General features: G+C 44.8%; 1 protein-coding gene across 4 annotated transcripts; it reads right to left on the reverse strand.

The window, feature by feature from the left end:
• Positions 1-6,878: 6,878 nt before the first annotated feature.
• On the reverse strand, positions 6,879-58,487 carry LOC134565247 (heparan-sulfate 6-O-sulfotransferase 2-like). 4 transcript variants are annotated; one of them, XR_010083831.1, is made up of 4 exons: positions 35,976-37,190; positions 20,078-20,161; positions 9,092-9,175; positions 6,879-8,939 (listed from the first exon to the last, which is right to left on the reverse strand). XR_010083831.1 is itself a non-coding variant. In XM_063424751.1 (3 exons), the coding sequence occupies exons 1-3, from the start codon at positions 36,479-36,481 to the stop codon at positions 9,142-9,144; spliced, it is 624 nt and encodes a 207-aa protein (XP_063280821.1). In that variant the 5' UTR covers positions 36,482-37,190; the 3' UTR covers positions 8,958-9,141. The 4 variants fall into 4 exon arrangements, 1 of the variants encoding a protein (XP_063280821.1); XR_010083830.1 differs by having other exon boundaries at positions 6,879-8,844; positions 35,976-37,189; XM_063424751.1 differs by lacking the exon at positions 6,879-8,939 and having other exon boundaries at positions 8,958-9,175.
• Positions 58,488-72,089: the final 13,602 nt, after the last annotated feature.

The raw sequence follows: 72,089 nt of genomic DNA on the forward strand, positions 1-72,089 counted from the left end.
GTTATATGTTTTCCTACATTAACATTTTTAAAGATTTTACCTAACCCGCTGGTAGCTAAATCCTTTTGTTCCTTTTGTGCTTCATGCTCTATTTGTTTTAACTGGCTGATGTCATGTTCTACATCTGCAGTTACATTTGGGATGTGGATGCAGCAATGGTCAATTTGTCTCTTTAAATATCTACACTCTGTGTTCTTTCAAAAGTAACATATCTAAAGCTAAATGATTTTGCAGTCATTTTGGTGGTGGCCTGTAATTGCATGTTGAGTTCCTTAAATCCCTCTCGTGTGATTCTTGCTAATCTACCTGACCTGTGAGTCTATATAGCATTTCTCTATTTCGATAATTTGCAATGGGACTAAACAAGGATTCTAGGGCCCACCCAATCTTTACTCTACTAGAGGGTTCCTTCTAAGTGTCATCTGAGTTCTTGTCTTCTGAGACATCTTGTTTTGCTTTTATTTCTAAGGGTTCACTGCCCCTGTTAAATGGGGATTTCTTCTAAATTGGACATAAAGTGGGAAGGCCCAGGGTGATTTCTCTTACCTCTCCGTCCATAGGCAAGTGTGTTGTCCATATGCCATCACTCACTGCCTATACAAACGGTCCTGGACTTCGAATTGTACTCCTGCTACATCTTACTATAATCTTGGAATCTATTTTGCCTTGTTTGTGTCTAATTTTTCTGCAGGCACAACTGATTCATAAAGCTACTGCCAATGGTGACCACTGTTTTATTTCTAGATTATCAGAGGTGTAATCATAAATTTTATTATATACTCACCAACTTACCTTATTTGCCTCTTTCTGACTGCTAGTACCAGTACTCGTTACTGTGGGATCTGTCTCATTTTCAGAGCCTTTCTATTTAATGCACCAGGGTGTGCTTGTCATGTATAGGAATTTCTGGAGGATACTCATAGACCATGCACTGTCCTACGGTTCTAGTCTTTTCCAATCCTTTTCTTCACATTTCTACACTACAATGCTCTCTGTAGGGTTGTCTCTGATCTTTTGATAGTGTAGAAACTAATATTCCCATTTTGCAAGGTCTTGGTCCTTAACTCACCACTCTATGATTTGTCATAATTTGCCATTACTATGAGTGCAGTCTGATTTTCTCATAGGTTGCATATAGGAACTCTCTGTTACCTTCTAGTACTCTTTGACTACCACTCTTGACTCTGGTACTTGTTTACATTTGATTGTTTTGTTCCCTCCTATTTCAGGTAATTTTGACGTTATTATTCCCCAGCCCACTGGGTCCCCTGCTGCTTTTGGTATTGGCAGACAGGCTGTTATTCTGCTGGTATCGTGCATTTTGGCAAAGTCTCTGACTAATCCAATCATTACATTCTCAGCCTGAATTTCATTAGAAATTTCTATTACTTGTGTCTTTGCTTGTACCTCTCTCTTCATTCTAGAATGAAGAGTGGTTAGTTGACCCTTCTGTATTCCATATCCCAAAGTAACAGCAATCCTCACTGGTAACATTAGTATCCATGAAATTAACATTACCCACAAGAAGAGCATGAGCTCAATTACTGATACCATTTGAACAGTTACAGATGTTTTAGCCTCAGCTTTGTCGGTCCTATAGTTTCTACAGCCCACGATTGGACTCCACGAGGGACCTTCTTCACACGCGTGTAGTGTATCCAGGGTTCCACTCCAGCCACTTTGACTGCTGTAAAGGTGGTTAGCAGTACCTGATGGGGACCAGTCCACTTCTCTTTTAGTGGTTCTTAGTTCCAGGTTTTGATGTATACTTCATCTCCTGGTTCGATATTGTGGGCTGGATTTTCCAGGGCCAGTGGTCTGTTCCACATGAGAACACTTCAAAGCTGAGTTAGAGTTTTCTTGAGGGACAGAACATAATTATACACATCTTGTTTCCCTGTGACATGAACATTTGGATTGGGGTTAGGAGATTCATATGGTTTCTCATACAACATCTCATAAGGACTAACTGACATCCCACTCCTAGGCTTTATCCGAACCCTCAGCAATGCGATCGGCAAAGCCTGTGGCCACTGCAGTTTGGCTTCCTGGCATATTTTACTGATCTGCCCCTTCAGTGTCTGGCTCATTCTCTCTACTTGCCCACTTGACTGGGGTCTCCATGGTGTGTGGAGGTCCCAAGATATTCCAAATAACTTGCTTACCCCTTGTACCACCGTGGCTATGAAGTGCGGGCTTCTGTCTGATGATATCCCTAGGGGCACCCCAAACCTGGGAATGATCTCCTGTAATAACCACTTAACTGTTTCCTTTGCTTGGTTTGTGCGACAGGGAAGGGCTTCTGGCCATCCAGAAAATGTGTCAACCCCTACTAACAGGTATTTGGATCCCCGAGTTCTTGGCAATTCTTTAAAATCTACTTGCCAATAGTCTCCTGGTTCTATTCCCATCTGGATTCTGCCTAACTGTGCCTGTCGTCTAGCTACCAGGTTGTTTTTCAGGCAGATTTCACATTTAGACATTACTGACTTGGCCATTGTTTGCATCTGTACTGAGATTAGGTATTGTCTCAACCACTTTACCAACGCCTCTGCACCTTAGTGACACTCATTATGTTTTACCTGTAAAATTTCTCTCATTACCAAAGGAGGTACCACTATTTGCCCTTGTGCGGTAACATACCACCCTTCTGCGTTCTTCTGTGCCTTCAGCAGTTGTGCTAGTTTGTTGTCTTCTATTGTATATTTTGGCTTAGGAGGCAAATTAAATTGAGAGATATTAAGTCTTGATGGTATCAATGCCATTGTTTTCTGCACCTCTCGCGCTACCTGATGGGCTGCCCAATCTGCTCTTCGATTTCCTTCACAAATTTTGAAATTGCCTGATTGATGTGCCTTGCAGTGCATGATTTCTACTTGTTCAGGTTTTTGGACTGCATTTATCAGTTGTAGGACTGCATCTTGATGTTTAATATTTTTCCCTTGGGAGGACAGCAGTCCTCTTTCTTTCCATAAAGCTCCACGTACATGCACTACTCCGAAGGCAAATTTGGAGTCAGTCCATATATCTACTGTCTTCCCCTCACTCAGCTCTAGTGCTCTGGTTAATGAGATTAGTTCTGCCCTCTGTGCAGATGTATTAGGTGGTAGTGATTTTGCCTCTATTATCACATCAATTGTAGTTACCGCATATCTCGCGTATCTGGTTCTGTTTTCTATGAAGCAGCTTCCATCTGTAAAGAGTTCTCACTCTGGTTGCTCTACGGGGACATCTTTCAGATCTGTTCTTGCTGAATAGGTGTGTGTTGCCATGAGGTTTTTTCCTGGTTTGCCGAGTGTTCATATTAAAGGAGAAATGTGCAGTTTCTCACGCTTGTGAATGTAAACACAGGACCATGTTTTGTAAACACTGCCCTTGTTATGAATTCCTTCTAAAGGAGAAGGGGAGGTTGAATGACAGCCTCCAATCCACAGGCCTCATAGGAAATGTATAAAGGTGGGTTTTTGTAAATAAACTTGGTCTCCTGCCCTGCATGCTCGATGAACCCAGATCTGTCCCCGAGTCTCATTTCTGATTAGGCCCCGCGGTGATAGGTGTGCTCGATGACTTCTAGACAGTCATGCTCTAATGGACCTTCCTCAGCTGTGGCACCTAGAAATAGAGCTGGATTCAAGAGGTTAGTTGTTTTTAGTGCAACGTCATCCTGCTCAGTCAGGGTTACCTGAAATTTCATCATCTGGCTTGGAGAGAGCCAATGGCCCCCCTTTTGTTCCAGGACTGTAGTTACCATGTGTGGCACATAGACATCTATGTGTCTTCCCATCGTGAGCTTCCTGGCTTCCTGTATCAGCAGCACGGTAGCTGCCACTGCCCGCAGACATGAAGGCTATCTGGCACTTACGTTGTCGAGTTGTTTGGAAAAGTAACCCACCAGCCTTTTCCAGCTTCCCAGTTGTCGGGTCAGGACTCCCAGTGCCAGTCGCTGCCTTTCATGCACGTACAGCTGAAAGTCTTTAGACAGATCAGGTAACCCCAAAGCAGGAGCAGTTGTCAGTGCTTCCTTTAACTTCTGGAAGGCCTCTTTCTGTGGTTTGCCCCAGGTGAACGGCTGCGTCTTCTGAGCTTCATACAAGGGTTTTGCAATCAGTCCATAGTCCATGATCCACAGGCGACACTACCCAGTCACTCCAAGGAAGATCCGCAGCTCGTGTAGATTCTGGGGCTCTGGAATAACACAGATAGCTTGAATATGATTAGTTCCCAGTTTTCTCTGCCCTTGTGAGATTTCACATCCCAGGTAAATCACAGTCTGTTGGGCAATTTGTGCTTTTTCTCTGGATACCTTATACTCTCCCATTCCTAATGAACTTAAAATCTCAATGGTTACCTTTATGCAGGTCATTTCTTCCTCAGCCGCAATCAAAATGTCATCTACATACTGGAGTAATAAATATTGGTCTCTCAGTACTTGCCCTTCTCTGGTCCAGATTTCCAGTTCCTTTGCTAGTTGGCTCCCAAATAAAGTGGGTGAGTTCTTGTACCCCATCGGAAGCCGGGTCCAGGTGAGCTGGGTTTTTCTTCCATTTTCTGGATGTTCCCACTCAAAGGCAAATAGTTTCCTACTTTCTTAGACAAGGGGTATGCAGAAGAAGGCATCTTTTAAATCAGTTACAGTAAACCATTTATATATCTCTTTTACAGATGCTAACAATGTATAGGGATTGGCAACCACTGGAAGAATGTCTTTGGTTATTTAATTTATGCCTCTTAAATCCTGTACAAGTCTATACTCACCATTGGGTTCCTTTACTGGGAATATTGGGGTATTGTATTCTGATTCACACTCCTCTAGAATTTGATATTTTAAGAATGTATCAATGGTCTTTGCTATTCCCTGTCGTGCTTCTGGTTTTATAGGGTATTGTTTGATTCGTACAGCCTTTGCTCCTTCTTTTAACTCTACATGTACCGGTTGTGCCAATTTAGATTTTCCAGGTACATCTGTTTCCCAGACAGAGGGAATTACTGCATCTTCTACTTCTTTAGGAATATTAGAAATTGGTTTTTCTTTTATCATCAAAATCTTTCCTGTCTTAGACTCCGGAATTTTCATTACGAGTTCACCATTCTCAAAAGTAATTACTGCCTCCAGTGCTGCCAGTAGATCGCGCCCTAAGAGCGGAGTTGGGCAGTCTGGCATGTATAAGAATTCATGGGTCAAGATCTTATCTTCAAAGCTCAATTCTAGGGGTTGCAAGAATGGCCGTACCTCCTCCTTCCCTGTGGCTCCAATGACTGCTGCTGACTTGTTCCCGATTTGCCCCTCAAGATAATTTAGTACAGAATGTGTGGCCCCCGTGTCAATGAGAAAATCTACGTCTTTTCCTTCTAAATGCAAAGTCACCATGGGCTCTCTTGATCCTGGCTCCCTCTCATGTAAAACCATGACCCTGGCTACACCATCCAGCTGATGCTCACCACTTTGATTAAACATACTGTCTAACTGAGGCTGACCATTCTGGCTAAACCAACTCGGACACTCCCTTTTCCAGTGTCCCTCCATTCGACAATACGCACATTGGTTCAGACCTAGCCTTCCACGACCAGAACCTCTGCCAAAGCCACCTCTATTATCGCCACGACCTCCTCTACCACGTCCTCACCCCTGTTTCTGTAAAACTGCCAAAAGGCTTTGCCCCTGTTTCTTGGCAACTTCTCTGTCCCTGTTATTATAAACTTTCCAGGCAACCTCTAAGAGTTTATCCAAGTTTCTTAACTCTTCACCTTCTAGTTTCTGTAGCTTTTTCTTAATATCTTCCTGTGCTTGACCCAGAAAAATAAAGGCAAGCTGAATTCTTCCTTGCTCACTGTCTACCTGAAGATCAGTATATCTTATAGTTGCTTCCTTAAGTCTTTCTAGAAAGGCAGTGGGAGATTCTTTCTTTTCCTGTCGAATTTCATACAATTAGACCAGTTCATACTCTTAGGTATTGCCTGTTGAACATCGAATGAAATCCACTCCTGATATCTCTTTAGCCTTAACATATCTACTTCAGATGGGTCGTTAGCATCCCACTCTGGATCTGCAGTGGGAAAATTGTAATCCAGTGTCCCTGTCACCAAACCATTTTGTATGTCTTCTCTAGCTCTTTCTCTCGCTGCCCGAAGTACCATGTCCCTTTCTGTCTCATCCATCAGAGTGTCTAATATCACATGAATATTTTCCCAATCAGGGTTCTGAGTTTTCATTATCATCTTAACCACACGGGCTACTTTATCTGGGTTTTCTCTATACGTTCTAGCTGATTGTTTCCATATAACTAAATCAGCAGGTGGAAAGGTTACCTTTACAAAGACAGGTCCATTAGTTCCCACCCCTTGCCTTAGTGGTGCAATAATTGTTCTCTTTTGTTTGTCTGATTTTAATATACCCTTTCCTGCCTTTAGGCCACGCCGGGGCCAGTTTTCCTTGTGCTCGGTGAGCTACTGGGGCATCTAACCCATCTTCTTCACTGTCACTACTTTCCACTCTATCTGCTCTCTCTGCATCCCCCCTTTGCTTCAGCCTCACAATCACATCCTGGACAGGTGAATCTGGCAGGGGAGGGTACAGGGGGCGGACGGGACAGGAGCTGGGGAAGGAGGTGTACGTGGGAGCGGAGGGTACCCTTGAACCAGTGTTGGAGGAAGAATAAATCTTTGAGCAGGCGTCGGCGGGGGTGGGGGGGCAGGATAACTTTGAGCAGGTATATGTGGAGAAGGGGGGGTTCTCTGAGCAGGCAGAGGAGGGGCAGGTACCTGAGCAGGCAGAGGAGGGGCAGGCACAGACAGAGGAGGATAATTACCTTCAGCAGACCAAAGGGGGGGGGGGGGAACATATTGTGTTGGCTTGAGCGAGGGAGGTGTAAGAGAATCAGGTGGGGTCAGGGTGAGCAGGGTAGAACTCGGTGTCGAGGGAGCTGTGGTGGGTGCGGGGGCCATGGGAGCTATTAATAAGTCCGAGTCCACTTCATCTCTTCCTCCCTTTAAAGCTTCACTTAAAATCGCATGCTGCATACACTGCTTATTTTGGGCCCAAGCCATGCACTTATGTTCAAATTTTACTGCTTCCATTTTGTTGCCAAGCCACCAAACTGGTTTTTCAAGCAAGCATAGAAATAAATCAAGGTATGGGATTTGTTCTACCATTCCATCTTGTGTACAAAGCGATCTAAGCTGCATAATAACCTTTACATCTAAAGACCTGTTCTGTGGCCACCTCTGGTTTTCAGGCAGAGAATATTTTGACCAGCTCACATTACAATACTCAATCAATTTATCTTTTCGTAATTCCTGACTAAATTTCCCCTCTTTCCAATGTGCCAACAAACAACCCAAAGGAGAAGAACTTGGTATAGAGGCATTATTGCTGCCCAAAACCTCTTTTAACCCTTTTAGTTTCTCCATATTACAAATACATAAAAACCACAGATGCCGAACCTGCAACGCTTTCGCGATGTCTGACAGAGGGCTGCCTAGGCAATACCACCAGGAATTCCTTTTGCCCAACCAAGCGTAGCTTTTGCTGCGTCTTAATGGCAGGCCCCCAGACCAGGGAATAAAGAACCTTACCTCTCACCAGGGGTCGTTGTGAGCGATGAGGGTCGCGGCTCCGATGGGCTCCCCAAGAAATCACCCGGTGCCAGCTGGAGTGTGATCGGGTTGCGGGGTCCTGGCTGCACCCACAAGGTCCCACCTGGGTCGCCAAAAATGTTAGCGTAGGAAAACATATAACCACACCAAGGCGATCATATGGGGTTCTTTATTTGAGCGCGCGGGGCACAGGGACATACAGTGCCCAAATCTTGTGCCCAAGAATACAGAGTCAATTTGTGATTTTTATAGTTTCAAATTATACATATGTTCACTAACCTCCACCCCTAGATACTGGTTATTCTATTTCTTAGTTACTATCTTAAATCATACCTGCGCTTTACCCTGGGTTCTACTTGATTTGGTTAAAACAATGCTTCTCAATTATCTCCTGGGCTGGAGTCACACTCGACTCAATTAAAACAATAGTATGAAGCTAGTTGCAGAAGCTGACGTTTGTTCCAAAGTCAAGTTCAGATTGTGCATCTTCTACCTTCCCCCCCTCAACTACCCGCGGTTAACTTATACAATTTTTTAACCCTCCACTATCACTGTGAAGGGCCAGGAGTTGGACTCGATGATCCTTGTGGGTCATTTCCAACTCAGCATCTTCTGTGAGTCTGTGATTCTGTGAATTTTAGAACAAGGGGCCATTCATTCCAAGTAATGAATATTGAAACCTGGCCATCAGTTTGTCAAAAAGTTTTGAAATGCCTTTCCTGAGGAACCTCAATAAAGAATGTCCTTGTGATGGTGTTACTTCAGAACAAAAGTATGCAATGAATTACGTGTTCTCTGTAAGTACCAACCATCCAGACAGCTACAGTATGAGTCAAAACACTCTATGCATTTAGCCAACAAGGAAATGCAATATTGTTTGAGAGGCATTGCCTAGATTTTGTTTTTATAACAAAACAGAATTCATGAATTATTGACGATTGGTTGAGAGACGGGAAGACTGATTCGGTGATCAGAATTCGATTTTACTCAGGTTTCCCAAATGCTTACATACTATTTCAGACAGGTTAATAATTTCTACTACAATAATCAGGTTAAAAACCACACAGACAACTCATGCATTTTACAACAATTCTTTGCTTGCAGAAGTTGATTGAATCTTCTCTCTTCTCGTAAGCAGGTTTAATCCCATCTTCTGTAATCTTCACAGTTCTGTTTGTTCCTGCCATGGCATCTTGGTTATCAAACCAACTATGCTAATCAAGTCTGTTTGACTCTCTGTCTTGTGTATTCCTACAATGAATAAATAAAGCCGGTGGAAATAAGTCAGCCTGTGGCATTAACAGCTCCTAATGCAAATAATCTCTGATCTTGCTTGAGGGATTTTCCTATAAATAACAAATACAAAATCATTAATGCTGTACCACTGTCAGCCATGTCAAGGACTCTGTGTCCAGGAATCCTGATATGCAACAGCATAATTCAAACAGATGCAAACACATTTTTATTTTTCAGTCAGTTAAGGTACATATTGACTGACCTGATCTGAGTCTTTCATTTGAGCATTTTTCTCTTTTCTGCAACCACAACTCATAAGCAGTTTTGCATCTCCAATGACTTTTCCCTTGAAGATATAAGGCAAGAAAAACATCAGCACAATCTGAATCCCTGAAGACCAAGAGGTTTGTATTTATAAGCAGGAGCAGGGGAAGAAAAGACATTAGGTAAGCCTGAAGAGTCATCCTTCATTGCTGGGAGGTACCCTTTCACAAAGCTTTCAAGCTGCCAAGAGGACTTCCACAAAGGCCAATATCATGGCATCAGGGATGTCACATAGACAGGGGCAGAAGGAAAGTGAAGTGTGTAGAAAAACACAGCGGGAATACGGGCAAGCAAAGCTGAAAAGGAACAGGCTATTTTAACCCATTGTTTTCATACACATTCATGAAGTGGAAAAAGTCTATCATGCTCAGAAAGCACAATTATCAAGTTGAAATTACTTAAGGCAAAGCTCATACACTAGTTTTTTTGTTCATCCTTACCAAATTAGTGCTTACTTAATTCTAGTGTGGCTAGATTAAGCAAAATAAACTTTATAGGTGTGACTTGATGTCCTGGGGTGAGTTTATGATGCTGGTATCCCCACTGTCTGTCTTTTTGCTCAGAAATGAGTCTTGTAGCTTTAAGCTGGGCCCAGAGAGAGACAGAAGAGGGAGAGCGGTGGAATTTTTTGTTGGCTGTATTCAAAACATAGAGATAAGCAGTGCTCTTCGAATTCTGGGCTTTTGCAGAGAGAGACAGGGAATTTTTTTCTTTGCTTTTTTCACTGCTTTTCCTCATTAGCTATGGCAAGAAAGGTTTTCCCTTGACTGTCTTCTTCTTCTGGGACTGTTGCTTCTCTCCAATCCCCGACATCAGGAGAATCCCCCACGTGGTCCCCCAAGCTGCACGCCAGGCCTGGCACCCTGGGCCTGAGCCCCGGAGAGAGGGAGAGACTGAGCCACACCCACAGAAGGACTCTTTCTGAATTTGTCATCTCTTCAGAACACCGAGAAGTACCACTGTTTACTATTAGTCATTTTTTCATGCTTGTGAGTACTTTGCTTGTTAAATAAACAGGTTTTTTCTACTTCTCTCCAAGAAAATTTTTCTTCTGAAGTGGTTGCAGGAGGGGCTGCTGAAGTTTGCTTTCTAGAGGAGACAGCTTCAGGAAGTTCCCTCCCAAATCTGTCCCAAATCAGGACAAATATTTTCCCAGGTTTTGGCACCTCCACCCCTCACCTCTATGAATCCATATCTAAGAATTAACATCAAAATTACATTCAACATACAATTTTTACCTAGAATAATAAAAACTACTAAACTAAACAGAAGTAAAAATTTCTTACACCAACCTCCACCCCTCGACATTTCACTACAATTACAATATAAATTTCCCACTATCATTCTACTTAACCTTATGATTTAATACTTGCTTTGCCCATTATTTTTCCCAAATAATTTTTATTTTAAAGTTCTCATCAATTGTCTGCATTTTCCACCAAAGAATGTAGCAGTTTCAGTTCAATGAAATCAGGCAGAAACACTAATTAATGTGGTGGGTTTGGTTCACCGTCTTGGGTTTTGGCACTAATCAATGTGGTGGTTTGAGGGCTGGCCAAACGCCAGTGAACCCACCAAAATTATTTACTCATTTTCCGCTCTGAGATAAGGATTCGGAGAAGAGCAAAGCAGGCTCAAAAATTTAAAGGGTACAAAGAAAGCTTTATTACCAGAACTAAAAGAAGAATAATAAGAATCAGAATAAACCTTTAGAACACTCCTCCTCCTCCCAACTCTTCTTCCCTTCCCCACCAACAACGTAAAGAGACAAAACCCAGGATTTTCAGTAAGATTACCATGTCTAAAATAAATAATTTCTTCAGTTCACTTAGGGAGAGGAGTCTCTCCTGCCATGTCATGGTGACTTTTCCACAAGAAACAGTCCTCTCGTGGCTTTAATTTCACAGCAAACCATTCTGCCTGGGAAAAGGAAATATGTTTGCTATGTGAAAGTCCCTCCTATCAACCTACAGGTTTTCCCACAACTGTTTTCGAGGGCCATCTCAGCTTATGGGGTGCAATTTGAAGGATGTGCTGTTCTAGAATAGAAGCAAAGGGTATTTTCTTCTGGATTTGGGAGCAAAAGTTTTCTTCTATCCCTGGGGTAAGGGTTCTCTTCTTTGTTCAAGCTTCTCAGTAGATCATGGCTACTTCAGTATCTACTTGTGAAAAGAACAGGGCATATGCCTTTATTAATATTCAGCTCTTTATTAAAGTGATCAGCTATTTATTAAAGTCATCAGCAGGATTGCAGAGTCCAACCGGAGTTTTTCATGCTGCTGTGGTGATCCGACGGAGCAGGTACTGTTGCGGATCTTCACTCAGGTGCCCCCAGTAGGTGCCGAGTCCTTGTCTCCACGGGAACAGCTAGAAGCTCTCTCTGGTCAACCATCAGAAGGCAGAGCGCTGAGGGGTCTGCCACTAGAGTGCAGAGTCAGCTCTTTACCCTCAGGGAAAAACCTCGAGATCTTCCCATTGTCTGTCTCTGTTGCTTAAGCTGGCCGGTTCCCATTCCATTCAGACTCCTCATAGGTCATGGTGAATCTTCAAACCAGGCTAGGGGGTGCGTCCACTCCTTCCTTGGCCAGGGCACCCTCTAATTCTTCTCTGATGCATCTAGTTTTTCATCTTGGGGTGCAGTTCCTCTAAAAAACCCTCCCAGGATTCACAGGGTCGGTTTTATTTGCATATACAAATGCATATGCATTTGTCCTGGTCGGGCAGAGGGTATCCCTGCTGAAAAAGGTAGTTACAGCGAACAATAACAGGGCTATCTAGACAGGAGCTGCTCCTTTTCACATTTTAATGAGGTAGGAGAATGCCACAGGGCAGCCTCTTCTAGGATCAGCAGCATCACCCCAGCTATGGGGTTGTCTGCAAAAAGGAAAAACCCCCATTTTTCTAAAAGGCTGGGTGATGGCACAAATTGGGAGGAGGGGGTTGCATTTTGAGTACTCAGAAACTCTTTTAATATGCTAATGCATGCTCCGCATTTTCCTCTGGGGGGATGGTGCGGCTGTCTCGCTAGGACAGGGATGGCACAACCCCTCCCAACCGGGAAACGCTGGGGGTTCCAGTGCTCCCCCCCCATCCACTCTGCCCAGAGCCCGGCCATGGCTCCTGCCAGCAGCGGCTGCGCCTGTCAGGGCCGCATGGCGCAGTAGTGGCTGCCCAGCGGCTGGTGCTCCAGAGACACAGCCCGGCCCCCTTCCCAGGGCCACTGCAGCACACATGGGCAGCTTTTTTTTTTTTTTTTTTTTTTTAGCCCTCATACGCACTGGGAATTCGTTCATAAAAAATCTCTCCTCTATTTCTTTGATCGGGCTGAAACCCTCATCAGTTTACAGTCTCCTACTGGGCATTCTCTTAGTAGATGCTGCTTCGGCCTTTTCCTCAGGGTTAACTTTAGGTCTCCTGGTCTCTCAATTGCTGTCTTTGTAGAAGAGGTGGCAAGTGGTACTGTTGGGTCTGGTATTGGTCCTTTAATTCCGGTAACATGGGTCCGACTTCCTTCTGGAGTTCACACTGCGGTATGTGTGGTGAGCAACACCTGGAAGGGACTTTCATATTTGAGGTTACTTAATTAATACTCAATCTCTGGGACTGAAATTGTGGGCACTGGTATCCAGAGGGGAAATTCAGACTTTCTTTCTGAGACTTTCGAGTGTTTTCTTTAAAGTTACAGAATTACAGAATTACAGAATTACAGAATTACAGAATCATTAAGCTGGAAGAGACCTCTAGGATCAAGTCTAACTCTAACTAAACTATGGCACTAAGTGCCACATCCAGTGCTTTCTTACACACATCTGGGGATGGTGACTTTACTACTTCTCTAGGCAGAAAATTTTAATACTTAATCACTTTTTCTGAAGAAAAAAAATTTAACATTTAGTTTATATCTCTTTTGGCACCGCTTAAGACTGTGTCTTCTTGTTCTATCAGTTGCTGTTTGAAGAACAAGACTAACTCTCACCTTACAACTATATTTCAGGAAGTTGTAGAGTGATAAGGTTACTTCTGAATCTCTTTTTTTCTAGGCTAAACAACTTCAGCTCTTCTAGCTAGTATATATAGGGCTAGTGTTCTAAGCTTCTCACTAGCTTTGTTGCTTTCTTTTGACACGCTCAAGCATCTTAATGTCTTTTTTAAACTGAGGGGCTCAGAATTGGGCACAATACTCAAGGCATGGCCTCACCAACACTATGCGCAAGGGAAGAATGACCTTTCGGCTTTTGCTGGCCACACTATTCTCAATACAGGGCATATTGCTGGCTCATATTTAGTTGGTTATCAACTAGAACTTTCAGGTCTCTTTCTGCTTGGGTACTGTCCAGCCACACTACCTTCAGCTTGTAATATTGCAGGGGGTTATTGTGGCTAAAGTGCAATACCTGGCATTTGGACTTATTAAACGTTATCTTATTGGATTTTGCTTATCTATCTAATCATTTTAGGTTTCTCTACAGAGTCTTCTTACTCTCTAACAGATGGACACATGCTCTTCGCTTAGTGTCGTCTGTAAATTTACTAATGAAGGACTCAATACTTTCATCTATGTTATTAATAAATGTATTAAATAGAACTGGCTTCAGCACAAACTTTTGAGGGACACCACTGGTGGCTGGTTGCCTGCTGGATGCAGCACTATTCATTACTACTCTCTGGGCTCAGGTATGTAGCCAGTTCTTAACTTAGCAAAGAGTATTCTTGTATAAGCTGTGGGCTGCCAGCTCTCTCAGGAGTATGCTGTGGGAAACAGTGTCAAAGACTTTGCTGAAGTCTAAATAGAAAACATATACAACTTTTGTTGCATCTACCAGGCGAGTCACCTGGTCATAAAAGGAGGCTAGTGGGGTCAAACACAACTTACGTCTCTTAAACTCATGCTGGCTGGGTCTGATACTCTGTCTATCTCGTCAGTGCTGCACAATAGCTCAGTAAAAACTGCTCTATTATCTTACTTGGTACTGTTGTCAGGCTTACTGGCATATAATTACTAGGCTCTTCTCTACTTTTTAAGAATGGGAATTACATCGGCTAGCGCTCAGTCATCTAGAACTTCACTAGTGAGTTGGGACTATTGGTAGATGATGGAGAGTGGCTTTGCAAACTCATCTGTAACCGAATTTCTTAGAGATCGTGGGCACAATGTGCTGTGGAATGAGATTTGAGCTATCCCAAACTGGGCCTCAGTTTTGGGCCTGCGTAGAAGTAGATAAGCTTTGTGGCGCAGTTAGAAATTGGGTTAAGGTGTGGGCACAGACTGTATAGGGCAAATAGAGTGAAGACACGGTCACTGCCTTAAACTGAAATAGTTTACATACTTGTTCACGCTGAATGTCAATAGAAGTGCACCTGCAACTGTAAACTATCTGACACTGTATAAAACCAGCCATTTCGAGAAGAAAGAGGAGAGCGTGTTATAACCACATTGGTCGGACCTCCGTTTGCTTCTCTCCAATCCCAATTAGAGTCCCTGCTTTCACTCATCTGTCAGCTCTCTTATCTCTTTGGGATGGATTTCATGTGAGTGGACATTTAAGCAAATTACTACTTCTCTGGCTACTTTGTTTTTGATAACAGAAGGACTATTCTGTTCTTTAACACTATCTACTGACTCAGTATGACAACTATCTTGAAGAGAAGCTGTTTTCTCACTAAAGACAGCAGCAAAACAAAGCATAAAGCACTTCTGCTTTCTCTGTCTGCAGTTACTAAATTTCTTCTTTGAATTGTGTTCTAGATTGGCTAGGGGTTCTCTAGTGAGAGACTGCATAGGGTGATTAATTCTAAGTCACTTGTGTTCGTTATTCTAGAGTCAGTCAAATACTGTTAAGCCTTTTGGCTTAGTAATTTTTCTTTTGCAGGATCGACTTTTGGGCTTCTTTTACTAGGATAGCTGCCATTGCAACTGCTTGCAGGCAAGTTGGCCATCTCTTAACTACTGGGTATAGTAGTTTTGAGAGGTAGAGTATAGACTTTGATTTTCTCACTATCAGGGATCTATAGTCTTTCATGCTTTGCTTTCTTACTTCTTGGTTTGGATTTTAGCTGGTGTCTACTAAGGGCATCTTATGGTCTTTTGGGGGCCACAGTCTATTTTTATTTATTTATTTATTTTTCTTATATCTTTATCTTTGCCATCTGGACCATCTGGACTTCTTCTGGAGTGAACAGAATTATTAGAAAAGAGTTTAACTCTCTCTAGGAATAACTATTTAGCCTCAGAATCTGGTCTAGCTGGTTAGATATTCTAACAGGGTCTTCTACTAAATCCTCTAGCTCTTTCTTAGAGTCCTGGACTTCAGGGGCTGTCAAAGGTGCATTTACAAACCTAATCTCTTTAGTTAATCTCTAGGAACTTTTCTAAGGGGAAAGACCTCTGTTCTTGGTGCTTTGGATCGGGTGTTGTAATATGGCTCTTCTTCTAAAACACCAGGTAGAGGGAGAAGAAGTGGACACAGAGGCTAAGAGAAACACTGGGCAGGGGTGGTTTCCATTCCCAAGTGGGGAAGTGAGGGTATCACAATTGGTGAAGGGGAACTGTTGGAGAGGTTAAGGAAGAGACTGGAGGTACAGCTGGGGTAGGAGGGAGAGTTTGCATATTTTCACATTTTCATTACTTAAAGAGTTTTCTAGCCAGTAGGCTGCATAAGACAGTTGTTTTACATCACGGTCTTCTTGGGCTTAGAGATGTTGGTTTAACTGGTTACACATTTACTGAATTCAGGTCTTACACTATGACTACTGTCTTTGTAATTTTAATCTCAGCTATATTCTTTTACTATAATATATCAACTTTATCTGGACTCTTTGGGGTCTTTTAAGGATCTTATTGGTCTGACAATTGCTCCGGGGGTTGTTAGGGAGAATCTTCTTTACTGTCTTTTTGGAAGGGTCTGCTTGTTTACTATAACATCATCTCAGTTTTTAGGCACAAAAAAAAAAAGGAAAAACTAAGTACCTTAACAGTGCCCCAATCTGAACTGGAATATTCTGATGGGCAATCTAAACTTTAAGATAAAGTTTGTCTGGTCTCTTACAACTAAACATTCTGAATCTCTTCACTGAACTTTAAATGGTCAAGATCTAATTTCTTGGCACCCCACTCTTGACACTTTTTCTTCTGTCTCTTTTAAAACTCTCTCTTGGCTGTGACACTTACTACTATGACTCACACCCATTGTTTTCTACTAAGGGTATCTCTCTCTTACTTTTCAACTTAAGTCTGAACTTCTTGCTAGGCTTTCTAGGCTTGGACCCCTGCTGAGTCTTGTTTGAACTCTTTAACTTCACTAGGTTTAGGAGGCTTGAACTCCCTGCCGGGGTGAGGTCGAACATCGTGCCGAGCCTTACACCTGAACTCCGGCCAAGCCTCCTTTGCCTCCCTTTTTGTTTATCTGGCTTCTCTTTCTGCCTGTCTTTTTTTGCTCATCAATCTTGCTTGCCTGTCTGCTTTCTTGTCTGTTTGCTCACCTTCATGCCTGCTTTCCTGCTTGTTAATGATATCTTACTTGCCTGCCGGGATCTTTTCTTATCTGCCTTCTGGGGCATGCTGCCCTGCCCGGGACTTTCTACCTGCCCTGCCGGGGACTTTTTCTCACCTGACTACTGGGGCATCTTGCCCTGCCATGCCGGGGACATTACCTTGCACCTGCTCTGCCGAGGATCTTCCCTTGCCTGCCTGATGGGGCATCTTGCCATGCCAGGGATCCTCTTTCACTTGCCTTCTGGGGCAGCCCTGCCAGGGACTTCTCCCCTGCCTTGCTGGGGATCTTCTCTCACCTGCCTTCTGGGGCAGCCCTGCCAGGGACCTCTCACTTGCCCTGCTGGGGATCTCCTCTCACCTTCTTTTTGGGGCGTGTTGCCCTGCTGAGGATCTTACCTCACAACTCAAGAACCTTTGCATGCTCGAAGGGGCCCTCCCCCAAGGAGGCGCCTCAGTCACTCTTCTAGGCCATTCGCTTCCCTCCGTTCTCGGCTGGCACCCTCTCGGGAGACCGGAAACATGATGCTAGGGGGTCCACTTTCGCTCTGGGGGTCTGAGCTGCTGGCCCCCATCTCACTCAAGCACTCATTCACTCGCCTCCCATTTCTGCCACAGATTTATCTCACCCATCCATCGTTCTTCTGCGTTGCTTGGTCCCACACTGATCCAGTGTTCTTCTGCGTAGCTTGGTCCCACGCTGATCCCAGGGTCCGGGGGTAGCTAGCGATTCCCAAGGATGCCTCGAAGCAGATGATCGTCCTCTTCGGGGGTGGTCCTTTGTGGGCGTGACTATCCCGGACGATCCCTCAGTTGAAAAGAACAGGGCATATGCCTTTATTAATATTCAGCTCTTTATTAAAGTGATCAGCTATTTATTAAAGTCAGCAGCAGGATTGGAGAGTCCAATAGGAGTTTTCCACGCTGCTGCAGCCATCCGAAGGAGCAGGTGCTGTCTCAGTTCATCATTCCACTGCAAACAGTAGATGCCGAGTCCTTGTTCCCATAGGAACAACTAGGAGTTCTCTCTGGTCAACCATCAGAAGGCAGAGCGCTGAGGGGTCTGCCACTAGTGTGCAGATTCAGCTCTTTACCCTCAGGGAAAAACCTTGAGAGTTTCGCCTTGTCTGTCTCAGTCACTTCAGCTGGCCCGTTCCCATTCCATTCAGACTCCTCATAGGTTATGGTGAATCTTCAAACCAGGCCAGGGGGTGTGTCCACTTCTTGCTCCGTTAGGGCACTATCTAATTCTCCTCTGATGCATCTAGCTTCTCGTCTTGGGGTGCAGTTTCTCTAAAAAACCCTCCCAGGATTCACAGGGTCAGTTTTATTTGCATATACAAATGCATATGCATTTGTCCTGGTCTCAGCAGAGGTATTCCTGCTGAAGGAGGTAGTTACAGAGAACAATGACAGGGGTATCTAGTCATGAGCTGCTTCTTTTCACATCTTAATGAGGTAGGAGAATGCCGTTCGGGGCAGTTGGGGGGGATGACGCGGACCGTGGAAAGCGAGGCAGGGACCGGGGCCACCAGTCCAGCACAAGCGGCAGGGATGCAGGAAGCACGGGCGCCGGCGGGATTTGTAGGGAGTGTCAGCACAGATCAGGGCGGGGCGGACCCCGGGAGAGAGCAGGGAGAGGGCATCTCCTCGGGCTCTGCCAGGCCAGGGCAGGCGGAGGACGGGCATGGCCACAATGGAGCCATTTCGTTCCAGGCCCCCATGCCAGTGCAGACAGGGGCGAGGCGGGGCCAGGGTGGTATTTCCCTCTGGGCACTGCCCTCCCTCCCCACCCTGTCGCAGCAAACGCAAGCAGTGTTCCGCCCATTCCCTCTCATCATAGCAGTGATCAGACAGCGGCACCCTCCCGTAGCAACCTCGGAGCATGACGGAAATTAAAAGCAATTATGCAGCAATGCCAAGGCATTGAAATAATTAAAGCAAAACAGCAAACATGCTCGTAGCACCCAGCCGGCGCTACCCGAGTGACACAACTGCAAAATTGCAGCTTTTTCTAAGCATACTGCACAAGGATTGTAGTTCTCCCATCCTCAGCCAGGAGAGGGGGAAGATGATGTTGCATGACGGCAATGCATGGTATTTAAGATTTATAAGAAACACACAGCAACACCCAAAAGCTGCAGTGATCAGGGCAAGGAACTTTTCACAAACATGCCCATTGTATAACAACATTGGCAGGGAGTTGGCCGTGCCAGGGACCCCTCAATGTTTTTATCAACCCTGTATCCCTCAGTTCAGTCAGAACGGCCTGGCCAGTCAGGTGAGCAAACGCTGAACCCAGCTGGCTCAGCGACAGCGCCACCTAGTGGCCAAATCCTAAAACTGCACCCAGCCGGTGGAGAGACAGCGCCACCTAGTGGCCAAATCCTAAAATTGCCGCAACTGCAGCAAAATGCAGGGTCACTGCACCCAGCCGGTGGGCAACACAGCCACCTAGTGGCGAAACTCCAGAATTACATAATTTTTTTTCTGATTTTATACAAAAGAAAGATTTCTGCAAGAAAAATGATTCCTAAGCAAAAACAACAACAATGAAGAAAGCTTTCATCAGCTCCTGAAGACAACAAAGTTCAAGATATTCTAGCTCAGAAGCAGCAGCAAATATTCACTGTTGGTGACAGCAAGTCAGTTCAAACTCCACATGATTTTTGGACTGCAGCACAAACTTCTTTTTCCACTCAATCACAATCATCTTTATTTTCAAAAGATTTTTTAGAGCAATTATTTTTCCAGTTGAAAGACTGTGCTCTGGAATTTTATCTGAATTTAGCAATGCATTTCCCTCAATTACCCCTTCCAGCATAAGGCAGTCACACCCTTTCTGAATCCTCTGCAAATAATCCCTACACATTTATACCAAGGCTACCTGCTGGGTCAGCGGCAATCTCAGCCGTGATTTCACTTCACTGTGCCACATAGGTATTATGTGCAGCACAGAGAAAGTGATTCCCCGGTCCTCATACAGGAGGGGGAAAAATGATTTACAATTTCCACTCCTCATCCAGGAGAGGGAGAAAAGTCAGAAATGCCAGAAAAAACCAGAAATGTCAGTAAGCTCCAAAATGGAAGAAAGAGCATCATGGCAACAGCAATGGAATCACACTCCTGCAAATTCACAGGATGAAAGAATTATAACAGACTGCAAAGAAATCAAAAAGAAAACACTGAAAGAAAAGAGCTTTGATATAGTGAAGTATGGAAAGTATCATGTTATCAATGACTTATGATCTATGGGATGCAAATCCAAGATGGGAGCAATCGGATCACGGCGTGCTCAGAGACTGGAGAAAAGTGATGCAAGAAAATGGTTTGAAATCTCTGTACTTCAAACAATTTTTGAAGGAATGCTAAATAGAGGAAAGCCCTCGAGGAACTGAGGAACAGATACCAAGGAGGAGTGAATGCAACTCTCACCATGTTGCAGGTGGCAGGGGACATGCCACATGACAGACCCAAAATTCAAGCCAGGGACTTGCCACGACAGGTGCTGGCAGACATCTGAAATACAGCACAAAAAACAATTTTGCAAGTTCCATCGACTGAAACACCTGAAAACATTTATACAATAATCCAGCAAGGACCTTCAGAGTCTTTCATGTCATTCCCTGGTTGTCCCAAAAATGCAATGAACAGGCAAATGAACAATGAAATAGCAAAGCTACACCTGCTTCAGTTCCTTGCTTTTGCAAATGCCAATGCAGAATGCAGATGCATCATCAATGCAGTGCCTGGTCGACCGTCTCTGGCAGAGATGGTGAAGGCAGAAATGGTAGAGGCGTGCAGCGAAGTGAACACACCTCAGCACGGCACATCAGTGCAGGCAGGCATCTGAAGAAAGCAGCTTGAAAGTATCCTCCAAGCCCGGGATGAAGGAATTCTCACAGCACTTCAACAAGTGCTTCAACAGAATAGCACATGGAGATTGTAAGAAAAGACCAGAAGAAGAAAATACAATCATTCACCCCTTTGTTGTGGAGCAATCCATCATTGTGTGGGAAACACAATGTGAGAAAGGGACATCCTATCATAAAGAAGATAAAATAGAAAATGAAATGGAAATTAACTTTTAGCCAGAGTTATTAATTGTGTGTAAGTCTGAGGTATGTTTCCACATTTTAATGTTGTTGAGACTGATTTTTGTGTGGTTTGGTTTGAGTTTGAGTTACATATTGTTAAATATGTAATTTTAAAGTTCATTTAAAGTTTGGGCCCTAATAAGTTTAAGTTTATATTTAAGTTTCATGAAGTTTAATTAGTAATAAATTTATATTTTATTGATTTGCTGTATATGGATTTTATAAGGTTACTGCAAGTTGTAGATTTTTTATCAAGATTTATTTATATTGAATTTAAGTGCTGTTTGATTTAAAAGGTGATTTACAATTTATAAAAGGTATGTTTGTTTAATTTGCCAAGTGTAGTTATTACTTTTCAGAAATGAAGCAGTTTCAATTGAAATGATGATGATGGAACATTGATAAATAAGATTTGAGGACAAGATACAATTTGTTAGATCCTTGATTTTATTGTTGGTTGTGAATTGTTTCAGTCTTTTGTGTTACATTTTGAATTCATAAGTGTATGAGAGTCTTAAAATACAATTTTTTGACATGTTAAGTATTGATATATTGATTATATAGTATGAAAATATATATCAAAATTGATAGTACTTATAAGTTGATATTACAGTGAAGTTTTTATGCTTTGTCATTTGCTTATAGTTTTTCAAAAGGCATTTGTCATCTTGAATTTTTCTATTTGTTTTTTAGCCATTTAAGCATTTCGTAAATGCTGTTGTTGAAAAATGTAGTTGTGTTGTTAAGTGCAAGTCAGAATTTTTTCTTAAGTTTCATTTTAAGTATATAGTTTGTCTCTTTTGTAATCAATCTTGTATGTTTTATGCAATGTTTTTGCATGTCCTTTTGAAGTTTCATTTGATTTTTTAACTGTGTTATGCATTTCTCTTGGAATGAGATTTTGGGCTTGTTTTGGTACCTCTTGTGTGTGTAGAGGCACTGCACTTCAGTTTGTTAAATCTTTAAGTGTTATTCAGAAGGTCTTGGAGAGAGATACCTGAAGCATCATTGATGATTTTTTCATCAGCTGTTGATCCTGTGATTGTTCCAATTGGTGCTCAACTGTTTTCAAGAAAAGTTCCAGAAAAGACGAGATCCTGAGTGATCTCATCAGTTTTTCATTTTAAGTTTTAAGTGTTTCTTTTGTGTAAAAATGCTATGACAGTTTTTTGTGTTTTGGGCATTTTATGTTCATTGTTGTTAGAGGTTTTATTTAAAGGATATATTAAAGAGCATCACTCCAACTAGAAGTTTGGGTCCTGGCCAGACTCTGATTTTAACTTGGACAGATGTTGTTTGCCAACAAAGCCCAGAGGTTTCTGCTCCAAAAATAATATGCAAGTTATCTCGACTTGGCAATTTGATCCTATTAATATAACAGCTGAATCAACTTTGAGATGAAACCTGATATCCTTGCCCAGGAAAGGGTATCAGGATTTTCACTGAAGGAAAGTGTTTCAGCAGTTTGCAGTCTCTGAGGGGATGGCAAAAATGTTTTGATAATTATGCTTCATTTTCATTGGTATGCCGAATTTTTTCTTTCTGTTGAGCATTCTTTTCATTGAAGTCTTTTGTCATGTTTAATAATACTCATGTCATGTTTTATATCTCAAAAAAATTGAAATAACCTTCATGATTCAAAAGGAGAGGGGAGGAATGATGAGTGGAAATTTAAGCAGAATTCTGAATGTTGAGGAAAATTGAGTATGTTTTAAAATTTTGACAAGTTCTTTTGTAGAGTCCACTTCACCGAGCATCAAGGGGAACTTGAAGAGAAATGTGAAGAGAATCCTTTAGTTCTGAGCAGAAACCCAGAGACAGGATGGATTGGAAAATCATTTAAATTGAAGGTTTGGGGCAGGGGTTGTGCTTGTGTTTTCACAGGAGCTGAAAATGAGCATCAGCAAGGCACGAGAACCTCTGCCAAAGTCAACGGCATCATACGCTGGTCCCAGAAATGGAGAAGCGAGCACGCAGACGTGAGCTGGTGTCAAGACTGCGGACATCTCTTTGTTCGGTGTGCAAAAGATTCTGGGACTTGGGATTTCTCTTGGGACTTGAGTGGTGTTGTGTTTCAGAGATTCCCACAGAGAGTGGGGCCTTTGAACATGCAGTTCAATCAAGTGTCTTACTTGTGCCTTGTGTTCTCACCGATTGCCTTAGGCAGTGGGGTGGTTTCACCCATGATTCAATCAAGGGAGAATGGCTGGGAAACTCTGGCCAATGCATCAGAGTTGAACATCTTTCGTTTGATATACTCAAGATCAGGGAAATTCTTTTCAACATGTTTTATGAGTTTGTTAGCAGGCAGGTGATCGAGCAGGTAGTCGATCCCAGAGAACATCCCTCCAGCAATTTCACAGTTCATTTTCAACCTAGTGGACAAATGGGATGTTAGAATGAAATTCTTTTCTGTAGTTTGTTGTTGTTTAAATTTTCGGGGAGCTCCCAGGGAGGGTCCTCCGGGAGACCCCCGGCATCCTTGGGTCGTGGGGTTCCCGTGCTGGCAGGCAAAGAGACTTCAGATGCCGGTGAGGTGCTGATGAGATGAGGGTTTATTCAGAGTCCCACTCCAGGCAGGGAGCATGGTCCTGCGGGAGTGGGGGAAGGGAAGGGGAGAGGGGGAAGGGAGGAGAGGGAAGGGGAGTGTCTGGAGGCCTCCAGGGGAAGAAGGGCAAAGAGGGCGAACCCCCTTGCGTTAGCATTCTTATCACAGAGGTTCAAAAGGGGCGCAGTAACATTCTCCAGCCAATCAGGTTACAAATAACTTGATACTGCAGGGAGGTTACAGACTTGGGATAAACCATACATTTTCCAGGGGTGAGCTAGAACAAACCATTTCCATAAAATGCATTTCCACAATTCACCTTATTTTTCTTTAAAATGTGAGAAGAGAAATATGACATATGATAATTAACAATTTCAAAATGAAACAGTAATTACACAGTTTTGCAGCATGAAACCAAACACAATTGCAGTAAGGATTATGTTATACTGTGAACTTTTATCTGACTTTGTAATTGCAGTAGATGGGTTATGTGGGTTTATATTGCAAGATTTGAAACAAATTTACAAATTTGTTTGAGCCTTTTCAGCGTGACTGGCCTAATAGTGTCTAGCCTTTTCCAACTGGCTTTTCAGCCCACCACAGCCCCCAGTTTAGGCTGTGGTGCTGACCTTGCTCTCACTCTAGGGACAGGAAAACACGTGGAGTTCCCCGGGCTCCACACACGGCTTCAGATTCTCTAGGTGGCCTGCTGCAGTTCCCCCATTGGGGCCGGGCAGGGGCAGTGAGGAACTCAAATCAACTCAAGCTGCCACTCATCTGTCACGGGATTCCCGTAAGGCTTGAACAGCAAGTCACCGACACTCACGGATCTGAGCCAAATCACTCCTTTCACTTTCCAACTGGTTCAACCGAAAGGACCTACACTCTGCATGCAATTGTTTACATTCGTCCATATGTACCCATTGGGGATTTTTTTCGTCCATACTTGCACCAGAAGTGTCAGAGACCTAACAAAAGACCCCCAGTTTTAGGTCATCAAAAGAAAAACAAAAGAAAAAAACTACAAAAACTGTCAAATACTTTCTCAGACACCAATTTAGGTTATCAATCACCCTCAGAACTAACTGAGGACAGCATAAACCCAAAAGCATTACTGATTCAATAGTCTACTACTGAATCGCGCCTTAGAAGAAGACAATCCAAAAACTGCTTCCCTTGGATCTACACTTGTGACCTGAAAAGGCCTCTGCTTTCTAAAACAGAAAACAGGGGAATCTGCAATATTCACACACACAAAAACTAGAAAGGCATAATTGTAAAACTACTTCATCGGGATGGGAAGGAAATGGAGGGGTTTGGGACACCCTGCTGTTTGGCCAGAACAGCAAGGGACAGGGGCAGAAAAACAGGGAAAGGGAATCAAAGTAGCATTAACAATTATACAAGGCTGTAAAACTGGTATTACAAATTCACTTTAGCTTTGGGGTTTGGTTTCTTAGCGTTTACTTTGTGGCACTTGGAAAGCGGAATGTGGGACTGAGGGCACGTGGCCATGGTGGCCATGCGGTCACAGCACACATGGCACTAGCCATGCCGTGCCGGGTTGAGCAGGAAGGGGTTAACTCTCCGGGGTTTGTTAAGGGAAATAGGGTTAGGGAGAAGGAGCAGCGAGGGGAGGAGGGGGTAAGGGTAAGGAAGGAGGTTACACATTTTACAAAACTGAGTTTTGGAAGGTGCAGGGCTTGGGCACAACTGAAGACTGATTTTTCCTTCTCTGATGGCTGTCTCGCTGAGTTCTTTTCGCTGCTTTCCAGGGGCGTTGGCTGCTCGGGCTCGATCGACAGTGTGCGGGGCTCTTCTCGCTGCTGCCGGGCGGGGGGAGGGGCGCCTGTTCTCCGCGCGGCTTCTCCAGGTGCTGGGGCCCGCGCGCGCGCTGCAGCGAAGCCAGGCCCACGTGTCGGCTTGCGCCGGGACTGCCCCGCGCTACGGCAGAGTCCCACCGGGCCGGGCCCGCTGTGCCGCCAGGGCTTCTCTGGGCTGGGGCCGTGCTGCCGCTTGCCGTCTGCGCCAGAGCCGCTGTGCTCCCGCTGCGCCGCCACTTCGCCGCCCGCGCCGCGGCCATCGTGCTGCCGGGGCTTTTGCCGCCCACGCCGCGCTACCGCGCCATGCCACCGTGGGCCGGAGGGGGCCGCGCCGCTGCCGCGCAGCCCGCGCTGCCGAGCCGAGGCGGGCCAGGGCCGTGCCGCGGGCACGCGCCGCGCCAGCGGTCCTGCCGTGCCGGGGCTCACGCCGGAGCCTCGCCGCGGTGGAGCCATGCCGCCTGCGCTGCACCGCCCGCGCCGTGCCGCCCAGGGGGGCGGCGCGGCCCGCACGGCACCAAGGCGGGCCGGGGCCCCAAGGGGCTGGGACCCAGGCTTGCGCCGGGCTCGTCGGCAGTGGTGGAACAGCGGCGTTTCTGTGTGGTGGGGGAGGGGCCGCCCCAGGCCGCGGCGGCCCGGAACGGCCGCTCCACCGGAGATGGCACCGAAACAGTTTTACCATGGTCCATCTTGTCTCAGGGTCATTGGTGCTGTTGCCCAATGTTGGTGCGTCATTTATTGTTGTTCATATTTTCGGGGAGCTCCTGGGGAGGGTCCCCCAGGAGACCCCCGGCGTCCTTGGGTCGTGGGGTTCCCGTGCTGGCAGGCAAAGAGACTTCAGATGCCGGTGAGGTGCTGATGAGATGAGGGTTTATTCAGAGTCCCACTCCAGGCAGGGAGCATGGTCCTGCGGGAGTGGGGGAAGGGAAGGGGAGAGGGGGAAGAGAGGAGAGGGAAGGGGAGCATCCGGAGGCCTCCAGGGGAAGAAGGGCAAAGAGGGCGAACCCCCTTGCATTAGCATTCTTATCACAGAGGTTCAAAAGGGGCACAGTAACATTCTCCAGCCAATCAGGTTACAGATAACTTGATACTGCAGGGAGGTTACAGACTTGGGATAAACCATACATTTTCCAGGGGTGAGCTAGAACAAACCATTTCCATAAAATGCATTTCCACAGTGGTTCTTTGTGAACCTCGGGAATGAAAAATTTTTGATTCAGCAAAAAAGAATTTTTGCAAAAAATTTGGTCTTTTCTGGAGTGACACAAAAAAGATAACATCATAGACATCACTCCAAATCATATGATTTGTAAAAGTGCATCATCTCGGTGTAACTACACTGAGATGTCAGATAAACTATCAAGCCAGGTTTCAATGCAATTGCCACAAGGGATCTTTTTCATTTGTGGAGACAGGATTTAGTCTGTGATCCCTGCAGATGTCAAGGATGGTCCATGCAGCAATAGGAGACTTTGTTAAAACTCAGCATGACATTAATAAAAAAGCAAGAGAGAAAAGATCTGTTGAACAATTTGATCCAAGTTGTGATGGCAATGCAGATAGTATCAGGGATGATTTTAACATAATTGGATCAAAGGGGCTGTTGGCGGAAAAAGTGTGCCCATGCCACTTCTCTTGCACTGAATGATTTGTTAACTGGTATTGATGGCGTGAGACGAAAGCAGAACAGCAATTGATTATTCATTGCTGATGCTGAGACACGAGGAGTTTGAGGAGATATCATGACAACATAAGACAATTGGAAAAAGGGTGTGAACCAACTTAATATGAAAACTGAGCCTTGGATTTATGGAGTGTTCAATTTATTTAACCTTTTATCATGATAGAAGGAACTTTTGAGAGTATGTGTGTATTTCCTGTTGAGACTTGTGATTCTTCTGATGTTTGTGCCGTGTTTGCTTCAATGCATATGGCGGGCCATGAACACAGTTGTCAGAGAAGCATTTTTACTGCAAAGAGGAGGGGGAGATGTCGGAGTCTAGAACATCCCTCTGGCCACCCTGGAGGGTTTGGAGACCAGACAGGGGTGTCTGGGGACTCTACAAGGGGGTCAGCCAGCCTCACACAGAGCCCAGGAGGACACTGCCTCTGATCCCTGTCCATGGGAGTGAATGCCCACATTGTATGAAGAATCACAAGCCGAAAGAATTCGAAATAAGTAGTAGTTAGTTTATCATAGAATGTAAATGTAGAATCTAGGATTTTTAGTATATGGGTTTGAAGAGGCAAGATGGAGGAATTGGGGAGTGGTCCTGTCCTCCTTGTTCTTGTTCTTCTCCCCCATTTTCTGCTGAGTTGTATTACAAGGATTGGTTTAGAGTAGAAATGACATGTTAACATAGGTAGTAAGTACTGGTAAAATTCTGTAAATAAAAAGTACGTTGTGGACGGTGGTTGGGTCAGAGAAATGGTACAAAAGGTCCGGGACTCTCTGATCCGCCCCAGTCTGCCGCGTGTCTTGCTCTGCTGGAGATGTCTTGAAGAGCTGAGAAAGATCTAAGATAAGTTACCCTGCCAGGGAGGCCTGGCAGAGCTGAGAAAGAATTGAGAGATAATGAAGAATAAACAACCTTGGAAACATACACTGGCAGACTCAGCTTGTCGTCTCTGGCTTCGGCGTGGAACCCTTAGGGCTAGAGAAGACGGAAAACCTTATTACCTCGCAGAACAGCAACCCTGAGGAGACCCCCAGGGAACAGCAACCTTGGGAGAAAACCTTATTACCTCAGGGAACAGCAACCCCGAGGAGAATCTCAGGGAACAGCAACCCTGATATATATATATATATATATATAATTTTTTCCATGAAAATGTCAAGAAAACCTTTGACACAAGGTTCATTTGACATGGGTTTCATCCAGCCCAGTTGTCCTGCCCTTGGCATGGCTATCAGGGGCATCCTGGACCCTGCTGCACTTCCCAAAGCCTGTGTTTTCTCAGAAAGACCCATTCTAACATCCCATTTTCAGCCACATCTTAATTATTTTTGCTTTCTAGCAAGTTACATGAGCTAATTTGGGCTGATTCCATACAGAAATGCTGCCTTCATTGTTACAGCTGTGGAGAAAGTAAATTAATGCAAAGGATTGCACACAGAGGCCTAATCCATTTGCAGTAATTGAATGCATTGCACGTTTAAATTGTTCTGCTTTCCTTCAGAAAAGTACATGGAAGTGATTCATTAGGCACTGAACTGTTCACAGAAACAGACCAATTCTCTTAGGCGTGCCAGTGCATCTCTGCTAGTTAAATTTAAAAAGCAATCAAATCTACTAATATATCCTTTTTGCCGACATTTACATCACTAGAGAACATGATTCCTGACAATTCAGATTAAATAAATGAAGCACAAATTAATATGTCTCAGAACCAATGCTGGACTTGTTAAACTTAAAAATCTTAAAAATCTGTCTTTTAATAAAAATAACATATTGGTAATGCCTGACTTCCAAGCGCCTTTGATAACCTTTATTAAAGGTTATAAAGTTATCAAGAGGGATCACAAGGCACAATATGGGTCTATTTTAATACAGTTGAAGCATTTATTTATAGTTTAATTTGAATATTTATAAATTTCAAAAGAAAAATTAGCAGAAAGGTACCCTTATAATAAAAAGTAATCATGTCAGTATAACAGCACCATGCCACAGTGTTCAAATTCTCTTCTTTAGGGAGGATCAACTCAAAACCAAATGGAATAAACAATTCAAGGTATAACACCTGTGTCTCATATCTTACTGTACTGGGGTTTATTTCTGCAACAATTAATACCTTCTCTCTACCCACAAGAAATTCTCCAAATTTAAAGTAAAAGGTAGTAGGAAATATATACTTTCAAATAACTTAGTCAATTTGCACTTTATTAAAGACTTAGAGGAGAACTGAAGAGACCTAATATGAAAAATTATTTTTTAATCCCTTTAAGAAGCCCAACACTTTATCTGCAAAACCAGCAATACCAATTTAGAGAGCTTTACACGTCCTGTAGTCCAAACCTAAAAAACCCATGAACTTAAGTTTATAACCAAGCCTTTCAAGGTTAGGCCTTGTAATGGGATTAGGTGAAGGAGACACTTGTACTTATGAAAATAATCCCTTGCCCTTCCCCTCAAAACCCGTTTTTCACTCCGTAGGCTGGTCCACTGCTCCTACTGCTTTGGTCCCAACAGGTGCTATGCAGGAAAATTCAGCTGCTGGAGGTGCATACTTGTGGATGGCAAGGTAGTATTCACTGCAAATCCCACCCTGCAACCACCAGGCTGAAACAATCAGGATCATTAGGAAATCTTGCTGATCAATGAAGTGGCTGCAGGCTTGGCAGCATCTCTGCAAAAGCTCTGGGGTTGTGGTTTTTTGGGGGGAGATTTTTTGTGGGGTTTTTTTGTGGGTTTTTTTTTGTTTGTTTTTGTTTTTTGGTTTGGTTTGGGGTTTTCTGGGGGGGGGGGTTTTGTTTGTTTGTTTGGTTTTGTTTGTTTGTTTGTGGGTTTTTTTTTGGTTTTTTTTTTTTTTTTTTGCTTTATAATCATTGCCCAGTTTTTCCCAGGGAGTTTCAGTGATGTGTATTTCAAGGGCAGGCAGGCACCCTCTTGGTGCTCTGGCCAGAGCCCAAGTTACAGCAGGTCACCCCATCTGCTTGCTCACAGCCTCCAGCTCAGCTGTGCTGGTCCCCTCTCTCCCCAAGCAGCCCCAAGGGCTGTGAAAGCAGCAGCACTGGGGGACTCTGTCCTTGGAAATGGTGTCTGCTCCACCAGCTCCAGAGGTTTTAAATTGTCCACCTGCTGCCGTATCCTGCATTATCCACCCAAAGTCTTGGGGCACCACAGGGCCCTAAAGCCTCTCTTCTACCTACAAGGGGTTTAGTGCTAATTTATGGGGCTTAACTATTCCCCAACTTCCACCACTACAGGTGAAATATGGAGTTTATCCACTTGCACAGCTATATAATACCTCTGCAGTAGGGAGAAGCACGCTCAACAGCTGCTAAGAACCAAACCTACAAATGACTTTTCTCTCCCTGGAAGTGCTACATGACAGTTTTCCCCCTCCACACCAAAGCAGTTCACTGGGAAACTGTTACCAATACCTTTGTAGCTACCTACACACAGCACAATGACAAAAAACTCACTATGGGGAAAACTAAAAACTAAACTAACCCCATCACAGTTAGAGCCAGAACTGCAGACCTCAGAGTAGATGACTCCACATTTTCAAGAGCATGTGGATTAATCTGTTCAGCCAACAGACACACACTTTAAGTGTTTCCAGTTTGCTAAGAAATGTTTTAACCCATTTTTTTTTCAGATTTTTCTAAGACTCAACTTGGAAGGGTTGCACTAACATGCAGGGACAAGATAAGAACACCCATGCATCGCCAGTGGCTTCTGCCCCACATCACAACCTCATGCCAACATCAGGCCTCCAAAAAGCCAGCAGGCACCAGCCTGGTCCAACAGGCTTGTACCAGCAGCACGAAGTTTCTTCCAATCTCAGAATTTCTGGCTCCAGAGGCAGTTCTACAAGCTCATTCTCCTTTCAACAGGGAACATCTCCTTCCTTTAACGCTACCCAGGAGGAACATCAAATACAGCCCAACCTTCAACCACAACCACATCTCTCACCCAACGAAGGGACAAAGCCATGACACCACTTAAGAATGTTGGTACCTGTATTTGCTCCTGTCTCATGACAGTTTCCTGTCTAACCTCAAGGCCTTTTGTTTCTTGCAATGGTGCCACTGGATTTACTGCTATAGACAACTTCAGTAGACACTTCCCAGAATAATTAGCCAGAGCTGACAGAAATCTCAGTTCTGTGATGCACAGTTACTTTGGATGCTGCCTCCATTCAGTGTGCCAAAAGCTTTGAGGCTTCCACAATCAATCAAGTGACCCAAGTCAGTCACTCATGACTAGGAAAAAGTACATTTCTCCTTTCTCACCACTGGTGCCAAGAAGCTGAGACAATCTCCTCCTTTCTGCCACCACCATTAGCCCATTCCACCCACCTCCCAAGTGGCAGATCCAGAGCAATGAAAGCATCAACTTGGCCTATACCTTTCTCCTTCCCTCTTCTGTGATTTCTGGATGCTGCAGTGGTGAGCAGGGCTGATGGAACAGGAGACAAACAGGAAGAGGAGCATATAGAACATGCATTCCAATGGGATCCAAGAAGAGAAACCCAAAAATCCCTCCCTCCACACCCAGAGAACCATGTCCTTCCAGGAGAAGAAAGAACCAAAGAAGGAGATCTATTTACCTGCTTGCTTTTTATTAAGGAGCCCAAGCCACCATTACAAAGGAAAGGAAGTTTTGGGAACCTATATGCTCACAGACAGGAAAGCACCATGGTGTTAAATCTACCTCAGGATTGTGTTAAAGCACAACAGCCATCCTGAGTATTTCTACTGCTCCAGTGAAGGAATCTGCACTCCAAACCTGTAATCCCCAGAGAAAAGAGAGGCAGACTACTAATGGAATTAAGAGCAGATACTGCAGGATGACTGCTGCAGGCAGCAAGGTTCTTCATGTGTACACCCTCCAGGCTGATCCCATCACATCCTACCACAGACATGCTCTGTACCTGGTGCTGAGCATTGCATGGTCCAGGAGAGAGTTTCCTCCAGACTAACCAAGACTCAACTTTAAACAAAACAAAAGGCCCCTAGAGACCAGCCCAGGTAACCAGCAATCTGACAAGTAGACTCACCACACCTGAAAAGACAAACATCTGTGCAAAGTAATCACACATAGGTGCAAGCTAAAAGGTTTGATGGAACATTTGGGTATTTCCAGACAAGGCTACACAGCCCCAAGACAGTAACTATAGACTGCTTGATGCAGCTGCCAAGGAGTTCAAAACATTCTCACAACAGGGCTCAGTTTTCAATCATCTCAACTATAAATGCAGGAATTCCCACCCTTGTCAAGCCAAAGTTTGCTTAAGAATATTCTTCTCTGCTCCTTATTGAATCCTTTTCCCTGCCCTCACAGTGTTCCCCAAATAGGCCTTGTGCTCCTTCAAGTTGCTTCCCCTTCTCTCAGGATTTGCACACCAGGGCCGTGACTTCCTTTCCCTTCCCATCAGCACACATGACCCAGGATGGTCAGGCCTCCCCCTAAAAACCTCAGTTCAGGAATAGCCAGGCTGACTCCACTTGGAGCCAGCACAGCTTCCCGGCTCAGACACCCCCATCCCACACCTACTGCTGCTCTGAAAGCAGCTTTTATCTGCCCAGAAAGGGCTTAGACTTTCTGTCTGTTACTGGCAGTAGGCAGAGGTGCTAATTAACCAGTTGTCAGCTGAACTGCTGCTAAATTGAAAACACAAACTAAAATTAAATATGAGGTATTAAAATAGGCAGAAAGACTTGAAAGGATTATTGTTCATTCAAGAACTTCTCTTCCTGTATTTTTTAAACATTTAGAAATTGCAGTCCAAATAATTGCTTATCAAGACTTTTTTTGGAGAAAAACTGTAGCTATTCAGCAAGCTGTGTAATTAGGTTATTAAAAGTATAATATCATTTCAAAGCCCTTGAGAGAGTAGACCTCTACCTAACACAAAATCATCACAGCTTCATTTTTCTCCCTCTCCTGGCTTCAATCCCAAGTCACAAGTCCTAGCGGCTTCTCAGAAGTCAGCTGTGACAGCGTACATTGTTTGTAGGATGGAACCATCGCTCTGAACTCCTGAGCAGGTACATGCACCACTTCCATTCCAGCTCAGGAAAGCATGTCGGATATCTAACAAAGGAAAAAAAAATACAAAACCAAAAGCTGCAGACAAAATCCCAGCTCTCCGAGCCTGATGTTCCCTTCCCCCTCAGGTGGTGGGTTCAGGACAAGGAGCCTCCCATTCTTCTGGACGGCACAGGTAAGACCAAGCATAGACAGACCTGTCTCTGGGAAAGGAAGGAAATTACTGACCCACAGCTACAGCTTTGCAGGCCGGGCCCATCTCTGAGGAAAGAGAAACACGTATCACTGGAAGTGGTACAGCAAAACAGAGCACATGTTATGCCATTTACATTTCTGTGACAAACAACATGTTTATAGGACAGGTAAAATAAACTACGTAGCCTGCAAGGCTCAACAGCCTGAAACTGGGAAGCTAATAGACCCAGAGGGCAAGGAATTGGTCCTCATGTTAGCAAATGGGATGTCACAATGTCATGGGTTGGCACTAGCCAGATGCCCGTGCACCCATGAATGTATGTTTTTCCTAATTACCTACTGTGAGATGTGGTCAAGAACAGAGCAGAACAGGCCCAAAACTTGAAAATAGAAAGAAAACTTTATTAAACTACATAAGAACAGAAATAGAAAGGAAAAAAACCCACCTAAACACACAAAAACAGAAATGAAAACCTCCCAGAACATTTCTTCTCCTCCCCCAGTTTCCACCCCTTACACGCTCAAACTTTTAACACTTACATGCTACCTTCCATCTTACTTGCTTAAACCAAAACCCTGGGTTCCCAATCAAAGTCATCATCACTCAAAAAAAACCAATCTTCAATTCAGCCAGGGAGAGAGGAGTCTCTCTTGCACCATAGACCCCCCACAGGAAACACAGGTCCACCCTCCCGTGTTCCCATGTCACCCATGGCACCGCCCGGAGAAGTCTGCCATGGTGACACCCTCCTTTCCATGTCCAGTGCTCTCACCACCATCCATGGACCAAAACCGCATATAGGGCTCTTTTAAGGATGCTTGGCCAAGTACCAAAACCCAGCCATCTCATATTGGGACAAGCAGTCCCCCCCATTTTCCCCTGGAGCCGAGGGTTCCAAGAACAGAGACCTTCATCCCTAAAGGCAGAGGGTGCCACCACACCCTCTTCCTTTCTTCTCTGTTCACTCCACTCCTACAGTGGCAAATCGCTGCCACAAAGTCTTTGGTTTGAGCCAACTGCATCCACCCAAAATACAGTCTTATTTATGTCCAGGAGGATTCAGGTTCCGTCTATGGCTAACATTATGCAAGAAAAGTCCATGCAAGAAAAGTCCAGCCCAAAAAGCCACTCCTCTTCATCTCTGCCCATCTGAGATTCCTTTCATCTTCCTTTGACATCTCAGTCCCAGGCTGTCTCTCTCTTCTCTCAAACCACCAGCCAAGAGAATCAATGTCTGGGAAAAGTTTTCTTCTGCCAAGAAGGAGTTAAAAGTCTCTGGCTCTCGGCAGGGCTCGGGCACTCCCCCACACAGCCAGGCACTTTTCTCCCGGGAGGGGGGGGGGGGAAACAGGGATGGAAGGCACCTCCACAATTCTCTACCCTTCCATCCTGGATGGGGATGGCTCCACTCCAGTCCCTTTCACTCTCTTCTCCCCCCAGGGCACCGGCCTACCTCAGCCTGGCCACATGGTTTCCCTCCCCCTCCCCCACCTAGCCTTGTAAGCTGGACAGGGGAGGAGGAGATGATACGAGCTCTTCTGAAACCAGAACCAAAAAGGAAATCCCTCTGGAAGTCCTTGCTTTTAACCCCTTGTGTTCTCAGAGGCGTGTCCAACCTCTCAGTGGCCACTCCAGGTGCCAACATTCAAACCTGACCACTGATTGGTTTGACCACAACTTCCTGGAAAACTCACTTCCCCCTCAAACCAGGACAATTTAATTAGACAAAATTTAAAGCAGTAGGGAAGACAAAAGAGCAGGAATCACAATAGCCAAGTCTGATGAAGAGCTGCTCCTTGGGTACAGGACCATAATGATGCTAAGCATTTTTCTACTAGATAGCAGTGTAGTGTCACACTATACAAAAGGAATTCTTGAAAGAAATTGCTTTGTATTTCAAGTGAATCTGTGCTTAGACTTGACTTCAGATAGCATGATATATAACAGTAGCCTCTTTGTAAAGGGACCTGCCATTAGTCTCAGTGCAATAGGAGTGATACTCTAGTTTCTAACTTCCCACAAAAGAAGGAGAAAAGACACTGAGCAGTTCTGCTACACAGTACAGCTGCATGCACAGCCACAGACAAGCTCCTTAGTCTGTTACAACCGAAGGTGGGCTCTGATCAAAGAGCTCTGGGAGCAGAGGAAGCAGGTCCTCACTGCTCAGGGGGAAAAGCCAGCTGGGCTTCTGAAAGACAGGGGCAACTTTTAGGCAACTCCCCTGCTATGGTCAGGGGGGATTGGCAACTTCAAAGAAAGATCCAGGGATAAAGAGAGAGCAGTGCCACAAAAGTTCAAAATGCAAGCACAAAATAGTCAAGGTTAGGGCTGAAGAGCAATGCAAATATTTGCAGGTAACTCAGCCATAATAGTAACCTTTACTTTGCAAGGCCACCATCCTGAAGCCAAAATTCAGGTACCAAGAAGATACAGTAGTTCACCAATACTCCCAAAACCAACATTAATTCTTGGTGTACACTGGAGCTACAGGAGCTCTGTACAGCTAAAGATGGAAAAGCTTTGGGGGAAGCTCGCAGGCAGCCCAAGCACCCTCTCTCCTGGGAGAGCCGCTCCGGGGGTCCCCAAGCTGTGGGGCTGCCAGGCCTGTTCCTGTGTCACCGGGCTCATCACCCCCGGCCTCTCCCCACCAGCGGTCACAACCCCGACAGCCGATGGGACATCACTTCCATCAACTCCCTGCCAGTGGAACGGGGCAGGTTTAGCTCCCTCTGCAGAGCTCGGGGCACGCTGCATCCACCGCGGTGGCCCCGGGCCGGTGCAGCTCCCGGAGGTGCCACCCCCTCCGTGCCGGGATGCCCGGGTCACATCGCGCTCCCCCTCCCTCCTCCTCCCGCCGCCGCAGCATCCCCGCCATGGCTGCGCCCCGCAGGCCATCGCCCGCAGACCGAGGAGGGACCGGGGTCCGTGGGGAGCCCCTCGGGGCACGGCCTCACCTGGAGGGCCGGAGCCGCACCTTCTTTTTGCTGTCCACCACGGAGGGCACGCAGTTGGTGAGCTCGGTCCAGTCGGCGTGCAGCCCGCAGCTCCAGCCGATGGAGAAACGGGAGAAGACCCAGGTCTCCCGCTTGCCGGGACGGTGGCAGGTGCACTTCTGCCCGGTGCGGCACTCGCAGGGCTGCTCCAGCTGGATGTTGCGGACCAGGTGCCGCCCGAAGGTGGTGCCGCCCGTCTTCTGGATGTGCAGGAACACGATCAGGTCGTCACCCTTGATGTTGAAGTCCACCCGCCGCAGCAAGTCGTCGGCGGAGAAATTGAAACGGGGAACGAAACGCGCCGGCGTCTCATCCTCCGCCCAGCACTGGTCGGCGGCGGCGGGGCTGAGGGTGCGGAGCCGCAGGAGCTGGCACTCGGTGCCCGGGCAGACGTACTGCAGCATGATCACGGCGAAGAGGAAGAGCATCACCAGCGCCAGCAGCACCTTGTGGGACCGGTCCTCCATCGTCGCCGGGAGCGCCGCGCATCGCCGCCCTGCTCAGAGCCAGAGCCGGAGCCGCCGCCGCCACCGCCGCCGCCGCGGGGGAAGCCGCACCGCCGCCATCGCCCACCGCTGCCTACGGCCCTTCCCAGCAGCCCCCGTGCCCGGCCCCGCCGCGCGCCTCCGCCTGCCCCACCGCGGCCGCGCCCCCTCCCGGCGCCGCCGCGGGAGAACCCGCGAGGCCACTCCGGCACCCGCACCGAGAATGCGACGGGGAATGGGACCGGCACGGGACTGGGACTTCACCGGCAATGGCACCACTACTGAGACCATACCGGCACCGCGCTCCACGCACGGACCGGGACTGGCACCGCACCGGGTTCGGCGCTCCCGCCGGCGGCAGCCGTCGCGCGCACCGAGTGTGCTCTGAGCGTGGCCAGCCGGGGCGCACCGGGATGCTCCGTCCGCTCCTGTGCCAGAGCAGGCGATGGCCTGAGCAGTGCAGCATCTGTGGCAGTGCGTGCGTGGCCCTATGCCCATCCTGCTCGCCCCAGTGCCCCCTGGCAGCGCGTGGCGCAGGGCGGAGGGTGCTGTTCCATAGGGAACATCCCGGTTAATGGCAGTGGCGCGTCTGCGGAGTCACCGTCCCACCCGTCCATCACACACATACACATACACACACATACACATACACTCCCATCTTTGGGCTCCAAGCTGTCCACTTTCTCTCCACACCTCACACCAACACCCAGTGCTTTGGTTTTGTTTTGGGTTTTTTTGGGTGGAGAGGTAGTGCATCGACTGCTTTTCTGGATGCCCCAGGTGGTTTCTGTTGATTCAGGTAGCAAATACCTGTGCTGTCTCTGTCAGTATATTTCAAAACCTATCTCCACGAGAGTGGTCTGTAAATAATGACTCTGTGGATTTATCTCTGATTACAGTCCCGTGTGTGAAAAACGTGAGATGATTAATTCATGTTCTTATGGTAAATTGGAAAATTATAAAGCTGTATAAATTTATATCAGGTAAAAGTCTATGTTTTAGGAGGTTTCTCCATTCAGAAGGGAACAAAAGACTTTGCAGCTTTCTCAAGTATTGGGAGGGGACCTGTTGAGATGAGCCGGTATCAGCAACTCACACCTCGGGAGCCACCTTCACAGACTATCAAGCAATATCACCCATATCTCGAACATTCATCAACTATAAGGATCCATAGAAACTGAACATTAACACATGGACTTGGGAGGGGAGCTCTTTTCAATCCAACCGGAGATGGATTTGGGTTTGAATAGCTAACCAAGAAACAAAGGGAAATATGGGGAAATATTGCCAGAGGCAGAATAAAGAGTATAAAAACCAAGCCTTGAACATGGCAAATTCGTGAACCCAGCTAGAGACACACGCAGCCAGGGTCCGTGTCTCTGGATCACCCTTGGCTCATTTTTCCCGGGAGAAATTCTGTCAAGTAAGTGTCGCTGTTTGTGGGGTTTCGTATTGTTTTGTTTTTTATTACTTAAAATTCTGTAATTTGATTCCAAATTTTGTGATTTGAATTTAATAAACCAAATTATTGAATTTGGCAATAAATTGTCCTGGCATTTATAACACGTGTGTGTTTGTATGCAAATGATGTTTAGCCCTCCAGCTGCTGGTGGCTGTTCAATGAGGCCTGTGGGTGGGAGCACATGGGTGCTCACCCCGTGTTCGCCCCATGCCATTCCACAGGGACATCCTCCCCATCACGTGCCAAGACCCGGCAAGGCCATGGAGCATAACACAGCCAGTGAGCCCAGGGCTTTCCTTTCCCTCTTGGTGCAACTGATGTTGAGGCTATTAATGCCTGTGAGAACTGCAGTCTTGCAAGAAAAAAGCAATTTAAAAAAAAGGTTGCTGGCTAAAAAGGCTAAAGGAGGTTTTCACCCCATCCCCACTGTCTTGTCCTTCATGGAAAAACAGCCGGGGCAGGACCATGGGTTTGGCTGCCCCTAGTTTGACTGATGTGCTCCAATACTTAACTGATGTTACACAGAGGTGCTGCATTTCAGGAACCCTCAGTCTCAGGTAGGGCTGGAAATGTCTGAGCTTCTCCTTCTCCTCCCCTCCCCACCACAGCACCTCAGCTTTTGCTTCCTACTCCCTTGTGATATCTGTTTCTCTGCCTGGCCAATCAGCCTAGAGCTGAATTTTCTAATATTCACAGCAGGCAGCAAAGAAAATAGTTTGTGTTATAGATACGCATTATAGTATTGTCTTTTCGCAAATATTAAAATGATTGTTATATGTGTGATGTTGAAATAACTGCTGTAAAGATATAGATTTTATAGTTTTGCTTAGTCACAGTGAATAGTTATGCTTGTAATTGAGCTGTCTGAACATATGAAGACCCTGCTATTGATATGCCAAACTATCAGCACCTGCCACCTAAAGAAAGCATAGACCACAACCCAAGCTAGAAGTAATAATGATGACACAGCCAGGAAACACGCATACTCTAAAAAGGCAGACCCAAAGAGGAGCCATGCTAAACAATTCCTAGAATATAGAAACTAGTTTGTAGAAAAGTTTGAATATGCAACAGACTGATGCAATAGAAAGGGTATTTAAAGAATGTCTCTAAAACAGCAGGTGTGCACTTGGCTAAGTGCCAAGTCACCCGGCCATTAATCCTGTGTTTGATTTCTGTTTCCTAATTGTCTATTTTTAAATTTTATTTTATTAAACATATTTTTAAATTTACCAGGAAAGTGAACCTCGTTTTTCACAATTTAGAAGCTCTTTGCCGGGATATAAACCCCCTCTTCCGAGACCCCCTGACATCCAGAGTGAGGGGGCGCCCCGCCCGATTTTTGGTGGCCTCGCTTCGCTTTTTCTGATGGGTATTGGAGATCACAGGTAAAATACCTGAAGAAAAGAAAGAGACATACAAGCAAGGAAAAGGGAAAAAGCTCCCTAAGAAACTGCAGTATTTTTTGCTCTGTAAAAATCTTGTGCACAAAGAACCTGAGGACGAAAAAAGATTGTGAGTAATTCTCAGAGGAGCAGGGTATGGGGGGAGAAGTTTGTGAGATGTGTGAATGAGTCAGTGGCTGGCTAATTCCAGACTAGTGAAGCAAATGGGGAGTCTCCTAAGATAAAGTTTCGTCCATTCGCGAGAAAGGCGGCTAGTACAGAGACGAAGCAAAAGATAAAAGGAGTGAGAGACACCCCCAGGGTGGCTGGGATGGGGTCCCAGGGGAAAGGGGTTGGACCCCTTTTAAGGAAGGGAGCTAAGTGTGGGTACTGACAATGGTCTGAATTATAGGCTTCAGGCACTGCTAGGGTCTGTGTGAAAGACAGGCAAGCAACTTTCTCATTCTGGCCTGGGAAGATCTTAAGAAGGAATTTAAACAGTCCTTGAGACGTGAAAACCATCAGCAGGTGGTGTTTTTCCAACATGTTTACTGACAAAAGATGTTTACAAAAGGGGTGTAGGCTTTAAGGACCAATCATGTTCATTGCACCAAACTACTGTATAAAAGGAGAATTTAGAAGAATAAAGATTGCTCTCATTTCTGCATCACACCAAGAATCAATGTCGTTATTCCATGCTGTCCAAAACCCATAACGATAGCTAAGTGTTTCTCGGTACAATCCACTGAGAAAACGGGATAAAAGAGGGTGTCCTAGGTTACAATGTAAGATGTGCTAAAAGTATGTATTCTATCACCATCTTCACAAGCTGTTGAAACTAGGTGGGGCAGTGTTTCCCTTGCCCCCTCCCGCTGGACTATCTTCTGTTAATGGGCCATCAATACCTTGCCTTATGACTCATCAGTAACTCCCTCTGGGAGCTATCTCTGTTTAATGGACAATCAAGAACCCATTGCATGACTCATAGAATGATATCATTCCATTGTGAGATGCTCTGCCCAGGAGGAGGAGCCAAGCATTCCCACCTGGATATAATCTGGGATTTGGGACAGCACAGCAGGCCTTACCCACTGGATTCCCAGAGGACAAGAGCTACCAGACCTTTCTACAGGATCACTGCTTCAACAAGACCGCTTCATCTGGACTACCACCACCCTAACTAACAGGGTGTCAGGTTGTATTCTGACTCTGTCAGTAGTTTTTGTGCTATTGTTTTTATTTTGTTTTACTTTTTTCTTCTCTCTCTCCTATTAAATTGTATTTCTGACTTGGAGTCTCTCACTGATTTTGCTTTCAAACCAGGACAGAGAGACAAATCAATTCCCCATTCCAGTAGAACTAAGAACAGCTGAAATAGTAACTTTGCTTTGTAGATAAGAATTACTAGTGCCCGTTGAGTGAGAAATGCCTGAAGAACAGTAGGAAACTACAGTTAAGTGTCAAAACCGATTTGCCTAGAAATTAGCAAAAAGGAAGTGACAAAGAAATAGAAAGACAAACTGAGTTAGCCACTGTACTCGCCATCGAGAAGATCATATACATCTGCTATGGGTTGCAACCCGATAGGCAGAGAAGGTGGGGGTATAAGCCATACCAGACCTCTGTTATTCCTTTTACTGTCACTCATTTTCTGTCTTTTCCCTTATAAGATACCAGCAAAGTCATGTCACAAGTGTTACCGTAAGCTGTATAGAGAAAGACACCGAGGTTCCTTTCTTATTACACACACCCATATCAACAGTCACTTATAACCCATCCAAATTAGATAATTGCATACACAATGAGAAAAAAATACTAGATTGCAGAAAACTTAAAAACAAGTAGTAACAAGTTGAGAAGTGAATGTCCAAAAGGGGAGAGAGAGATTTGTTTCACATATGCTATTGAGAATAAAGTCCAAGACTTAGTAAAAGAACAACTGGTAAGCAAAAGGACAAAGTCAGCACAACAACCTAACTTTGGGCCAATTTCACTTACAGATTTGTATACGAAACTTGAACAGCAACTAAGAAAAGAAAAAGATATCTAGAGATTGAGAAAAAGTCTGTTTGTAGAATTAAGAGAAAGGATAAGTAAACAACTCAACATAACTAACTGTTGAGTCTGTGGAGGGGCTCTGATGTCAGAAGAATGGCCGTAGAAAGGCAATAGGTTAAGCTCAGTTGAACTCCTGAAGTAGAATCAGACAAATATAAAGAGAGAAAACCGACCAGAAGGGTAGATTTTAAGCTCAATAGTGATAAGAGAAGAATGTCTCTGGCACACTAGGAAAAATTTTCTTAATGAACTAGGAAATACTCCCTGTAAAAGATATAAAGTTAGTAATAGAACTTTTACGTAGCAGATCCCAGAAGAACCAACTCAGTATTAGACTCAAAGAAAATTAAAAATAGGAAATTGTAAATACAGTACTGAAATTGAACTTTTTCAGTGTAACAGTACAAGCAAAAACTCTTACTATGGGATCCCAGAAATATCCAATTTCTAAGAAAATATAAATCAACTAAAAAAAAAAAGACTATTAGAATGCACCAGATGGCTTTAGATATGTGGAAAGAGAACATACCCAAGACTTCCCTCTTGGTGGAAAAGGAGTTGTACTCTATGAATTATGCAGCCTGGGTTCTTTCTTTTACCAAGACCAAATGGAGATCAAGTATGAGTACCAGTTTATGAAGACTTAAAAAGAAATAAAAGAGATTTAATTAGAAGATTCCAAAAATGGGGAGAGGAGGAATAGCCCCCTGAACACATATTAGAAACATATAAGCCAGCGACCCGGGCACAAGATGAGAGTTAGAGATATCAGACCCCAATTTAAATGCTGAATTGCATTATGAAACTCCAGGCTGTTGTAGAAATAATAACAAATAAAACTTGTCAAGCATTATGGTATTAAAGAAAAAAAAATAATATAGAAAACCCCTTTGAAGAAGCAAAATTGATCTGTGAAAAAAATGAACAAATATTGAAGACAAGAAAAGAAAAATAGCTCAAGGCAAATGACTTGTAAAAAGAAAGAGAGAAGATTGTTATAGATACACATTATAGTATTGGCTTTTCACAAATATTAAAATGATTGTTATATGTGTGATGTTGAAATAACTCTGCTGTAAAGATATAGATTTTATAGTTTTGCTTAGTCACAGTGAATAGTTATGCTTGTAATTGAGCTGTCTGAACATATGAAGACCCTGCTATTGATATGCCAAACTATCAGCACCTGCCACCTAAAGAAAGCATAGACCACAACCCAAGCTAGAAGTAATAATGATGACACAGCCAGGAAACACGCATACTCTAAAAAGGCAGACCCAAAGAGGAGCCATGCTAAACAATTCCTAGAATATAGAAACTAGTTTGTAGAAAAGTTTGAATATGCAACAGACTGATGCAATAGAAAGGGTATTTAAAGAATGTCTCTAAAATAGCAGGTGTGCACTTGACTAAGTGCCAAGTCACCCGGCCATTAATCCTTTGTTTGATTTCTGTCTCCTAATTTTCTATTTTTTATTTTATTTTATTAAACATATTTTTAAATTTATCAAGAAAGTGAACCTCGTTTTTCAGTTTGTAAACATTCTACCAGACCTTTATTCATCATAAAATGGAAAAAAAATACTTGCCTCCTTTTTCCCCTCCTCTCAAGCAATTCTCTAAATAATTTCAGCATGTATATGTGGTGTTTGGAGGTGATTTCTTTATGGTTTTCATCCTTGAGCAACCTCTCCTGTCTTTCCTATTTTTTACAGTTTTACGTAATATTTTGAAAACATTTACACTTCCAATAATAGGCAATTTTATCACAAAGATTCTAGGCATGAGAACTACTGAGATCATTTGCTTCCATTTGGATCTCCAAAATGAATGGATTGCACCATTTAATGAAAACTCTGCGTTCTGAAATTCAAGCCTTAAAATTATAGATGTTTCTGCGCTTTACATCCATCACTCTCTCAGTCGTTCATATAAAAAAAAAGTTTGCCTCCAGTTTTATTTATTTTACATTATGAAATAACCAAGATGTGTGGTGAGTTAAAATCAGTCCTGAATGCTAATACCTGGGAATTAAATGGAGAGAATAACAATGGCCTAATGTCTACAGTAAATTAATATATACTGTAAAAGATATGATGCATACTGGGTTGGTGTTCCCAGCAGAGCCATTATTTTGGAATGGGCTAAACAATCAATGATCATCCTTTCAGTAATGAGTGATGGTCTCCAGTCTGCTGCCTTCTCACTCACAGTATGTAAATGATGCTCTTCGGCTTTGATCCAGGGACCCAAAACATTTGCCTAGGCACTAAAGAAATTAAAATTGCTCAGAACTAGATAAAAGTAGGACAGAGCAGAGATGTTAAGGTTTCACAGCACAGGCAAGATTCAATGGCTGGCGGGGCAGCTGGTTTAAGTTAAGAGGTCAAGCAAAACCACTGAGAGCCTACTAACACCAGTGAAAAAAATCTCCACCTCCTCCACACACGGCATCCCCAGACACCCCAAACACATGATCCCTGTTCCCACTCCTCACACACGACCCTTTTCTGCTGGCCAAGGGATCCGCTCACCCCATGTCTCAGTGCATGGTCATGCCCAGATGAGCACATGGGTATGGCCACTGCTCCTCTCCCACCTACAAGTGTCCTCTGTCACTGGCTGGTCTCTTCTACACCCACTCTGTCACTGCCTTCCTCCAGTACAGCAGGGCCAAGTTGAGCTGGTGAAGGATCTCATTGTGGGCTGACTCTCTCTTATTACCCATGGGAGCATTCATAAAATCAGGGGTTTGTATGCAAAGGCACAGGGTGTTTGCCCAGAGACAGATCAATAAAACACCTTGTTCCTCAAGCCCTAGATTGATCTTCGCTGCTTTAGGAAACTGTTGTTAGCTCATCAGTTTGGGCTGTTCATCACATCCCTGTGTACTTCCTAAAAACCTTTGTTTCCAGAGCATCTGAATTTCACCTCTGCATTTGGCTGGCAAATGATGACTGCTTGGCTCCAACAAAAAGAAAACACACATCAGCTTTGAGATAAGCAGGCTCTTCATGTGTAAAACAGAGCTTGACCAGGCATTGAGGCCTCCAGCTTATTGAAAGGAGCAAGATTTCATATCAGTTCAGCCTGAGTAGGTCCCAGTGTCCACTGTTTGGTACAGGTAAGGGCAGGAGTGCAGCCAACTTGAACCCCCTGGGCAGATGGCCAGGGTTAGGGTTAGGGTTAGGATTAGGGTGTTAGGTTAGGGTGGCAGCCCTGGCAAGGTGTGGAGTAACCCCAACTGCTGAGGCACTCAAAGCTTCTGGGAGGATGAAGTCTTTTTCAGATGAGAGTGGAAACCTTATTTGCTCAATTGCACAATTAGAATATCTTGATTAAAAGAAATGCGAATGAGCCTTTAGGTTTGCTTTATCTCCTTGTAATGTGATTCATCCTTTAGTGTCTGTGCAGGAAGGGGGAGAAGATAGATGAAATAAGTACTGAAAAGCCTCCTGTGTCACAAAAATAGCATATTTATAAAATAACAAATACAGTCATCACCAGCCCAACTGCTGTAGCTTTTGTTTATGGAATTGTCTATCTTGTCTGGAATAGCTGATGGCTAAACAGGTTTGTGGCCAGGGCATTCAAAACCACTTTTCTCATAATTTGTCCTCAAAGTGATTAAGTGGAAGCTCCAGCCTTGTCCCCAGCTTCCCCAAAATGACCTCTCCTCCACCACTTCCATAAGATGTGCAAACCAGCAACTTTGATAATTTTACTTCTCCTTTGAGACTGGGTAAAACCAGATTATGGACTCAAAAGGTATCACCAGAAGACAGTGTTGAAGACATCATTCTACTCCCTGAGGAAACAAGTCTTAAAATGAGTGGAAAAGCACAGAACAATGAGATGGTCATGGGAGAAGCAAAGCCAAGAGCAAAGAAATATCTGGGAAAGGACCAAAGAATTGCTGTGGTGGGAGAGAGATGGAAGCCCTGCTAGCACCTCATAGAATAAGGCCCTTATCTGTGGCAGTGTGTTAATTTAATCGGTTAGGCTTTCTATACTTTTGTACTTGTTGGGTTCCCTGTATCCCACCCCTCGATTGTTCCTTTGTTCACATGACTCACATGACTCCAGCACCTGCCATGCGACACACACGGTTAGCTGTCTGTCAATTCTCCCGCCTTTGTAAATCCCTCCTATTTTTCCCCTGATTAGTCCAAGCGATGCTCTATTACACCTGTATCCCCTGGCAACCTGCCCCGGTTGGCTGGCCACCCCCTTTGTCCCCCCTCCAAATCCTTTGGACAAAAACCCCCTGCACCCCTCTCCCCCCGAGCAGTTTCGGGCTGAGGAGGTGTTTGCAATAAACCCTCTGTTCGTCTGAAATTGTTTCCTCCTTTCATTCCACTGCCGTCGAATCTCCATCGCTCGCATAAGCCCCTGCCAGGCAAAGAACCCACGGGAGTCAGAACTGCTTGTGAGCCTGCAGACTGACCCCATACCACTCTGTCGCTGTGTCTGGGCCAGCGGTGACAGAGCCCGTTGGCTTTCTGTGAGCACACCGACGCACTTATCTAGTAAAGGCTATGCAAATGACTGAAAGCATGGAGCAGTGGGGTGATGAGTAAACTAATTAGAAAACGAGGCTTGATTATTCATGGACTTGACATATCAGAGAGCAGCTAATCAAAGGAATAATACAAGTTTGCATATTCTTTGTGATTTGGGCATCAAAGTCTTCCTTCTTGTCACTATGGCATCACTGCTGCTCATTCCTAAGACCAAATACACTTGATGCAAGTGTAACATCTTGCTCTGTATTAGGAGATGGGCCTTGGAAAGGCTGAGGTCTTCAAAAGAGCTCTGTTTTTCCAGCTATTGAACTGATCTTGCATTTATCTCTACTTAGAGATCTTGCCTCCCTGAATACAAATGTTGCCCAAAGCTCCTTAAAAGGCTTGAGCCAAAGACCTTGATACTCAAGGGACCCACCTTGCAAGATAATTACAACATAATCCCTTACAGTTTCATTTTGCTTTGGACTGATCACTAAATAAGCTTTGTCTAAATGCCCCATGGGAAGATGGATTTGGCAGGAGGGGTGTTTGCACAGAACTTGCTGGGTGCAGGAAGCTTTCGGGAGTACCTCCTTCCCAACACATGGCATCAGAAACCTTCTGTCCAGGTTGTTCACTGCGGCAAATCTTGGAGCCAGACAAAAGGCAGGTTAGTTTTCAAGTTACAAGGTCTCAGCAGAATTTCCATTTCACACATAGATCTCGGTCTTGTGAAAGGTTTTTAAAGGAGGATCTGATGTGGGACTGACACCTGGCCATGTACCAAGTGTCTAGGCAATGGTTGGAGGGTGAATAAATGATAGTGCCCCATCACCACTGATTCTTTCTCAGCATGAAACTTACCAAGAAACTGCTGAAACATCAAATTCCCTTTTGGTGAGGACAGCCTGGGACAACTCCAGGGAACAGGATCCATGAGGATGAAAGGGTTCTTTCAAGTATGCCTTTGAATTATTGGGAAAAGTAAGAAGTTGGGATTGCTCCTGCCACTGATTGCTTGTCTGGATAATTACAATGATGGGTATATTAATACCATCTGGCATTAGATCTAAAGAGCAACCAAGCATTGAAAGAGATTACTGGTGAGGTGTGTGAAGAACCCTTTTGGAGGTGCTTATGAGCAGATTAGGAGGAATTTGAAAGGGTGTGAGCCAACAAAGCCCAGGGCTGCAGACCATATGGTCTAAGGGACACTTTGTGCCCACTTTGAAGATATATAATGCAAAACTGGTGTATCTGACCTAGTTCAGGACAAAACCTGAAGCATTTGCTTGATTAAAGTAGGTGAGAGACTAAGATAATGTGTGGTGGTGGGGTTTTTTTAATGTGTATTTTGTAAACCCTGTTGAATGGTTTGTTCCTGTTTTCCCCCTGAAATGTTTGGTTCTACCCCAAGTTCTCTCCTCCCTTGTCCAGCTGTCATTCACCCCCTAAAACTGTTACCTCATCTACATAATGTCAATCTCCCCTAAATCCCTACCCCTTGTTCCAGAGAAATCCCTGACAGTCCTAAACCCCTCCTTGGAAATCCCCTTTCTTTCACATCCTGTTGGCCCATGTGACCTTTTCCATTCCCCTTGCCTTCCCTATAGGTTGTCATACTTTGAGTCCCTCCTCTATCCCCTCCCAGTTTTACCCATGATTGGTTGAAGAATTGTATCATCCTCCCCCCGTTACTCCCCCATTTAAAAGACTGTGAAAGCGTAGGCTTTTTGTTTTTTCTCAGCTGCACCCCTTGGGGGAATAAATCCTTTGAGAAGCCACCGAGAGACCCTCTCCCTGTTCTTTGCCCCAATCCACAGTGCATCACAACCAACTGCCATTTGAGAGCAGCCTCGCTGCTGCAGTATTCAGCAGCTTTGCTCTACCGCCACCCAAGCCTCAGTTCGGTGTGGAGGTGGCCCCTCACAGCGCATGCCAGGGAGTGCGAGCTAGCTGGGGTCTCTCCAGCATTGCGTCAATAATGTACAGCGGCCTTCAACAGTGGTTTTACACTGAAGAAAAAGGCTGTTAAAAGACTCATACAAATATTTGTTGAATCTTCCTAAAACCCAGGGGGAACCACATGGCCTTGAAAGAACAGTGAAAAAAGACATAATATCTCATGCTATCTCAATAGGTAGTCCTGTGTGGAGTTAAAACACTGGGATTTAGTGAACTCAGGGTCTCTATTATATGGAAGCTGGAACAGAGCAAAGCACGATACAACCAATATGGTCAAAACATACGTTCTCCCCTTTATTATAGAAATGGCTGGTTTTGTACAGTTTTAGATAGTTTACAGTTGCAGGTGTTTTCTCATTGGCGTTCAGCATGAGAAAGAATGCAAACAATCTTAGCTTAAAGCAGCTACCGTGATTCTACTCTAACTGTCCTATCTAAAGCATGCACACACCTTAACTTAAATTCTAACTGCACCACAGGTTTATCTACTTCTACACGGGCCGAAATCAGAGGCCTAGCAGGCCCAAATCTGAGGCCCAGTTTGGGATAGCTAAAACTTCATTCCATAACACATCATGGTTCTGCTACAATTTAGTCCAAAGGTATTCAAGACATCTGAAAGGTGGAATTTGCCCTTCACTGTGAAATTATTCCATTTTAACCACACTGGTTTGAAATAGATTTGGTTAAACTGGTACCACCTTTTGCCTGGACACTCTTGAATCCTAGAGTAGTTAGTATCAATTTAACTTAATTTGGTGTCATTCTGTGTACAGACTGCATCTTAGATGGTGTATAAATATTTGCTTGTTGAAATTAATGCTGAACAACAGAGTGTTGTGGAATTAACCTATGTGACAGAGGATCAGATGCAGGAGAAAAAAAAATGTCAGGTGTCGGAGTCTAGAACATCCCTCTGGCCACCCTGGAGGATTTGGAGACCAGACAGGGGGGTCTGGGATCTGTACAGGGGGGTCAGTTAGACCCATACAGGTCCCAGGAGGACACTGCCTCTGATTCCTGTCCATGGGAGTGAACACTCACATGCAGGAAGAATCACAAATCCTAGGAATTTGAAATAAGTAGTGGATGGTTTATTATAGAATATAAATATAGAAATTAGGATTCTTAGCATATGGGGCTGAAGAGACAAGATGGAGGAATTGGGGAGTGGCCCCTGTCTTCCTTGTTCTTGTTCTCGTCCCCCATCTTGTGCTGAGTTGGGTTTTAGAGATTGGTTTAGAGTAGAACTGACATGTTAGTATAGGTAATAGGTATTGGTAAAATTTTGTAAATAAAAAATACGTCTCGGACAGTGGTTGGGTCAAGGGGACCGTACATAAGGTGCGGGGCTCTCTGATCCGCCCAGTCTGCCGCGTGTCCTGCTCTGCGGAGACACCTTGCAGAGCTGAGAAAGAACTAAGATAAGGTACCCTGCCAGGGAAGTGCCTGGCAGAGTTGAAAAAGGACTGAGATAATGAAGAATAAACAACCTTGGAAATGTGCACCGGCGGACTCAGTTTGTCGTCTCTACCTCTGGTGTGTAACACTTAGGGCAAAGAGAAGACTGAAAACCTTATTACCTCTGGGAACAGCAACCCAGGGGAAACTCCTAGGGAACAGCAACCTTGGGAGACCCTTATTACCTTGGGGAACACCAACCCCAAGGAGAATCTCAGGAAAACTACAACCCTGAGAGTCAGGAAGAGGTCTTAAACTTCAGATGACTTCATGCAATTACCTAGTTTTTAAAATGAACAGAAGAATAAATGAAGGTGAAACAAAAATAATCTCAAGCATTACTAAATAATAATAATAAAACGAGCTTTGAGAACAGCTTCTTCCAGCAGCAGGGCTGATGAATCTTCAGAGAGTGATCTCATAGTCCAGTGAAACAAAAAAAATTTCTCATTTCACAGTGAGGTTTTGCAACTGCAGATTTTCCAGGAATAGCAAATAAATAATTCAAAGTTTCTGAAGATGCATTCTTTTACTTCAAATCTAGGTCTGCCAAGCTGCTAAAGGGCTACAGCAAACATCACCCTATAAAATAAAAAATGACAGACAAAGCAGATGACCTCTTCTGTGTCTTGAACCTTTGCTAACTGCTCATTGATATAACCAGAAATTAGGTGAGCAGAGGAGAGGGAGTCAATGCTTTGTTTCCTGCCCTCTCACAGGGACAAGAATCACAGAATCACAGAATCTTTAGGTTAGAAGAGACCTCCAGGATCATCAAGTCCAACCCAACCTCAACTAAACCATGGCACCAAGTGCCACATCTAGTCTTTTCTTAAACACATCCAGACATGGTGAATCCACCACCTCCCCAGGTAGACCATTCCAATACTTTGTTACCCTTTCTGTAAAAAACTTTTTCCTGATATCCAGTCTATATTTCCCTTGGCGCAGCTTAAGACGGTGTCCTCTCGATCTGTTAGTTGCTGCCTGAAGAAAGAGACCAAGTCCCACCTGACTACAACCACCTTTCAGGAAGTTATAGAGTGATAAGGTCACCTCTGAGTCTTCTCTTCTCTAGGCTAAACAACCCCAGTTCCCTTCGTCATTCCTCATAGGGCTTGTGCTCCAAGCCCCTCACCAACCTTGTTGCCCTCCTCTGGACACGCTCAAGCATCCCAGCATCCTTCCTAAACTGAGGAGCCCAGAACTGGACACAGTACTCAAGGTGCAGCCTCACCAATGCTGAGTACAAGGGAAGAATGATCTCTCTGATCCTGCTGGACACACTATTCCTGATACTGGCCAGGATGCTGTTGGCCTTCTTGGCCACCAGGGCACACTGCTGGCTCATATTCAGTTGGTTATCGACCAGAACCCCCAGGTCACTTTCTGCCTGGGCACTGTCCAGCCACACTGTCTCCAGCCTATAACGCTGCAGGGGGTTTGTGTGGCCAAAATGCAGGACTTGGCACTTGGACTTATTAAACTTCATCCTCTTGGATTCCACCCATCCATCCAATTGTTCCAGGTCTCTCTGCAGAGCCCTCCTACCTTCTAACAGATCGACACACACTCCCAGCTTAATGTTGTCTGAAAATTTACTTATGACAGGCTCAATACCCTCATCCATGTCATCAATAAAAATATTAAACAGAACTGGCCCCAAGACAGACCCCTGAGGTACACCACTAGTGACTGGCTGCCAGCTGGATGCAGCACCGTTCACCACCACTCTCTGGGCTTGGCCATTCAGCCAGTTCCTAACCCAGCAAAGAGTGTTCCTGTCTAAGCTGTGGGCTGCCAGCTTTTCCAGGAGTATACTGTTTGAGACTGTCAAAGTCCTTGCTGAAGTCCAAACAGACAACATCCACAGCCTTCCCTGCATCCACCAGGTGGGTCATCTGGTCATAAAAGGAGACCAGGTTGGTCAAATATGACCTACCCCTCCTAAACCTGTGCTGGCTGGGTCTGATACTCTGGCCGTCTTGTAAGCATAATAGCTCTCAATATAAACTGCTCCATTATCTTACCTGGTACTGAGGTCAGGCTAATTGGCCTATAATTACCAAGATCCTCCTTTCTACTCTTTTTATGAATGGGAATCACATTGGCCAGCTTGCAGTCTTCCGGAACCTCACCAGTAAGCCAAGTTTGTTGGTAAATGATGGAAAGCGGTTTCACAAGCTCATCTGCCAGTTCCCTCATCACCCTGGGATGGGTCCCATCTGGGCCCATAGATGTATGGAGATTCAAGCAGCTCAACACTTCTCTGACTGCCTCCTCCTGGATAACAGGAGGACCATTCTGTTCTCTGACACCATCCACCAACCCAGTGTGACAATTATCCTGAGGACAAGCCATCTTCCTGCTAAAGACTGAAGCAAAGAAGGTGTTAAGCACTTCTGCCTTCTCACCTGCAGTTACTAAGTTTTCTCCTGCATCCAATAGATAACAAAGGTTGGTCTCATCCTTCCTTTTACCATTAACATATTTGTAAAAAGATTTTTTATTATCCTTTACAGAGGTTGCCAAATTAAGTTCGAATTGAGCTTTGGCCTCCCTAATTTTCTTCCTACGTGCCCTAGCAACCCCCCTAAATGCTTCCTGAGAGACCTGACCCTCCTTCCAGAGATGATACATCCTTTTTTTATTCCTAAATTCTTTCAAAATCTCATTACCCATCCAGGCTGGAAGTTTGCCTTGTCAACTCATCTTTGGGCACACAGGGACAGTCTGTTCCTGTGCCCTCAAGATCTCTGTTTTGAAGCATGCCCACCTTCCCTGGGCTCCTTTGTTTTTAAAAACTACTTCCCAAGGAACTCTCTGGACAAGTCTCCTGAATAGGTCAAAGACTTCCCTCTGAAAATCCAATATAAAAGTCTTGTTGATGGTCCTCCTAACTTCACTAAATATTGAGAACTCTACAATTTCATGATCACTATGCCCCAAGTGGCCTCCAACTACCACATCTACCACCCCATCTCTATTTGTAAACAACAGGTCTAACATAGTCCTACCCCTGGTGGGCTCATTCACCAGCTGCAACAAGAAGTTGTCCTCAATACACTCTAAAAACTTCCTGGACTGCCTCCTTTCTGCTATATTAAGTTCCCAGCAGATGTCTGGTAGGTTAAAGTCACCTACAAGAACAAGGGCTGATGATCCTGAAACATTCTCCAGCTGCTTATAGAATAGGTTGTCCACCTCTTCTTCCTGGTTGGGTGGACGATAACAGACTCCCAATAGGATGTCAGCCTTATTGGCCTTCCCCTTAATTCTTACCCATAAGCATTCAACTTCATCATCACTAGTTATAATATCTATGGCATCAAAACTCCCCTAATATAAACGGCCACCCCTCCACCCCTGCTCCCTTTCCTGTCTCTTCTGAAGAGCTTGTAGCCATCCAGGGCAGCGCTCCAGCTATGTGAGCCATCCCACCATGTTTCTGTGACAGTGACTACATCATAGTTCTGCTGTTGCACCATGGCTTCAAGCTCTTCCTGTTTATTACCCATACTGTGTGCATTAGTATACATGCACCTCATTTGGGTTAGTGACTTCACCCCTAACTTAGGTTTATTACCCTTGGGCTTGCTCCCATATAGTCCAGCTGCATCCCCTTCCCCCTTCAAACCTAGTTTAAAGCCCTCTCAATGAGTTCTACCAGTTCATAAGCTAAAAACATACTACACTTTTCAGAGAAATGAAGCCTGTCCAGTTCCAACAGGCAAGGTGCTAAAAAAGTTGCCCCATAATCAAAGAACCCAAAATTCTGCTGATGGCACCAACCCTTAAGCCACTTGCTGATAGTGTGAGTTCTCCAATTCCTTTCATCATACTTCTCCGCCACTAAAGGGATTGAACAGAACATTACCTGTACACCTGCCCTATCAACCACTTGACCTAATGCCCTAAAGTCCCTTTTTATTGCCCTAGCACTTCTCTTTTCAGTCTCATCACTGCCAGCCTGGAGTATCAGCAGTGGGTAGTAATCAGAGGGCTGAATCAGCCCAGGAAGCGTCTCAGCGATATTCCTGTATCTAGGCCCCAGGGAGGCACCAGACCTCTGTGAGATGGGTCTGGTCGACATATGGGGCCCTCTGTTCCCCTCAGAAGGGGGTCACCCATGACAACTACTCTTCTTTTTAATGTTAGAAGTAGTAATCTGTCTGACTGATGAGGCATAACTGGGAGGCTCACTGGGCAGATCAATTTCTTCTACATCATCAAACTGACTCTCTAGATCCAGGGCCTCATACCTATTCTGAAGTGGCACCTGGGTAGGTGATGGGGGTTGGGAGGAATTTTTGTTACCTACCCGAGTAGGAACCCATTTTCACTCCCCCTCATCCACCAGGTGTCCTCCTATTGCCTGACAGTGGTAGGCATAGGAGTCCTCTGACTCTTGGTGGGCTTCCCTCAAGGATGGAAGGGCTGAACTCCACCAATCTATTTCCCTTTCACTTTCCCTAATATTCCTTAGTCTATCAACTTCCTCCCTAAGCTCAACCACCAAGAAGAAATCATTCACTTTTTCACACCACATGCAGACTTCTTCTGCAATTCCCCCTGATGCCACTGATAAGCTTAAACACTCCTCACAGGAATGGGTCTGGACAGACACATCCTTCTTGGAGGGTTCTACCTGGCTACATACACTTTTACTAACTGCAGTTTTGAATCGTGTAAAAACCATTACTAAAACCCCCCAAACTAACCAACAGAACTGCAAACTAAAAAAAAAAAAAAAAACTCAACCCTACCTGCTTGCCCTGCCTGTGCAAACTACCTCGCAAACTGCCATGCCCTTAGAGTAGTGCCACACCCCTGTTTGCCTGCTCCTGTTTGTTTGCCCGCTCCGGGTCACTGCGGTCTGGGTCGCCGTGCTCCCTAAAGGCTTCTTTTAACGCACCCCTGCCTGATGCTGGAGGGCAAAAACCCCGTCCTGCACCTGCGTGGCTAATGCGTCCACTGCTGTAGGTGTATACTGTTACTCACAGATGTGCACTAGGTTACTGTGCAAGAATTACCTGTCCAAAGAAATGATGAAGAGATGATATTATAATGCATGGGTCTGGCTTCAATAATTTTCCTGCTTCTCTTTCCCTATTAAAGATAAGCAACACATAATGCTGGCCTTGCACACTACGGGGTGGAGGACAGCACCCCTCAGCATCAAAATTTAGGAGATTCCCTACAAGAATATGTGTCCTACTGCACAGAGCTTTTAGGGACATGCCTAAGTCCCAAGTGATATAACAGTTTTCCAAGAGCTCCCTCAAACTCTGAATTTTTCAGACACTCAGGATAATTAATCTGGCTGTGGCACTATGCAGAACACTGTAACAACCAAAAGAAAAAATAACGTTTAAAAATATTATTTTCTTTCATGCAAAGAATCAAACTTTACATGATTCCATCTATCACTTTCATCTGCACTTTCATTGGCTGGATTTTGCTCATTAAGATAAATTTCAAGCCAGCAGATCATTTTTACCTTCAGGGCTTTGATAAAATGTAGTGTTTGGGACTTTCTCCCCTCCTCCATTTTTGACAGCCTTGACAGAGGAATAAGTGTTTCTCTCTTATGCTGCTTTGCAATTATATGGAATGGCTTTGACCTTCCAAAAAGGAAACACACTACAGTCAAATTCCTCCTGCTTTCCCCATGGGACTAGGAGCTGGCCAAACCCTTCCAATAAAAGTTTCCCACTCGACCTTGCATCATAATACTCTCTTTTCTTTATTACTCCATCTCCTCAAAACTTCTTTTGCAAGCCTCTAGCCCTTTCAAAAGGTGGGCTGGAGAGCTTCTATGCTTTGCAAATAGTAAAAACATCTTTGTTTCTTCCCTGAAAAGACATAAAAGCAATTTGTTGGATTCCTTACCTCATAACCAAACACAACTGTGCACTGTGCACTCTTTGTTACAGCTTTCTGTCCTTTCAGTCCAAATGACTTAGTTTACTGTAAATGTTAATTGTTGGAGTCCATGTTTCCATGGATCCTCCACAGAAAGTGAGAAGTGCAGGAATTGAATTAAAAACTTTAGAAAAATTAAAATATACAAAGCCATACACACATAGAGATTTAAGCTTCAGCTTTAAGCTTCACATACCCCAAGTGCCTAATTGTCAGTGTAAAAGTACAGAGCTTCAGGCTTAGTGATATAGTTTAGATATAACAAAAATAGAGTAGAGTACATTTATAATTTTTGGTAAGAATTTTGCACAAATAAGATAAAGTTTCTCATGTATGCTAAGATAGAGCTTTTACACATAACAAGATAGAATTTTTTCGTTAGCAAGATAGAGTTTTTGCAGTGATAGATATGCTATATGCCTAGGTTTTTGATACTGCTTTTTGTAGTTTTTCGTAGTTTTACGAACTTAGAGAATTGCACCTAGATTGGGTAGTGTGCAGATAAAGATATGAACATGCATTTGTAACATAGATAAAAAGCCTCTGGGTTGGAAGTGGAGGTATTGATCGATCAATCCGATCTATCCATCCAACCTCCACCTTCTGCAGCCTGAGGAAAGAGCCCTGCCAGGGAGCTGAAATGGGATTCTAAAGGTACCATCTATTGTAGCTTTTGTCGCTTGGGATCAGGGCCCTGGGGTCCCCTTTCCCCTTCCCCCTTGCGGCGCTTGCCTCGGAACTCTGTTCGGGGCTGCTGGGGACTCTGCGAGGGTTCGGGACCCCGGGACCCCTTCCTGCCGCTGTGACCCTGCGACCAGGAACCCTGTTTGGGATTTGTGATGCCGGGACCCTTTCCTGCCTCTGCGACCCTGCGGCCGGGAACCCTGCTTGGGATCCGTGATCTCGGGACCTCCTTCCTGTCATTCCGACCCTGTGGCTGGGAACCCTGCTTGGGGTCAGGAGTTGGAGGTTGTTTTATCCTAAGGCTGGAATGTTATGTTAAATTCCATGTTAAGACTACTGTTTATTCTGGTATTTTATTTCTAAGACTTTATGCTCACAACTGATTGTAAGACTGCTCATATAGGACTCTCGCACCTTCAGATATATGCTTTCATGTAATAAACAACTTTGCATAAGACTTTAAAATGTTCTTGGACCTTTAAGATCTATTAACCTGTAGAGATGGCCTTAGCAGTTAATTACACATTGGAATGGTTTCATGAGGGATGTGATAAATCAACTGCCACTTAAAGTCTTTAAACCAAGGCTGGGTGTTTTCAGTGGGGTCCTGCTCTGTGCCTGGAGCACGCAGAGGCTCCCAGTGCATTTCCAGGAGGGTATATAATCACATGGTCATGGTCAGTCGTGGTACTGAGGAATTAGGGGATGGATGGGATGGCCTTTGTCATGGAGGATGTAAGATTAGTTGGACTTAATGGTCTGTTTTGGCCTTTAACTCTATGAATAGGGAAAAGGAAAGAGGAAAAAGAAAACAAAAAAGAACAAAAGTCCCTATTATAACCAGCATGTTTCTGCCTTCTGAAAGCAGAGCCAGAGGGACTGCAGGCAGCTGGGGCTAGAAATGAGTGCTGGGCACTCCTTTGCACTGCCCCTGCTCCCAGAGCTCCCCAAGCTCTCCTAAGCTCCTCAAACAGGTTCTTGCAAGCAAAGCCAGGAGCTCAAGCCCACTGGGATTAGCTGACATCTTTCAGAAAACAAGACATGAGCACACACACAAAGTTCAAATAATTTCTAATTTCTTCCCCCCCGAGGTATTTTTAGGTGTTCTAGAAGGAGAAATCTAAAGCTTTTTCTATTTCTAAATTAAGCTAATTAAAATTTTAATCTGGTAGACATTATTAGAAGAACTTATACTGCAGTGGTTTGGTTAGCACCAATCCTTTTTGCTTTAAATTGTGTTTCATTAACTGAACATGGCCTAGGTGCTTATAAGGTCCTAACCCAACTATCTGTTCTTAACACAATACTCAATTCTCCCTTTCAGCTATATCTGCTCTTAGCCTGCAAGCCTTATGCTGTAATAGTTTTCCTTTAGAGAAGGGTGGGTTATTACACCCATGATGCACAAGGGAATTTCAGGAAATATAGGTACCCTCACAGACACCATTGCAGACTTGTGGAATCCTCCTGTTTCTAAGAGGCTGAAATCTGATCTTACTCTCCTCGTGGTAACCCTTCCTTTGACCCAAACCCTAAAACTCTGCCCCTACAACACCCTATAAAACCCCACGACTCAGACCCTGTCGGCCTCTCGGTTCCCTCTCCCCACCTTCCTCCCCTCCCTGGTCCTGGGGGAAATAAAAATGGATCCTTGTGCTTAACAATAGAGGCTGTCTCGTCCGTTCTCCCTGCCAGCGGTTGTACCTCCCTGGACACGATGGTCACAGTTGCCTTATGATGCAACAATTGGTAGAGAAAGCTGGCCACCAGTGAGGACAGCACTACTGACCCCCTCTAAGCCTCCTGCAGACTGCTACACCTTGTGGGACTCCCATCTCCCATCTTACATGGAGGTAAAAGGCTTACAGGGAGGGAAACTCCCAGTAAAGGGACTGGCTTACTGAGATGGAGCAGTGGACTAACATCTACCATCACAAGTCTCTTCATTCTTCATGGGAGGGAGTTTTTAATAGTTACAAGTAGCTAGTCTGCCTGCAAAAGGACCATGCTGGGGACTCTTATCAACTCTCCTGACATGGCTGCTGCAGCTTACGGACCATAAAGCCCTGGCAGCTACATATGGATGATTATAGACGATTTGCATGCAGAGTGTCGGTGCCCTAGATAAGTGGTCTACCGTCCTGTGAAACTTCACGTTTTTCAGTTTCTGTGAAGCTGCCCATATCTTTCCTTACCCTTTGTTCCTAAGAGCGCAACAAGGAGTGAAAACTGCCAGGATGGCTCAGAGCTGCTACCGTCTCTCCATCACCCCGTGCCTGTCTCCACCCTCACCCCCCTTTCCCTGAATGCAGGACAAAGGTCAGAACCAGTCCAGAGGTGACGCAGGAGTCCTACCGTCCTCCCACTGTCCTGTGTCCTTCTTTGCCCCGTGTCTTTCCATATCCCCCATTCCCTGCCAGGGAAAGCAGTGGCCCCGCTGACTCGGGTACTCCTCCCAAAAATGGCGCTTACCATCCAGTTTTTGAGATCCCCTTTTTCCTGCCGAACTCCTTCTCTTCCGGTCCCAAGTCTTTCCTTCCTCTCCCACCTACCTCCTCCCCTTCCTACCATGCTGCTGCAGCTGGCCCCGCCCCAAGCCTGTATGGCAGCGAGCCGGTGGAGGGGCCGACCCTGGGCCTGCATGGCAGTGAGCCGGCGGGGGTGCCAAGCCCGAGCTCACTCAGCAGCAGAGGCATGGTGGGGCTAGTCAGCTGAGAGAGGGCTGGGCCCTGCCGTGCTGTTGCTAGCCCCTCTGAAAAGAACAGGGCATATGTCTTTATTAATATTCAGCTCTTTATTAAAGTGATCAGCTCATTATTAAAGTCATCAGCAGGATTGCAGAGTCCGATCAGAGTTTTCCACGCTGCTGCAGCCATCCGAAGGAGCAGGTGCTGTCCCAGTTCATCGTTCCACTGCAAACAGTAGATGCCGAGTCCTTGTTCCCATAGGAACAACTAGGAGTTCTCTCTGGTCAACCAACACAAGGCAGAGCAGTGGCAGTCTGCCACTGGAGTGCAGAGTCAGCTCTTTGCCCTCAGGGAAAAACCTTGAGAGTTTCCCGTTGTGTGTCTCAGTCACTTCAGCTGGCCCATTCCCATTCCATTCAGACTCCTCATAGGTTATGGTGAATCTTCAAACCAGGCCAGGGGGTGTGTCCACTTCTTGCTCCGTTAGGGCACTATCTAATTCTCCTCTGATGCATCTAGCTTCTCGTCTTGGGGTGCAGTTTCTCTAAAAAACCCTCCCAGGATTCACAGGGTCGGTTTTATTTGCATATACAAATGCATATGCATTTGTCCTGGTCTCAGCAGAGGTATTCCTGCTGAAGGAGGTAGTTACAGAGAACAATGACAGGGCTATCTAGGCATGAGCTACTCCTTTTCACATTTTAATGAGGTAGGAGAAAGCCGCCAGGCAGCTTTCTTTCGGGGCAGCTTCCCTCCGTCCTCAGACTTGCTGGGGTGTGGGGTTACCTCTTTCGAGGGACAGCAGCCTCACCCCAGCTATGGGGTTCTCTGCAAAAAGGAAAAACCCCCATTTTTCTAAAAGGCTGGGTGATGGCACAAATTGGGAGGAGGGGGGTTGCATTCTGAGAGCTCAGAGCTCTTTTAATATGCTAATGGGTACTCTGTGTTTTCCTCTGGGGGGATGGTGTGACTGTCTCGCTATGGGGCTAGGACAGGGATAGCCCAGCCCCCTCCAGGACTGGGAAATTTGTTCATAACACCTCCATTGCCGCTTTCACCGTCCCTGGCTTCACAGTCATCATCATCAATCCAACAGAGTAACACCACAACACCAGCACCAAAGCCGAGACCAAACACTAAGGACTATGCCCCCTGTCAAGAGGAACCAAAGAACTGCATCCCTTCTGGTGAGAAGACCAGAAGCCAAAGGAGATTGAATTTTTAACTCATTTAGTAAAAATGTGTTCATTTAATTCAGTATCATGATTTCTGTTACTTTATCCTCTGTAATTAAGACTCAAATGCCTTTTTATTGCTTGCCAATTCAGCTTAATAATATTCATTTTAGTTTTGTAAACTATGAAGTCATATTCCCAAGAATCCCCTTGTTATAAGCAATTTATAAATGGAGGAATTGTGGAACCCTCCCGTTTCTAAGAGGCTGAAATCTGGTCTTACTCTCCTTGTGTTAATCCCTCCTTTGACCCAAACCCTAAAACTCCGTCCCTACACCACTATATAAAACCCCACGACTAAGCCCCTGTCTTTCTCTCCATTTTCCCTCCCCCACCTTCCTCCCCCTCCTCAGTCCTGGGGGAAATAAAAATGGATCCTCGTGCTTAACAATAGAGGCTGTCTCGTCCATTCTCCCTGCTGGTGGCTGTACCTCCCTGGACACGATGGTCACAGTTGCCTTACGATGCAACACAGACTGACTTCACAGAGCAAACACAAATGATCCTTGCTGGAAAATGTCAAATCCAAACCATTCCCATTGACTTGCTGATATCATCTACTTAACCATGGGTTATTGCATAATTAATTACTCCCAGTTCACTATTAAGTCCCAAAAAATCTTTCTGTAGATTAGACTGGTATTACTCTGCCATACATTTAAAAGAGATTACTGTTAATTTGTCTTGGGTTGCAATGCAAGATGTAACCAAAAGTATGTATTCTATTGCCATCTGTTGAAACCGGTTGGGGAGGTGTTTTCTTTATCTCTTCCATGTCCCATTCTTCCTCCAGGGGGATATCTTCTGTTAATGGGCCATTAAGACTCACTGCATGACTGATAAAATTACATCATCCCATTGTGAGATGCTCCACCCAGTGGGAGCAGCCAAGCATTCCTATCTGGATAAAAAAAGAGAGTCAGAACACCAAGGCAGCCTGTTTCCCACTGGATTCCCAGAGGAATACTGGACCCATCTGACCACCACTGGACCTTCAGAGTAAAACTACACCCTTCTACAGGATCACCTCTGCTCCAACAGAACCACATATGTCACTCCAGGAGGACTTAATTGGACTGCTACCAACACCCTGACCAATAGGGTGTTAGGCTGTATTCTGACTCCGTCAGTGTTTTTTGTTTGTTTGCTTTTTTTTGGTGCTACTACATTTTTAATATTCCTAGTAAAGAACTGTTATTCCTATTCCCATATCTTTGCCTGAAAGCCCCTTAATTTCAAAATTATAATAATTTGGAGGGAGAGGGGTTACATTCTCCATTCCAAGGGAAACTCCGGCTTTCCCTGGCAGACACCTGTCTTCCTACACCAAGACACAATTAATTTAGCTCATCTGCATACCTAAAATTCAGCTAAGCCCTCTATTGTGTTACCTGCTGTCATTTCAGACATGTAAGACTTCCAAACTCCTGTAGAAATAGAAAGGGATTAAACTCATCTATAGAGATATAAAACAATTTAAGAAGTTGCTTTTCAACACTTTCCCCAGGGCTCTGTGCAGAGTAGGACCTGGGACCTGGCAGAACCCTTCCTGCTGTGTTGCAGCCATCAGGCCTAACAGGCCTCTCTGGCGGTCAGTCGCCTAAAGGCAAAGAAATGCCTAGTCATGGTGACTAGGCCAAATAACCCCTCTCCTGCTCTCGGACCCTCTCTTATCTCCCTGTAAGACAATAGGTCACTTTCTACCCCGACTCATTCCATTGGACCATTTCTCAAAACCTCGGTACCCTATAAAAACCCCACTTTTGCCCAGCTCAGTAGAAGAGCTGTCCCTGAAACCCTTCACGGAGGATGCCAATAAAGATTCATCTGTGGAACTTCATACAGTGCTTCTCCTCTCTCTCCCTGCGTCTGCCAAGGCACTTAGCAAGCTTATGAGCTGAATATCACTAGAGCTGAAATCACTATAGAGCGGTCACTGCAAAGCTGAATATCACTGATAACTAAGCTTGCTAAGTATTGCCTGTGCCTGGGAGCTTCACCTGAGGTACTTGGGCAGGAGGTACCTAACCGTACTCCCTATCCAGGAACACCTAAGGCAGCCAGGATCAGACTGAAGCTACCGGGAGAAAACAAAACTGCTGGTCATCCATCCTACCAGGAGTCAACTTCCCGCCAGGACTTTCAATCCAGTGCTTTCCAAAGACACTAAATTTCCTGAAAGTGTAAATAACACGTTAAACCACAATTTTTCTCCTCCAGGGACTAAGGCACCCAAACTAGTGAATGTAAATCACTCAGAATATTTATTATGTTCTGACACATTTCCATTCTAAAATAGGAGTCCAACACACATAAATCCTCATAAATGCTTCTCCGGAGCCATCCCCATCCCATTCACGCCAGGCATGGTCACCAAATCTTCATGGGAACCTCCACAATGCCTGAGGCTGACGTGGATGGGCTGAGGGCTCTGCTTCTACCACAACAAATGAGTAAATAATTACATTAATAATGAGCCAGACCTTCCATCTGGCCAAGTCACAGGAGCCAGGGCACTTTTGCTAAACAATTTCAGATTAAAAAACAGCAAGCAACCTTCTGTCAAAACTAAATAGCTCCGTGCAGCAGAAATCCCTTGGATAAAAACTGCTATTTCTCCATAAGGAAAGCAGAAAACAATTCAGTATAAAAATTCTTGGGGTTTTTCTTTTTTTTTCTGTTTTGCTTTGGGTTTTTTTTCAAAACACACAAAAACCCTCAGAAGAAAATTTGAAAAAATGGATTATTCCTCAGGTAGCAGCTTCTTCTGGAAAGATGGAGTTTTAGTAGGAGGTTGCATCCGAGGTTTAACAAAAAAACCACAATTTCATCAGGCTCTATTATCAGCTCCCCTTCATGAGCTGCTTTGGGGTTAAGGGGTTGACAGCAGCCCGGTTAGCTAGCAGGGAATCATGTAGATCTATGGGGATGTGGAGCTGTCAGCATGGCAGTGAGCTGTAAGGCACAGCATGCCTGGAGCAAACCTGCAGCTCCCAGCACTGGGTTAGGGAGCAGCTGCAAAATGGGGAAAACCCACAAAGTTGCTGTCTCACAAAGCTGAACTCAAACATTGGCCTGCTCTTTCAGATCCTGTTTGGAAATCAACATAAGTTGCTCCACAGTTGCAAAACAGACAGTGCTTAAGCAGAATCCATTTCCTAACCAATGACTCATTTCCAGAGTAGTCAGTGACTCTGCCTGAGGTGAGTCCCAGCAGCCCTCTCTGCATTTAATTTGCGCACTGGTTTTGTTCAAGATGCAGTCCCTGCATTGCCACCTCTCCAATACTGGCATTTTCCAGGCTGACAGCCAAAGGGATGCTTAGGGAGACATTCATACAGACAGAAAGCTAAAGCTGGCTTGCTTTACATTTGCTCCAAGAGGGGCAGGATGGCAAGATATGGGAGCTCATCACTCAGTCTGCTTGCTGTGAGTGTTCCACCATGCTCGAGGCAGGGGATGGCCTCTGCTGACCAGACCCTCTACCTCCCTGCCCCCACTGCCTCTAGAGTTTTCTCTCTCACTTAGGTGAGGTCAAATCTCAAGGTGTATTTGCTATGAAGACAAGGGTTCACACCCCATTGTGTCACCCTTCTTGAATACCCTTTCAGGGACCCTGAAGAATGGGACCACAGCAATGTTGATGGGAAGACCCTCTCATCCAGCCTCCTCCTCAAAACAGGGTTATCACCAGCACTAAATAAGCTTGGCCATGGCTTTGTCTAGCCAGAGCATGAAAACCTTTCAGGCTGTGGATGCCACAATCCCACTGGATGACCATGCACCTGTCTCACAGAGAAGTTTTCCTGATCTCCAGTTTGAGCCTCCCAAGCTGCTGTTGCCCCTTGTAACATCATTTACCTTTACCAATAAGAGTTTGGCTCCGTCATTTTTGCAGGTAGCTGTAGGTTGCTATTAGCTCACTCCTTCACCAACCCAAACTAGTCCAAGGCACATCAGCCAGAACCTTGAAGGGCATCCCAAGCCCCAGCTACAGCAGCTACAGCGTCAGTGGCTCAGTAGAAGCCCACTTTTTGGAGGCCTCCAGCTACATCCTAAAGCCTTCTCAGTCTCCAGCCTGACTTTCCACTTAACTTCCTCGTTTACTCGGCAAAACAGCTTCCCAAAATATCCCTGTGGCACACCAAACAATCTTGCTGTCAGGACACAAATTTCAGTGTGACTGGTAATGAGTGCACCAGTGTCCTAGGGTGATGGGTGACTTTATGATGCTTGTATCCCCAGTCATCTGTTCTGTTTATGTTGGATATTGTGTTGGATACTGTATACCTTTAAGACTGGTTCCAAGTGCGAAGGGGGAGAAAGAGAGTGAAGGGGGAGAAAGAAAGAGTTTTTTTTCAGAAAATGCACTCACTCCTCCACATGCCACTCCTGGACTGACTGTGTTGTCTGCAGCACAGACAGACAGCGGGACAGAGATCTTCTTTGGTTTTAGTTAGTTTTTAGCTAGCTGAGGCAGAGAAGATCCCTGGACTGTTTTGTCCCTTTTTCTTGGAACTGTTCGAATCTGCTCTGGACTGAAAACCCAGAAGAGCACCCGGAGCTCACGCCTGTGGCCCACCGGGGCCTGGACCTCAGCATTTTCCAGTGCCGAAGGGACTGATAAGAGACAGAGAGCCGAGCTACACTCTACAACAGGGACTTTCTGGGTTTGCCATCTCTTCAAACAGCGAGAGGTTTTATTGCTTCATATAATTATTTTTTTTTTTTTGTGCTTGTGGATACTTTGATTATTAAATAAATAGTTTTTTCCACTTTTCTCTGAGGAAACTTTTTTCCTGAACCAGTTGGGGGAGGGGCCGCTTGGATTTGCTATTCTGGAGGGACCCCATTCAGAAGTTTTCTCCCAAATTTGCCCTAAACCAGGACAACCAGGCATCAGGACTCAGTTATTAAAATATCTTTCATGATGAACAATGTAAAATAAATGTAGATTAATTTTAAGTGCAGCAGCCTCTGTATTTTTTTGCCACTTAAATGATATGCAGCATGAAACAGCACAAATTAATACAGATGTAGAGAACATTATGTACACTTTGTAAGGGCAAATTATGTACGTTCACATTTCATTCTACTTAGATCAAAATTAGATGGTTTTCCTCCATTATCTCAGTGGATGCACTAAAAGTCAGTGATTTATGAAAGAAACCAATATGAATGCCATTATAATTGATTAACCGAAGAGACTGGTGACCTACTTATAGATATACAAATAAGATTGTAGTTGTGCAGTAACTGAATGTTCTGCAGGACTTCTATATATTGTGACTGTAGTGCATAAAAATAAGCAGTAGAAAAAAGACTTCAGTGCTGTGCACGCTCTGAGATCCTAGGGAGAGGTGTTGAGTGCTTCCTGCTCTCTCCTGTCAGGGTGAATTGGTGTTGAGACCCTGCAAAATTAATCCCCTCCTGAGCAGCAGCATTTCCCTGAAATAGACTGACCTGTGGACAAAAGGCTCCACTGTGCTTTGTGGCTGGGATAACTTTGGACACCCTGAGCAGATCTCATTGTCTAGGAGATGCTGCACACAGACCCCTCCTGAGTCATCTCTACTGGAGCCCCTTTTCAAAGACTTCCTTTGAGTCAAGAAAGGGGGACAAGCCAGAGGTCATGAAGAAATAAAATGAAGTTATGAGTCCCTGTTTCTAAAGAGGGAGAGGGTGGATCATCTCAGCTCTGCAAAAACTCTCTGGCATGGTGTGTGTTAGGGGCAGAAAGGAGGATACCATTGCCAGCAGTCCCTTGCTGCCACAGCATACCTGGCTCAGTGTCAGCCTTGCTTGTAAAGAGTCCTCATGCAGGATGGGATCAGGTCCAGCATACACAGGTCCTCAGAAGCCACAGCCAGGGATGCACTGTAGCACCAGGAATGCCTGAGTCCCCAAGGATAACCTTGCACGCAGCTCCTGTATCAGCTGTAGGTGTCCCACTGTTGTTGAGGGTTCCTGGCAGGGCTTGCAGGACTCCTGTCTCCTTGCATCCTGCCATGGGCTTTGTCAAGCAAGTGCTGGCAATAGCTTTGCTATGCCCTGCAACAGAGCAGTATGTCCATTCAGCTGCAGAGCCACAGACATTTAGAGCACATCCCACAGAGAAGTTTGTATCCCACCTCCCAAGGAGTTGCCTCTGAGCTCAGCATTCAAGTGACTGGATATAAATGGCCATATTTGACTTCTTCATCCATCCTTTCCAGTGCTGAGAGCCACCAAGGGATGACTGACAGGTTCTGCTTTTTCAGTGTGTTTTGCATTCTTTTCAATATTCAGTTGTTTGGAAGAGGAATATGTTGGCCCCAGCAATGCTGCATTTGAGAGAGGTGCTGGTTTCTTCAGCATAAATTGTTCAGGGTATTTTTACAGTCAGCATAGAAATACTGACACTGCTGGTGTGGATAGCTCTGTTTTCATGCCTGAGGCCAATAAAGAAAGTGTAAGGAAAAAAAAGAAAGCCACAAGTTAAACCCCTGCTTTACAGCAATCACACTCTTCCTTTTAATTTTTAAATTTCTCAAATTCCAGCGTCCATTAAAATGAATCAATAAATGATAAACAGAACTGTCTCTTTCTACAGAGCTGTTCCTCATTCCTACCAGCAGCAGCTGGGCCAAACCCTCACTTTCTACTTGCCCCCTTCAGTCCTCTCCTTTCAGCTTCACTCCACAAATCCAAGCTAATGAGAACTGTGGGGCCAAACAAATCCCTATGGGTAGTACCTATGCCACTCTCATCCCTCCACATACATCAGCTGCACTTCCCTCCTGAGCATTGCTTGGAGTGAAGACAGACCTGCAGTGAAATAATCCCAGTTTCAAGCCCATTGCAAAAATTACAAATTACTTGCTTCCAGTTGGATGCAAGCCTTATTAATTTCCCACCAGCATTCAGGTGGCAAGTTTGCCACATGAATAATTGTGTGTCCAGAGAAGTGTTCCACTGGTAGGGTTATTAGCAGGAAAACAGGAATTCAGTTGGAAAGTGTTAATAAACCTTAAATACAACAGCTGTTATAGTGATTGATCCACTATCCAAGTGTACACAACTCATACAGGATGAATGAGCAGAAGTTATTGCACAGGGAGAGAGAGGATATACTGAGAAGTGGGAAAAGAAGCAGAGTTGATATAGGGGTCAGGGATAAAAATTGGCACTATCAGGTTCAAAAGCATTTGAAAACCCCACATATCTTTTCCAAACCTGATTCAAAATTAAATTTTGGTAGTTCGCAGCATTTGTTGCTTAGAATGTTACTTGCTTTCTTTTAATACACATGGGCAATGGAAACAGAAGAGTTCTGTGTGTGACAGAGAAATTTCTGTTTATTCCCCAGGATCAGCGGATGCTGCAGTATGAAGACTGCAGATGCCCCAAGGAACACATCTAAATGTGCCCAGTGCACTCATCCCTCCTCCTGAGGGGAGTGATGAAATCACCAAGCTTCTTCAAGGGCTGAAAGAAGGATTACAGAGAGAACTGAATTGCCCAATGAAATGCCAGGAATTTCTGGCCCACTGTGTCCGATCTGGTGCAGGGCTCTCCTGCTCACCAAGAGCTGCACATTGAGAACATGACTCCTTTCTACTTGTGTGCATCAGGAGTTTGTCCTTTGGCACTCACTGAAGTCAGTTTTTGGTCTGTCTGGGTAAGGATGCTGGTAAGAAAAGGAGAAAGTGAACTTAAGGTGGCATGGTTGGCATATAGGAACATGCTGTGCTATTCAGCAGCTCCCTTTGCCTTCCTGGAAACATCCTTTTCTGCAGGGATATCCCATCCAGACCATACTGCAGAAATATGCAAAGCAGTGGGTCATGCCGAGCCTTTGCCAAGCCTGAAAAGTCGGAGGTGAAGAACAAAAAAGCCGAAGACATCAGGGGGACGAAACAGTTTCCCAAGCTCTAGAACAAGAGAAAAATTCTCTGGCTGGTTGTCCTGGGGTGACAGGACATTTTCATGCTTTGTATCCCAAATCGTGTGTTTCTGTTCCCATGTTCTCAGTTTGTTTTGTCTATAGCTGAGCCCCTCCCCTGGCTGCTTGCTTTTGGCTTGCTTGCTGCTAGCTTTAGGCTGCTTTGCTGGCTTTGCTCTCTTGCTTTTCTTTTTTTTTTGCTTGCTTTTTGCCATTTTTCTGCTTTTGTGTTCCCCCTTCTTTCCTTCCTCCCTTCCCTGAAGACATTGGACCTGCTTCGGGCCCTGATTCGGGAACTTCAAGGGACACCCCCCCCCCCCAGAGTCTGCACCTGAAAGAAGCTTTGGCACCCTCCCCAGCAGAGACTGCTCACCCTCTCTTGGACTGGTGAAAACATTTGTTGTCATCTCGGACTGTTTTTCTTGTGTTGGGGAGTGTTTTTTCGTTGTTTCTCAATAAACAAGTTTTTTCCACTTTTCCTCTGAGGAAATTCCTCCCGAACCCAGTGGTGGGGGAGGGAGTTGTGGAGATTTTCCCCTAATTTTGGCCCAAACCAGGACAAAAGAAAATTAAGAAAAACGGACAAAAGACTTTGATAACTGTCCATCACAATGTGGAAGAAATCCATCGTGTTCTGGAAAGGGTACGAAAGGATACCGAGCACAGGTGGATGGATACTCTCTTTGGGTGGTCACCCACAGCTACGAGTGTCCTGAATAAATTGTCTCATCCCATCGTTGTTCTTTTGATTTTGATTTTGATTGGTTTTGTTTTATCAGCAATCTCATTCTTTTTGAATTGGAGAATGATGAAAGAGCTGAAACGACTAGACTCTGTAATGTATGCACACAACTTAGTGTGCATACCTCCCCCGATAGATATACTCAGAGACAATACATGTATTTCAAGATATTGACACAAAACAGACTATACAAGTAGGCCATAGCCGCGGACTGTGAAATGGATTTTGCCTAAGTAAGACAAAGAAATCTTAGAGATACATATATTTTAAACCAATTATGTATTTTGATTTTTTGTGATTTGTGTTGATCATTTTTAAAATTTGTTCATGTTACTTGAAAATTGTTTTACAATGATTTTTGTCTTGATTGAAAATTGTTCTAATTAATATTACCATAATCTTATTTTGAAAAAATTGTTTTAAGACTTTTGCTTTGAATACTTGAAAATTGTTTTAATTAATAATATTATTTTAATTAATATTGTTAAGATTTTGTCTTGATTATTTAATTTTGTGAATCGTTTATCATCATGATTTTTTTAAATTTCAATATCATTGGATTTATTTTGTCATAGTGATTTGTTTTGAGATTTTAATAATCAATATTAATCATCATGATATCTATTGTTTTTTCTTTTCCTTTCTCTATTTCTTTTTCCTCTCTCTCTTTCTCTCGTCTCTATTTTCGGGGTATACTACTGACACTGGCAATGAGTCCTGAAGACTTCAGAACAACGCAACGAACTCGGCTGATGAAGCTCTCCTGCCGACCAGTCATGAGTGACGGGGTGGTGTAAGAGTCGGTCCGAAAATCCCTCATCTGCCTCACGACTGTCAGAGGCTGAGACCCCCATGGACCCTGGGCCACAGCACAGGAGAGATCCAAGTTTTTCCCTGCAGCTGCTGTCACTGGACCAAGACGCCCTCCTCAGGGACCCATGCATGAAACAATGGGGGACGGTTACGGTTTCTGGCCATGTTTGCAAAGAGATGTTCCTGTACTGACCGTACTTGGTGAGACCTGAGCTGCACCGCTCCCTCTATTGTGAGAGAACACCTGCGATGCCCACGAGACCTACCCCCCTTCCTGGCATCTTGCCTCTTGCTTCAAAAAGAACTATAACAACCCCACCAAAAGAGCAGGCTTCTGAGGCCTCCCCGACGAACACGACAACGGGTCTATTGGCCTGCGCCATGAGGACTGCGAAGGTGGTCTATTGGTACCAGCGTCACGAGGACTCACGTCGGTTCAGTCGGTAGCTATACTACTCTTCTCTCTCTCTCTCTCTCTCTCTCTCTCTCCCTTCTCTTCTATCGCATAATTGTGTGTATCAATAAAGATACAATTGATTTTACCTGGATTAAATTATCACTGCCTCTTTTTGCACTCTGAAATCAAAACGAACCATCACGACCATCCTTTGACTCGTGACAAGAGGGTGGTTGCTTTTGTGCATATGTGTTTAAAACAGAGTTGTACCTGCTGAACTTGATGAATGGGTCATTTGTGCTGTGAGTTTTCTCTGAAAATGAGGAGGAAAATACACAGCATGGGTGCTGATAAGGGATGCTGTTATTTTGCATTCTGTAGCCATTTCTCCAGGAAGCTGTTGCTTTATTTGTATTTCTTTTTTAACCTTATATGCTCAGTGGGCTCAGGCGAGGCTTCTTTCTTCTTGAATTAAATGTAATCAGGGTGAGCAGTAAGGAAGAAATGATGAATGAGGACATCATTTTGGAAAACACATATCTCCTGACTGCTTATCTCAATGACATAAGAGGACTTGAATACAGTATGGAAAATAAATGCAGATGGGGGCTCAGCATATCATGCTGGAGCATAATAGCTCAGACTTGGCCAGAAACTATTTATTATTTAGAGTATTGCTCTTGTAATTTATAAAGGTTAATCATTAAAACTTTAACTCTCCTATAGGAAAAAGGTTGAAGAGCTCTGGCATTTATCATGACAGGCAGTGCCTGGGGTGACCCACCCAACAGGGTACCATTGTGCTTCCTACCTGCAAGCAGATCCAGTCCCAACCCACCATGGGAGTCATTTGGGGTAAGGATATGTGGAAGGAAGGTTGTGTGCAAGGAGGTGAGATGCCAGTGATGCACAAAATGTCTTGCAGAACTGGAGTTACAGCAAGGAGCCATTGTCCTTCAGGGAAGGTGCCAAAAAAGTCCCCTCGCTTCATCTCCTGGCCCCCAGCCCAGACTGGCAGCAGGGAATCAGAAAGTGTTGCAGAGACATGAAGTCTCTAGAGGGCAAGAGGAAAAAGGGACTCAAAATAAAACTTCATGAAGTGGAAAGGTGATGAGGCTGTCTCTTCTATTCTGAGGCTACATTTTTAGCCATGGTGGATTTGTTAATACCCCTATAAACCAGGTGACTAAGGAGAAGAAAAGGGAAACAGTTGCAAATAATTCGTTTTTCTCATACTGCAATCTACCACTGAAATTATCTATTTGTGATGTAACTTTCTTTAGATAGAAAAAATCTGATGAAGTCTGGTCATGCTGAAATAAAATAGCCTTTGAGCTGGCTTGTTCAACACAGGTCTGTGTGTAATTATAGAAACACCCAGAGTTTTGTCTGAAGCAGAACAGGTCACTTTGCCATGAAAATGAAGGGGCCTCTTTTTGCACTGTTAATCATATTTCCATAAAAAACAAAGTGACTTCACAAATTTGAGTCATCAATTCATGGCTGGTGTCTTGGTTTGAAAGACAGGTGTCTGCTAGGAAGGGGGCAGGACCTCCCTAGAGATGGAGAATTCGAATCCCCTCCCTCCAAATTATTCTAATTTAGAAAATTAAAGGGGCTTTCAGACAGAGGTATGGGGATAGGAATAACAATTCTTTACTAGTATATATGACAAAACAACAAACAAACAACAACTACAGCATTAATAGTAAACAGAACCAAGAACCTTGAGGGCTTTCTTTCACAAAAAAAAAGCCCGGGGCAGTTTGATCTCGGTGCCCCTGCAGGACTCTGAGAGGCTGAGCTGGAAGGGTGGAAAGTCCCGGGCTGGTGGATGAGATGAGGAGCTCTGTGCTGGTAGCTGGAATGGCAGGGGGTGTGCCAGCAGGGCTGGGCAGTGCAGGGCTACAGAGTAGCAGGAAAGCCTCAAAGCTCCGAAGAAACAGCAGCAGTGGGGGGAGGGCTGGAGAAAACGAGCTCAGGATTCCTGGGTACACGAGCAGATGACGGTAGATTTCCCAGGATGAGGCAGTGGTGGCCGTGAACTCTTCCTGCAGTGAGGGGCAGCTTGACTGTCTTCCTCAATGCTGAGAGCAAGAGTGAGCCCCCCTCCCCCAGCTCTGTCTTTTTACCTTTCCCAAAGCTCGCATTATCTCTCCCCTCTGAGGGACACTCCCAGAGACTTAAAAACAATAGGTGTAGCCTTGTGCTGCCATGTCCTTCAACTACTCTCTTTCTTCTGGCTAAGTACTGTCATTAAAGTTTCTTAGAAACTTATGGGAAAAAATTCTGTAAGTGAAAACGAGGCAAATCTAACCCCCAACAGCTGTGTTCTGGTGGGGGA

This window comes from Prinia subflava (genome assembly GCF_021018805.1).
Source record: "Prinia subflava isolate CZ2003 ecotype Zambia chromosome W unlocalized genomic scaffold, Cam_Psub_1.2 scaffold_43_NEW, whole genome shotgun sequence".
In the NCBI taxonomy this organism is placed as follows: Eukaryota; Metazoa; Chordata; class Aves; order Passeriformes; family Cisticolidae; genus Prinia; species Prinia subflava.

Bases quoted from the DNA above. Each gene is read 5' to 3' on its own strand.
- LOC134565247 (XM_063424751.1), bottom strand. From the start codon at position 36,481: ATGGAGGACCGGTCCCACAAGGTGCTGCTGGCGCTGGTGATGCTCTTC. The intron at 20,162-35,975 runs GTGAGGCCGTGC...GCTGTATTTCAG, and splicing joins GTGCGGCTCCGGCCCTCCAG to ATGTCTGCCAGCACCTGTCG. The intron at 9,176-20,077 runs GTGAGAGTTGCA...TATATCTTCAAG, and splicing joins CCCCTGCCACCTGCAACATG to GGAAAAGTCATTGGAGATGC.